We start from the raw sequence: 72,089 nt of genomic DNA on the forward strand, positions 1-72,089 counted from the left end.
AGATATGTTGCTAAATTAGTATAATTATATATTATTCATTTAGTATTAATTATAATATAATTACAATAAAATAATTTAGAATAGAAAAAAAAATTTATTCGTTTTGGAGGGAAAACAGAGGCATGAGAGATCGACACGTCACCTTTAGTAGTTGGGAGAAAACCCAGTTTTAGTATATTAAGTAGATATATATACTACTAGTTTTGATCTAATTAAATCTTATGAACCAATTTCGGACACCATATTAAACACAATTAAATGATGTTCATATTGAATAATCAGTTGGTAAAGACCAATGAAGTTGTATTTCTAGAAAATGAGGTATTCATTTGTCTAATTTTAAGGGCAGAAAGAGAATTAATTGATGTTTAAAGTAAATAAGACCTTATAATTTATTTTAGAGATTGAAGCAACAATAATAACAATCAAGCCTCATCCCACTAGATAGAGTCGGCTACATAAATCAGATATACCATTACATCCTATTATGTATATATCTATAATGAGACTGTTGGCATGTAAATCTCCTTTGACCATCTCATGATCTTTTTAGATCTTTCTCTACCATTCGTCATATTTCTACTTTCTATCTCATTCACTCTCTTAACCGGGTACTCTACTGATCTTCTTTCCATATGTTCAAGCCACCTGAGACGAAATTTTACCATCTTTTCTGCAATCGGTGCTAGTCTAACTTTCTCTCTTATCTTCTTTCCTTATTTTGTCTACACGTGTGTGCCCACTCATCAATCTCAACATTTTATCTCTGTCACACTTAACTCATGTTCATGTTCACCCTTTGTGGCCTAACACTCTGTTTCATACAACATAATTGGTCTAATAGCAATGCGATAAAATGTTCCTTTAAGTTTAGAGGTATTTTTTTGTCGTATATAAAACCAGACGCACTTTGTCACTTTGACCAGCCCGTTTATATCTGATGTTTTACATCCTCTTCAATTTATCCATTATCCTATATCATACGCCAAGATACTTAAACCTCACTTGTGGTAGGATGGTTTCTCTAATTTTCACTTATACACTATTATTTTTCCCTTGCCTTCTAAACTTACATTCTATATATACTGTCTTATTACGACTTATGCTCAAATTGTATCCCTCTAAAGTTCCTTTCTACAACTCTAGCTTCTAATTTAATCTTCTCTTGTTTCTCTTATAAGGACAATGTCATCGACAAAATGCATGCACCATAGTACTAGTTCCTGAATATGCTCAGTAAGCACCTCCAAAACTAATGTGAAAACTTCTTTGCACACCACTTTAAGTCTTCATATTCGTTATAGCCTCTTCGTACATATCCTTAATTACACGAATATATATAATCCTCACCCTCTTTTTCTACCAGACCTTTTATTGAACCTTTCTTGGTACCCTATCATATACTTTTTTTTAAATCAATACACACCATATGTAGAGCATTTTTGTTATTCCGATATCTCTCGATCATTCTCCTTAACAAGTATATAACTTCGGTGGTAGATCTACCTGACATAAAGCTAAAATAGTTCTTCAAAACCTGTGTCTCCTATCTCAACCTCCGTTCTGTTAGCTTCTCATATAACTTTATGTTATGATTCACAAGCTTGACCCTGTATAGGTTCCATAATTTGTATATCCCCCTTATTCTTGTAAATAGGGACCAAGGTATTTTTTTCTTTGTTTATTAGGCATCTTTTTGAACATTAAGATCTCATTAAAAAGTTTGGTTAACCAGCAGACGTCTTTTTCTCCTAAACATCCATACTTCAATTGGGATATTATCTAATCATGCCCTTCCACTCGTCATCCTTTTTAAAGCCTCTTTTACTTTGAACTCTCGAATTCTTTTATAGTAGTTAAAGTTTTAGTCTTTTTCTCTCATATGTAACCGACAAAATTACCAAAGAGTTTCTTGTCCTTTATCAAATAACTCATAAAAGTAACTCTTTTATCTTTTGTTAATGCTCTCATCTTGAACCAAAACCTTACTAATTACCATTTTTGTCCTTGATACACTTCACTTGATCCAAATCCTTTGTTCTTTTCTCTAGACTCTTTTCAATCTTATATCTACATTTTTTTCTTTCCTTTGTACCCTAAAACTGACAAAAATCCTAATATGCTCTTGTTTTTGTTTCGCTCACTGTTACTTCACTGTTACTTTTGTCTCCTTCTGAGCAACTTTATATTTTTTCTAATTTTCAACATTACGATTTAGAGACCACTCTTTAAAATATTTTTTCTTTACCTTAACCTTCTCTTGTACACTTGTGTCCTACCACCATGACCCCATGTCTACTTGTTCATCTAGTTTCACTAAAACTTTCTTTTGTCACTCTTATAATAACGCTTGCCATCTCATTTGCGCTTTCATGTCATTTTCACTTTGTTTCTTCTTCTATATATTTTTGGAAGTTTCTTTGTTTTTCATTGATGAGTCGATATTTAACGATAAATTTTGGCATAAATTGGATAGATTTCATCACATAAACTTATACTTAATCACTAAAATAGTATACTTTTGTGTTTGATCCCTAAATTGGACCTAAATGTGAAAACATGCATTTTTGTGCTTAAATTGAGCATTTTAATTCCACTTTTATTCCATTCGATGTCGTAATATATTTTGTGAGTGATTTCAGATCCATTAGACAAGAATGGTTTGGTAGAAGTGGAAGAAAGCATGTAAGAAGGGAGAACACATGAAGAAAACAAAGGAGAAATACACAGCCAAATGTGCGTACGCACAAGTAGAAAAATTAGCAAGTGTAGGTACGCACACATCTGTGCGTACGCACAGGTACCAGCGCGTGACTTCATTAATGAGGCATGTGGCTCGCAATTTTGGGGACCTTTTGGCCCAGTTTTAAATGTGCTGAAGCTGAAATAATGAAATTGAGTACTATATGAAGGGGACTTCATTCCTTATCAATGCATTAGGTTAGATTAGATTAGAAAGCCTTATTAGGAGTAGGAGTAGTGTAGATAGAAAATTCTCTCTTGGGTTTACTTAAATTTTCATTGTAGCATTTTATAGTTTCAAGTTTGATATTGGATTTTGCTTATGTCATTGTAAGTACTCTTTAATTTCCTCTTTAATTTCACTACTCTTGTTACATTTTCCTATGGTTCAAGTTACTTTGTTAATATATGCAATTTTGATTTCTTGAAGTTTTGATTGATGAATTTAATGTTTTATGATTTCTACTTGCTTGATTGCATGTTTATTGTTGATTTTGTGAATAGTTTGGTTATAGTTTTTATTTTCCTTTGCAATTTCCTATATTTTGGTTTTATGCCCACCAAATGTTTGTGAAAATGTCACTTGGTAATTTTGAGTAGATTTTTATACATTGGCTTGGGAAATGAGTTCCTAAGATACTAGAGTCATAATGTCCGACATTTAGTGGTAATTCTTGGGTAGTTAGTTGACTCTTGTTTCCATTGACGTTAGCTTTTTGCTAAGAAATTAGTAAGTTAGCTAGGACTTATGGATTAAGGCCAATTATGCTTGCTTGACTTACTCCTCGATGTTAGGGGTTGACGAAGCGAGATTGACTCATCATAGTTGCCATAATTGTGGTTATGACGATGATAGGATTTCTTAATTCTCACTCCTAAGTCAAGTCTCTTTTATGCATTTATAGCATTTTCACTAGTTTTAACCTTATCTTCTTTTTAATTGCATTAATTTCCTTTTTAATCATTTGTTAGTTCTTTTATTTCTTAGTTCTTTTAATCTTTTATTCTATACTTCAAAATTCCCTTTTCCTCACAACCAAGAGTGTGAAACTTCAATTGCATTGTCCGAGGGAGAGTGACCCGATGTTTAATTACTCTCGGTTATATTCTTAATTTGAAATTAAACTTTGATTGGGAGTTAGTTGTTGGTTTGGGTTATACTTGCAACGAAGAGATTCTATTTTGAGAAATTCTAGATCAACACTAATTCTCACATCACTCATATTTCATTTGCCATCATTCCGTTCTTGGGTTCTTCTCTTGATATTTTTTCCTCACCTTTTGCTCCATGCGAAAATCCATGACAAGTACTCTATGTTGTGTTGTCAAACTCTCTCTCAGAATAATTTTAGAATTAGTGCAAAATTTTCAGCCGACTCTTTGTCAAAAGAAAATCAATTTGAGAGCTTATTACACCACTCTTATAGGCTATAAGGTATTTGTCTCTTTTCTTAAAACAAGTATTTGCCGTGAGAAGATTAAAAGTTGAGAAAAAGTCTAAGATAGTTTTACCCTCTGTGTTGACCACCCCAAACCATAGTCCCCATATATTCTCTCGTATCCAATCACATCATTTCTATCATGATTGTTTAAATCTTCTCCTAAAAAAAATTTATCTTCTAAATGTATGTATTAGATTATACATTCTAGCTCCTTCCAGACCTCTTCTTATGTTGTTCTTCCAGACTAACTTGTGATGCATAGACGCTAATCACATGAAAAGCACCCTTTCTACCAAAAGTTTTAAAGCGATTATCCAATCGCATATTGATAAACCACTATTTTATGGTTTATCTTGTGCTCAATTGAGTGGATTTCATCAACTCTTTACCCACTTATTCATATTATTTGCATGGTTTTACATTCGCCTTCCTAATTATGTGCTTTGATTGAAAACATGCTTCTTTGATCTTATATTTGCTTATTATTAATCCTCTCTTATTACCATTAGATGTCTTGATATGTGTGTTAAGTGTTTTCAGATATTATAAGGCAGGAATGGCTTGGAGGATGGGAAGAAAGCATGCAAAAGTGGAAGGAATGCAAGAAGTTGGAGAAATTGCTAAGCTGTCCAGCCTGACCTCTTCGCATTCAAACGGCTATAACTTTAGCTACAGAGGTCCAAACGACGCGGTTCCAGTTGCGTTGGAAAGCTAACGTCCGGGGCTTAGATTTAATATATAATATGCTATAGTTCTCATGACGCTAGGCGACGCGACCGTGTGATCCATGCGGCCGCATCGCAGTGACAAAAATCAGCGCATTAAAATTCGAAACCAGCGAATTCTGGACTGTTTCTGACCCAGTTTGTGACCCAGAAAACACAGATTAGAGGCTATAAAGTGGGAGAATGCATCCATTCATGAAAAGGCTTTCATAATTCATAATTTTAGGAGTAGATGTAATTTTTAGAGAGAGAGGTTCTCTCCTCTCTCTTAGGATTAGGATTTAGGATTTCTCTTAGTTTTAGGAGTGACTCTCAATCCCAGGTTTAATATTCCTTTTACTTTATATTCCTCTTTTTACTTTCAGATGCTTCAATGCTTGTATTAGATATGTTGCCCAATTGGCTTATGAACTTTTCATGTTAAGATCTGCATATTTTATTTAATATTATTTGAGGTATTTCAGATTTAAGATTGCTTTGCTTTATTTATATTAATGCTTTTAATTTAATTTAGATATTTTCTTCCTTTTGGCTTTGGTTAGATAATTGGTAACACTTGAGTTGTCAAACTCAGGAGTGGTTGAAATTGGCAGATTCTACTTGATCTAGATCTCTCTAAAGCTAGTCCTCCCACAGGGATTGACTAGGATTAGTCCACTTGACTTAACTAAGTGGGATCAAAATCCAATTCTCATCACATCTGATAAGGATAACAAGGACAGGATTTCCAGTTCTAATACCTTGCCAGGAGTCTATTTTATTATTATTATTATTATTATTATTTTATTTTACTTGTCATATAACATATTCCCACCTTACTTCCTAAACCCCAAATTTACAAACTCCATAACCAATAATAAGAACATACTTCCCTGCAATTCCTTGAGAAGACGACCCGAGGTTTGAATACTCAGTTATCAATTTCAAAGGGGTTTGTTACTTGTGACAACCAAAACATTTGTACGAAGGGATTTCTGTCGGTTTAGAGACTATATCTACAATGATACTGTTTTTATGACATTCTTTACTGGCAAAAATCCTAACGTCAAAATGGCGCCGTTGCCGGGGAATTGCAAACGTGTGCCTTATTATTGGTTATTGTAAATATTTTATTTTTGCTTGTTTTTATTTTTATTTTTATTTTTAATTTTTTCTTAAGTTAAGAGGTTATTTGTTTTTATTTAGTTATTAAAAAAAATTTCAAAAATTTGTTCATCTTGATCTTCAAGTTGTTCTTCACGTTTATCTTGACCTTCAAGCTGTTCTTAGTTGTTTTCTTCGTTTTGATAAAAAAATTTGAAATTTGGTGTCATATTATTGTTTTTCTCTTTCCTCATTAAATTTAAAAATATTTTTAATTAATTTTTTCAAAAAAAAATTTCAGATTTTTATTTTTAAATTTTTATCTTATCTTATCTTATTTCAAAAATCAAATTTCAAAATTTAATTTTTAAATTCAAAATTTAAATAACCTTTTAATTTAAATTTAAATTTTTTTTTTTATTTTGCTACTATGAACTCTCACTCCTTTAGCTATGAGTCTGGTTACAATTATGTTGCAGGAAGAAGAAATTACAATGAGAACAGGCATCAAGGTTGGAACAATCAAAGATGGGAGGAGCCACAAGGGCTTGATCAACCCTCATGGCAACAACCACCTCCAATGGACTATCAACAACCACCACCATATGCCCATAAACCCTTTCCTCAACATAACTTTGGACCACCAAACTCACAAGCCCCTTTCCGCCATTCACCTCCATATGACCCTAACCCACATCCACCATACCAACCACCTTATAAACCAAATGAACCATACATAGATCCACCCCAAACTCCATGGAGAGAGCACTTACCGATCTAAACTCTACTATACGAGCTCTCGCCGCCCAAATCAGACCACCAAATACCTTTAACAATCAACCCTCAAGCTCTAGTGTACTTCCTTTTCAATCACAGAATGATCTCCCCATCCCACCACCACCTCAATATTTGCCATCTCCATATCCATCAATCCAAGAGCACTATGATCCTACCTATGATAACCGAGTGCATCAAGAGACAAAGGATCGTTTCAAGGAAACAGTGGATCGATTTCAGGCAACCACTCAACAACTGGAGCAAGCATTAATTCAATGGGCTTCTAGGTGCTCAAATATACAAGGATCAGTCACAGCTCCATGTGGACAGTCTAGTGAAGAGCGTAGCATGAAGGAGATACCAGAAACCCCAGTGGACAAGCCAGAGAATGAATTCGTACTAGAACAAGTAGAAGAAGCTGTCATTGTTCAAGAAGAAGAGTTGGTTGAAGACTTAGGAGATGCAGAACCTCCATGGGAAAGTCCAGTCATAGAACCCCCTTCCAAGACATTTGAAATTGATGCTAAGGAGGGTGTACAACCTCCAAGGCATATCATAGTTGAAGACTTGGAAGAGGTTGATCAAGAGATGGAGATTCAAGAAGAAGAAGCACAACCTCCCATGCCCCTGGAAAGCAATGAAGAAGAGATTGAATTGAAAGAGAGCTACCAAGAGGAAGAGGTTGAAATTGAAGAAGCTTGCAAAGAGGTGGTAATTATCAAAGAAGAGCACAAGGGAGTAGAGCTTGCAATTTCATTAAAAATACCTCCCCCTAAGTTGCCATCATCCTTCACAACATTCAAGTGGGTAAAATTCATATCCCATAGCTTTCTAATCCCACTTGAATATGGGCTACTGGAGACGGATGGTCAACTTAGAGCTCTTTGTGGCATTAAGAGTAAGAAGAAGATGGCCAGTGGTAAGAATTGTCCTGCAAGGTTCATTATGGTTGGAAGCTTTAAATTTAAACGCAAAGGTTGGTGTAGAGCTCAATTGAATGGGTCTAGGAAGCTGTTTGGTAGCTGCAGTGAGAATTCAAATTACTTATCACCCGACTGAAAAAATGCAGATCGAGACAAAAACGGGTGTAAAAGTAAAGTTTGGGATCCTGGAATCTGTTCTGACAATTGTCACCCCGGGAGCCTAAGAATCTGTTTGAAGCTTCTTAAGGGCTTTACATGCTTAGTTTGGGACCCCGGAGGTTACTGGAGATACAAACATTGGTGGAGATTCCTGGATGAGTTCAAGCATAAGCCACCATAACAGGAAGCTCATCAAATGTTCAACTTAAGGACTTTAACTAAAAGTGCTAGGTGGGAGACAACCAACCATGGTATGATCGTCCTTTTTTATTTTTATTTAGTTTTATTTGTTTTTTAATTTTATTTTATTTTGTTATATTGAACCTGGAGATTTGCATCACATTCATATTAACACTGCATTCTGCATTTTTCAGATTAAAAAAAAAAAGCGAGCACGCGACGCGACCGCATCAGCGACGCGTCCGCGTCACAAGGAGACGGAAGACAATATTAATATAAACAGAGAGTTTCGCAGGAGCAGCGCTGGAGGCGTGCCAATGGCACAAATCACCCCACGCGACCGCGTCGCTGAAGCGACCGCGTCACCTGGGAATAATGGCCTCCCACGCGACCGCGTCACCCACGCGGCCGCGTGACCTGAAATCGGCGTAAAAAGGGTGCGTGGCCTAAAGTTATACTGGAGTTGGGCTGGACTCGTGCTGGTAGCCCAAGCCGCACCACGCGAACGCGTGCCCCACGCGTTTGCATCATATCCCCATGATGGTCACTCACGCGATCGCATGCCCCACACGATCGCGTCACCCAGAATTTTGGCAAAAAGAGTTTCGAACAGAGAGTTGCGCGACCACGAGGCTGCACTCGCGCCAATCGCACAAAACAGGTCACGCGATCGCGTGCCTCATGCGTCCGCATCACCCAACCATATCGCGCACCACGCGACCGCATCACCCACGCGACCGCATCGCCAGCATCGCACAACCTATCCAGATTAGTGCCAATTTTCTTATCTTTTCTCTTCTAATCCTAATTTCTTCTTTCTCTCTCCTTTCTCACTTTCTTTTTCTAGTTCTCATTCTTTTTCACTTTCATTTTATTTTATTTATTTGCATACTTTCATTCATTGCATATTTTATTTTTCTAAAGTTATTATTGGTGTTCAAATATTCTTATTCAACTGTTACATCTTTTCTGGTATTTTCTTGATGCTTAGTGACTTGTTTAATTCTGATTGAGTAATATTATTTAAATCAATGCCAATCTTTTATATTTGTATTACTTTTGCATTGGCATGAATTTATATTATCTCTCCTCCCCCACTCTTTTTCCCATTGTTGCAAATTTTGCACCATTGGTATGCCATGGCTTCTATTGTTTTCTCACTTACATGTTGAAGCTTCCATGTAAATGAGACCCTTATCATTTGGCATTAACCCACCCATACTTCTTTTATTTTCTTATCTCTATTTCTGGGTTACTCTTCTTCCCTTTTTCTTTCAGGATGGCCACCCGGAAGGGAACCGGAAGACATTTTACATGGAGAGACAGACAAGTCCATCTGCACAATCCTTAGAGAAAAGCAACAGTTGAAACAACCCATCTACCTGCAAATCTCAGCATGCACCGAGGACGGTGCAATCTTTAAGTGTGGGGAGGTCGATACCGATCTCCATGGGTTAGTACTTTCTTGTCTCAACACCAATGTTTAAATTTTTCTTTGTAGTTAGTTGTTGCATTTGTATGTTTGATTGCATGATTATTTGATTTTTGTGCATATTTTACCACTTGGTTAAAGTAATATTTTCTTTTTCAAGAAACTTTTTAGAGAATTTCACTAATTTGAATAAAAATTAATGTTACACTTGTTTGAAGAGATATTATACTGGAACATGGTTTAGAACTCGAACACACAAAACCTATGAGATTTTTGAGCCTATTTGAATTGGTTGCATTTTATCAACCAAAATTTTGTTTTAGTGTGTATTTTTCTCTCTAAAATTATGATCTTTGTCTTGCTTAATTCTATATTTCCATGGTTTGATGTATGCATGCACTTATATGATTGAGGTCTTTGTTTCACTGAGCTTACATACCCATATGGCCTTAACCCTTCATTATCCCTTGCAAACCAATTTTGAGCCTATTGTACCCCCTTTGTTCTTTTTATTTAGCACATCATTAACTCTAAGCGAAAAATAATAATGTCCTTAATTTGAATCCTTGGTTAGCTTAGACTAGTGAGAGTGCTTATGATTTAAGTGTGGAAAAAGTGGGTTTGGAAATATTTGGTTTAAGAATTGGGTATTATATATCTTTATGAAAATGTGAAAGAAATGTTTAGAACATGATTCATGCATTCAATAATTTAATCATATGCATTTAAAAAAAACAAACAAACAAAAGAAAAAGAAAAAAATATATATACATATACAAAAACAAAAAAAAAGAGAGAAAAAAAAAGAAAAAGTGCAAATAAGAGAAAGGGAATAAAATGTTCCAAAGTAAGTGGTGAAAGCAATGCATATGTACGGTACTTAGAATTAGAATGCATGAATAATGTGGAAAACATGGTTGATGGATAGTTAGAATTTGTATTGTGATTACATGGATTGTTTAAGTTAGGTGAAAAGTTTAAGTTAATTAAGGATTTAGATTTTAGTCCACTTGACCAAATACAGTCCTACCTTGACCCTAACCCCATTACAACCCTTAAAAGATCTCTTGATTTGTGTATTTGTGCATTAAATTTATGTTGATTGTTAGATGAAGAGCAAGCCTTAGAAAGCAAGGATAGTAGAGAATTGAGAGAATCGAACCTTAAACACTTGAGTGATTAGAGTGTATACACTACCAGTGAGGGTTCGATGCTCAATTCCTTGTTCCCTACTTTCATGAGCTATTTTCTTCTTACAAGTCTATTTGTACTTCATTTTCATAATTTAAATTAGTGAATCCAGTTTATATTTCTTCTTGAAGGATTTGTTTACTTTTAACTAAGTAGGTAGAAACATTTTGCATGTAGTTGCATTCATAGGTTGCATTTCATACATTCTACCATTCCTCTTCATTTCTTTATAGCTTCTCTTGAACTTAGCATGAGGACATGCTAATGTTTAAGTGTGGGGAGGTTGATAAACCACTATTTTATGGTTTATCTTGTGCTCAATTGAGTGGATTTCATCAACTCTTTACCCACTTATTCATATTATTTGCATGGTTTTACATTCGCCTTCCTAATTATGTGCTTTGATTGAAAACATGCTTCTTTGATCTTATATTTGCTTATTATTAATCCTCTCTTATTACCATTAGATGCCTTGATATGTGTGTTAAGTGTTTTCAGATATTATAAGGCAGGAATGGCTTGGAGGATGGGAAGAAAGCATGCAAAAGTGGAAGGAATGCAAGAAGTTGGAGAAATTGCTAAGCTGTCCAGCCTGACCTCTTCGCACTCAAACGGCTATAACTTTAGCTACAGAGGTCCAAACGACGCGGTTCCAGTTGCGTTGAAAAGCTAACGTCCGGGGCTTCGATTTAATATATAATATGCTATAGTTCCCATGACGCTAGGCGACGCGACCGCGTGATCCATGCGGCCGCATCGCAGTGACGGAAATCAGCGCATTAAAATTCGAAACCAGCGAATTCTGGACTGTTTCTGACCCAGTTTGCGGCCCAAAAAACACAGATTAGAGGCTATAAAGTAGGGAAATACATCCATTCATGAAAAGGCTTTCATAATTCATAATTTTAGGAGTAGATGTAGTTTTTAGAGAGAGAGAGGTTCTCTCCTCTCTCTTAGGATTAGGATTTAGGATTTCTCTTAGTTTTAGGAGTGACTCTCAATCCCAGGTTTAATATTCCTTTTACTTTATATTCCTCTTTTTACTTTCAGATGCTTCAATGCTTGTATTAGATATGTTGCCCAATTAGCTTATGAACTTTTCATGTTAAGATCTGCATATTTTATTTAATATTATTTGAGGTATTTCAGATTTAAGATTGCTTTGCTCTATTTATATTAATGCTTTTAATTTAATTTAGATATTTTCTTCCTTTTGGCTTTGGTTAGATAATTGGTAACACTTGAGTTGTCAAACTCAGGAGTGGTTGAAATTGGCAGATTCTACTTGATCTAGATCTCTCTAAAGCTAGTCCTCCCACAGGGATTGACTAGGATTAGTCCACTTGACTTAACTAAGTGGGATCAAAATCCAATTCTCATCACATCTGATAAGGATAACAAGAACAGGATTTCCAGTTCTAATACCTTGCCAGGAGTCTATTTTATTATTATTATTATTTTATTTTACTTGTCATATAACATATTCCCACCTTACTTCCTAAACCCCAAATTTACAAACTCCATAACCAATAATAAGAACATACTTCCCTGCAATTCCTTGAGAAGACGACCCGAGGTTTGAATACTCGGTTATCAATTTCAAAGGGGTTTGTTACTTGTGACAACCAAAATATTTGTACGAAGAGATTTCTGTCGGTTTAGAGACTATATCTACAACGCGACTATTTTTATGACATTCTTTACTGGCAAAAATCCTAACGTCACATATCCTTTTGACCTCTACCCTATCCTTCTTCCACTACTTTATTCACAATAATACCTACTCCATTTCTATTCTTTATTTTTCTTGTATACCAAAATGTAAACCCTAATGTATCCAATTTTCTTGTCTTCATCCCCATCCATTTTGTTTCTTGCAGGTACATTATGTTAACCTTTTTCCTTGTCATTGTGTCCACTATCTCCATAGGCTTTTCTGTTAGTGTACTTATATTTCATGGTCTAAACCATAGCTTTTTCTTAGCTATGATTTTACCTTTACCTTTTTCTTGGGAACTAACTTCTTTATCCTTATTCGTTCAAAAAAACATAGAAACCCTTTCTTATCTTGCACTATACTTGGACACCGATGTGGTAACTCTTATTCATTTGATATTGTACCCGAACCATAAGTGCTTTGCTTCGGGACAACAACCTAGTTTTAGCGTAACAATGTCTTTGGTTCATGTTATGAAGATTCGAGTAAATTTTTATGCTTATTATCAAAGATCTAACGCAACCCTTCTCTTTTATTCGGATCTAGGACCAACTATGTAACATAAGCTATATAATATAGTCGGAATTATTTAGGAGATTGAAACAATTGCGAAAAATATAAAAGTTAAACTAAAAATATAAATATAATTATAATTTTGAGAGTCGAATTGAACTAACTAGTTTAATTAGGTTATTAAGAACTAACCACCAAACTGATTTATTTAGAGTAAAAATCGAATATCAACAAATCAGTTAAAAAGAAATCAATAAAAAAATCAATGTTAAATCAATTCATGTTTTAACTATTATCTAGTTTAGAATAATAAACATAAAAAATATATTTTATAAATAATTAATTATTTATTATGTAGTTCAATTCGTATTAGACTTTAATTAATTCTTTAAACCGTTAAATTTTATTTTTATCAATTTAATAATCGATTCAGTTCTAAAACCCTGATATAAATCCAACAATGCATTTTTTTTTGGTTGATTAACCCACAATGCATTTGAAATATTGTTTAATAAGTTTTGAGTAGGGATGGCAAAATTTCCCGAGACGCGGGGATTCCTGCGGGGACTGCTCCGAATGGGGATTCGATTGTGGGGAATTTTTTCCGCGGGGATGAGGATGGGTGACGAAATTCTCCCGAAGCAGGCGCGGGGATCCGAGCGGGGATCCCCGCCCCGTCCCCGCTATTCCCCGAAATTTATGAATTCCTTGAATTATCTTTAATAGTTTATTTCTCATGTATGTTTTTTAGTCATTTCTCACACACACATATATATAGAAACCCAAAACTCCTAATCTTTATTTGCATAACCCTTTTTGAATTCAGAGATCCCTAAGGCTGTCCATACTCCATCCAACTTCTTTGCAGCCACCCCCTCGTCACCCTTCTCACCGCATCGTCACACCTCACCGTGCCATCACCCTTACTGCGTCGTAATTTCTATTTGCGGCGTTCCTTTTCGTAACTCTGCCGTCGTGTTCATTCTCTTCTCTGTTGCCGCGTCTCCCACCTCGTCCACTGCTTTTTCCTTTGACTCGTTGTTGCGTCCCCCCATTGTGTTATTTCGAAAGAAGTCACCATCGTGTCATTTAGACTTTTTGTATAAAATCTTGTAGTTTTTGTATAAGATAGATACTTGCAGCTCTATTCATATGGAAATTAATAATTAGTTAGAACTATTATGTAGATGGGGAATAGGGTCCCCGCGAAGAATGGGGCCCCGTGGAGAATGGAGATGGGTAGCAATATTCCCCCACGGCGGAGAATGGAGCGGGGATGGGGAACAAATCTGAGGGCGAGGATGGAGAGTAGGGAGACATCCCCCGCCCCCGCCCTGCCCCATTGACATCCCTAGTTTCGAATTTCGACCTCTTAAACAATAATAAAAACTTTATTTTCTTTACGAAGAGACAAAGCTAGAGATACACTTAAAAATGTCACGTGAATATATTATAGAGTTCTTGCTCGTAAAATCACTATAAGCCAATAGGACCCTTTCTTCTAGCTTTTTTCATTAACTCATTTTCTTTTTTTCTTCTGGCTTTCTCATTAACTCATTAAACCATTATTTTTCCTTTAATTTGTGGCACACTCAACACTTATTCATACCATTCATTTCTCATCTTAACCAGGCTATTTGCTTTCACTTGCAAAACATATCCTCTCTTGCTTAATCCAACAACTCCAGCACCATCATCACCAGCAAAGCAGCAGCCCTTCATAGCCTTTATCCACACAACTATTAAATTTAATGAAAAATAGTTTATTATAGTGAGTGACGGTCCAAAAAATTTTAGTAGTGGGAACAAAATTTATATAACATCATAATATTTTTATAATAAAAATAATATGTGTATATAAAATAATAAATATTAAATTATCTATTAATTATTATATATCTGTGTATAAATATATGTATTGTTTAATTTATTTTTAATGTGTATTTTATATTTTAATATATATTTTATACAAATAATTATTTTTTATGTACATATAATATGATTATTGTTATGATTATATTTTATTATTATAAAATATGATTAGCCTTCAAAATATCTAATATATAAATTATAATACTAAAATAGTAATTTAAATAATAATAATATATAATTTAAAATTCTATTATTTTAGATTTTATATTTTAAAAAATTAAATAATTTTTCTCTTAACACTACCATCAAAATTTCTTTCTTTTTATATCTATATTACTAAATAATTATTTGAAAATTCACTTCCTAACACAATTAGAAGTCGACTCTTATTGATATTTATAGTTAAAAAAGTTCTTTCAATTAATACAGTTGCTATGCAAAAATTAAAGCTAATTTGAAAAGAAGATAAATAATATTCTTTTGAGTTGATTTTTAAAAAAGAACACTAATTTCGTTTAAATTTGAGAATTGATTATTTTACCGAATTTCTAATATAAAATTTTTAAATTGATGATTAAGTACCAAAAATTGAGTAAAAAATTATTGTGGAGTCAAATTTAATATCTAATGAGGACAAATAAATATTATTATCATATACTATTCAAAAAAAATTTAAATTGACACCAGTGTACGAAGAACCGTCCCTGATTATAGCTTATCATTATTATTTCTCATTTGAATATAAGATTTATGTATTAATTGCCAAAATAATTTTATATACCTTAATATTAGATATAGAAAATGTTAAAATAAAACTCCAATTATTCCTATTATATTTAATACACGTCTTAATCTAATTAAAATAAGTTCCATGTAGTCTTTCAATAAATTTTATTATTTAGTCTTACCTCATATATTGTGCCACCACATCAAATTATTCTAATAGATGACAAATGATCTATTGATATTTTTCTTTTCTTTTTTATTATTCACTTGCAATCATTTATTTTAGAATCTTTTTACTCAGGCATATATATCATTTAGATAATAAAACTGATCTATAAATACTAAAAATTCATTCTTATGTACTTATATATATTTATACATATTTTGTTTATTTTTCTAACAAAATGACGAAACTCTTTGCAACAAGAAATAAAATTATCAATTTTTTCCGTAAAAGAATAATCAAAACTTTTACCATAAGCAAATTTGTTCTTTGACACGGATTATTTTGATGCAACCACAATAATTAACGTATATTATACAAGAATCAAACTCTTTTCGGTCTTCACGTAATATAACGAAGTTATGGTAATCAAGCCGAAAACTTAAAAGCTCAAGTTAGTACGTAATCCAGAATCCGTATAAAATAATCAAATTCTTACCCCACACACACAACAAAGTAATAATAAAATTATGAAAAAATTCCACTTCTCTCTTATGAAAGATGTTAAAATGATATTTTTCTTCTCTCTATTTATAAAATATATATTTCTTTTCCTTATAACTTTTAAAAAATCTCTTCTTTAATTCATTTTAAATTTTTGTATTAACTAATATTAACTTTATCCATTTTTCGAGAAAAATAAATTATTTTTTATAAAATACCCTTTAACAAAAAATTTATTTTTTTGTTATTAAATTTTGTTTGTCAAAATACTCTTTAATAAATTATTTTTTTATTGATTAAAATATATTTTTACCAAAATATTTTAAAAAAAAGTCAATAATTAAATTATTTTTCCTAAAATACCCTTCAATAATCTTTTAATTATTAAATTATAATTTTACCAAAATTTTCATTAACAATTATTTTTATAGTTTACTATTAATTTTTTAATATCAATTTATATTATTTTAATATTAAATAAAAAAATTTTAGTATAATTATTTTTTGATATCAATAAATATTAATTATTATACATATTAACAGGGCTAAAATTTTTTTATTTAATATTAAAATAATATAAATTGATATTAAAAAATTAATAGTAAACTATAAAAATAATTAACAAAAATTTTACTAAAATCATAATTTAATAATTAAAAATTATAATTTAATTATTAAATTTTTTTAAAAATATTTTGGTAAAAATATAATTCAATCAATAAAAAAATAATTTATTAAAAAATATTTTGATAAGTAAAATTTAAAGATTAAAAAAATAAAATTTTTGTTAAAGAATATTTTTGTAAAAAACAATTTTTTTTTTTTGAAAAATGAATAAAATTAACATGAGTTAACACAACATTTAAAATAAATTAAAGAGGAGATTTTTTAAAAGCTATAAAAAAAATATACATTTTATAAATAGAAGAAAAAAAGAATGTCATTCTAACATTTCTCAAAAGAGGAGAGTGAATTTTTTTCTAAAGGCAACTCCGAGTTTGTTTGAGTAGTTGGCATAGTGATCAAACTTCAGCGTATATATAATGTCATGCAGGCTTTTGCTTATGGAGAATTTTATAATGTCATGCAGGCTATGACTTATGAATCATCGTTGGTTTCTCCGGACATGTATATTTACCTTATCCATGCTTTTGATAATAGTGTATGGGATATAATACAACCTTGTTCATATTGAACCCTGAACTTAGTCAACTATTATGTTTTAGTTAGTGATCAGCATCACCCTCAACACTATACATCAAATTATATACCAAAAAATGGGTAACAAAATCATGCCAACTATATTGCATGACACTGAGGATGAGTCTGTTTCCCTCCAAAAGTATTCAACAACCAGGTTTAACCTTTTTCCAAAAAATACCTAGGGACAAGCAACATGAGAAGGCAGCATCTTTTTGCCACTTCACCAAAAAACAAAGTGACCTGTCTAGTGTCACGGGTCAATTATCATCAGCTGGAACCCATTCCAAACCTACAAATCATTAACAGAATAACAAAATTATGAGATCAACATGCTAACAGAATAGCTTGCGGCCAACAATAAGACATTCCAATTTTCTAACATTCTCAAGTAAAATAACAGAATTCATTATGCAAGCATATATATGGGATCCATGTTCACAGCTTTGAATGTGTGCATTTAAGGATAGGGGAGATAGAATGAGAAACCTTGAAGGACGGATTTAACAGCTGCATTAGGAACAAGAACGCCAACTATATGCTGGTTATCAGCAGAAGTCTCAATGCGAACAACACGTAGCCTCCTATGGTTTCGGCGAAACTGTACAGATTTAAATCTGTAGATGAGTATTTCTTTTACATAAGCATATGTAGATTTAGAGATGTAAATTCTGATGAGTCCAAAAAGGCATCATAGCAGTTACATGTAACATCAAGAAAAAAAATTTAGCAATGCTCTCCATAGATTCAAAAACCACAGCTTCACATGATCAAACTCTTGTGGTGGAAGAAGGAACTTGTTCACAGTTGAAAAGTTTCTATGCTAAATGCCATTGGCTACTATTTCCATACTGCAAAGCTCACCATTTACTTACCAGCTTAGAAAGGGCCTATTGAATCATTGAACCAAAGAGATATATTACATACTGGTTAAATACCTGCAAAGAAAGGGCCTTCTCAATAGCTCGCCAAAGAGGAAGAATAGCACCACCCAAGATATTTACTTCCTGCCGACTTCGGCCAACAGTACAGAAGTTGCCAAGCTTACATTTGGGACCGTGCATGCACTGCCAACAAAGGATAGGAACCAACAAATCACATTAGCTTGGATTCTACAAATATTACATAGTTCCTCATGCTGTTACAACGTTTATGGGTACTAAAATAGGGTTGTGAATTCTCCATGCATGGATAGGGATATATCATTATTGTTCCCTTCTACTATGTCCTATTATTTTCCTGGTTTTAAACACTACATCATCTTTCTGCACTTGTTCTAAAGATATAGAAGGTACCAATTGATAAGAACCTTGGAGAACATGACCATATAACTAACTATTGTGATTGGAGAGCCAGTCCTTATAAAACCTAGCCAAGTCTCGTACTGTCAATGTCAGGCTCAGGTCCCATATGTGGCCATTGGACCCTATATTATAGTAGTAAAAAAATATCAAAACAAAAATAAATACAAGGATAAAGTATCATTTTAGTCCCCATCGTTTAGATCGAATCCTAATTTAGTCTCAAACATTTCAAACATCATATTTCAGTCCCACAAACTTTTAAATGTCCTATTTCAGTCCCAAAAAAGTTTTGAACGGGTTAAATATTGTCTCACCATTAAATTTGACACAAACAATTCGCATATTGAAGAGCCAACAACATTCGATTTCAGTATTAAGTAAAATCAATACACCAACAATCATTAATATAAAAGTTTTTCCTTTGATTTTGAAGTGCGTTGACGATTGATTATTAGGATTTGGAGTTTTGTACAAAAAAGAAATTGAGGAAAAGAAGTGTTATAAGAAGATTTGGTTATGTTTTTATAATACATGAAAGAAGATATGACTTAACTAATAACGTTATTAACGTTCACGTCACTCATTCCGTTAACTATTAGTGTCAAATTTAACGGTAGGACTACATTAAACCTGTTTGAAACTTTCAGACAGAAATATGACGTTTGAAACGTTAAGGACCAAAATAGTACTTTATCCTAAATACAAAAACAAAACAAAACATGACCATATAGCTAACTATCGTGACTGGACAGCCAGTCCTTATAAAACCTAGCCAAGTCTCCTACTTTCAATGTCAGACTCAGGTCCCATATGTGGCCATTGGACCCCATATTATAGTACTAACACAAATTTTCAAAACGGAAAAAAATACAAAAACAAAGGACACAATGAAAAAGGGGGAAAAAAAAAAGAGCAAAACAAGTCTTGGAGAGATCTTAGACATGAGTGCTGAAAAAAGCTTTACCCCCTGGATAGTCGTTCTTTTGTCAATTATTGTCTTCTTTAAAGTGGAACTTTTGTTATCCGTATCTTTGGATGATTTGTTTCTTATTAATAAAATTTATTTGTTGGACTAAAAAAAATCCGATTTAAGAACAACCGAAAGTCACAGAAGTAAGATGTATCATTACTGTGGCAGAAAAAAATGAGTGGATTCAAAATATTATATTGGATAAACAGCTGTTTTGACATCCCTTTTTCAAAACTAGAAAACTTGGGGATTTTAAAGCCTCTTTTGAAGAAAACCACAAACTGATAACTCAAGTGAAACTTCCTCTGAATCTAAAATTAGACAAAAAAATTGAAACAGTTCTCTGATACTGCACTAGTGCTATATGCATTCTTGTCAGTGACTCAGAAACGCATCAGTTATTGCAGAATCAATTTCTAGGAAGAACACAAATGCAAAGAAAAATTAGCAAGGCTATTGCTAATAATCATCATCACAAGCTAATATATTAGAACTTCATTAGGCCAAATCATCAAACTTTAAAGTTATGAACAAAGTTAAGTTCAAGAAATATTCAAAGGCAACAGCCCAAACAGCAACCAACATGACTCTTACTACCTAAGCATACTCCTTTTTTTGGTGGTTTGTCATTGATTTAGGGAAATGAAAAGAAATTTTTATCTGCAGTGGAGCATAAAGTTGATCCTAAAAGTGAAGCTACTAATAAATAAGATGAATATGAAACAAAAAAAGAAAGGACTAATGATATGATTGTCTAAGTTTAAATTTCCGTGCATCTATTTTATGTAAAAAATAACCAACCAAAATTTAAAGAAATAATAATTCAAACATACATATATATAATGAATTTTTAAATTTTTTTAATATACATTATAAGATTCTTTCGTCTTTAAAACTATTTTATTCAGAATTTTTAAAGTAAAAAAAAAAAAAATAGTTCCACTTCTAATATAAATTCTTAGCAGTTATCAATATATTATCAAAATATTAACAGGTATTTGATTGAAGATCGCAAAATAAACAATATTGACTAGACAAGTACTTGAGGGATCAAATATTGCAATTATAATATCCTTTATAAATAATATAGATGATCTTGGTTACAACTAAACACAGTCTACAACTCAAATTTAAAATGAGTATCAAAGCAGATCTGGATCAGTTTCAACATAGAAAGCAGAACTTGTCGTTCTCTCAACCCATGAGATTTTAATATTTTAATGAGGATGAATACCTGTTTAGATGAAACATTATATTCCACTTCCCATCCTTTTTGAGCATTCTTTAAACATGAAACTTTTTTATATTTCCTTTTTAATTCTGACAGATGCATGTCCCTGTAAATGGAGAAAATGCATAAGCATTACAGACTCAGGCTCAGCAAGTATTACAAACTATCTAATACATACCGAAAGGATTCTCCAACAGTAGGGCGAACTATCTTATACATATTCGAAACAGAACTGAAATGCAATGAGAAAAAAAAATTAATAATAATAAATAATGGCATCAGTAAATGAATAAGGAAAGCCTCTGTCAGTATGTATCGTACATCTCGAGAAACCTTTGGAAAACACCAGAAGACAGTATAACACAAAAATCCATAAACTTCTTAAGCATGACTCCACACCCAATGCTACCTCGGGGCAGAATTGGTCAATCTATTGCAAATGTTATTTAGGCCATATATATCTGATATGGAACTAAAGTAACACATCATCATTTGTATTTCTACGAGTGTGACTGTAAAACAAGCTTAAGATTTTAAATATGACATGTTGACCTAACATGATGATTGGAATTCGGAAACTATAATAAAATTCAAACTACGAGAAGCATATAACAAACACTTAAATTGTTATTATACCTTTCAAATGCTAAAATGAAATGACGCCTTCCTAACCACTCCCTCTTAGACTCGTAGAAACCATCATTGACTGATCCAAGCCCACCCTTCTGCTTCTCATTCAGCATGGAGGTTGCCAGCTGACACATAAATAACAAGTCAGCAAATGTAAGAATAAATACTAATTATTTTGGATGACATGGAAAACAATGGCACCTGCCATGTGGTCCCCCTATCCAAGATGAAAGTGAACAGAACCGTTGAAGCCCCCATCACTGGATCAATATAAACTGTCTGCACAACAATGAAAATTCTCTCCACACTATATTAATATAAAAAATAACAATAAACAAAGTAATAGCAGCAAAACTCTCGTGCAAGTGGAAAACCTTTGGAGTCCCTTGTAGTTCTACAACATTAGCCTTCATATCCACAATGCCTGTATCAAGGTTACCTTCAATGCGAGCATTCTGAATGAGATGATCAAATATGCTCGCAAATAATTCAAAAAGCCTGTTGCCAGAGTAGTAATCAGCAAACTGAATCTAATGCTTAAAGTACAAGAATCATATGTTTATATTGATAACATGGTTATAGAAAGGGATAGACAAAATGAGAGAATCTACTATGAGAGATTTTCATATATTCTAGTCTGTTGAATACATAACTGTCACTAAAAAGGTTAACCAACAGACCTATTCTGAATATCAGGAGGAAGTCCTAGAAGCCGATTGAGGAATCGCCGAACATCTTGCATATCATTATCACTAATGTAGCCAGATAAACTTCCAGAATGTTCCTCATATCCTAAAAAAAAAGAAGCCAGAAATATGGCCGAGAGAAGAGTTGAATATTGCCTCACAAAATAAACTTAAATAATCAATGACCAACCCTAAGATATAGTTAAAAAGTTGATGATTATTATTTCATTACTCCATCTGATATTGGGTGAAGTGAAAGAATGAATTAATAATTGTACCTTTAACTATTCCAACAGATAGAAGAGCAGCTTTTGCTTCCATAATAAATTCATTGATTGTAACAGGATTGTCAGATAAACATCCAGGAGGAACAACAGGAAGAGAATCCTAAAACACATTTATAAGTAAATAAAACTTCAAGTTGAATATAAGTTTATAACAGAACTACATAATTTTCACAACGTAGAAATTACAAAACCTGTTCCAATATTCCTTCGTACATAATCATTAGAGCCCTCTTTCCATAACTACTATCATAATTGTAAGCACTTAATGAAGGTCCAGCCCTGTCATGCATCAAAAATAACATTGACAAAGAAATTACAACTTGTTCATGCAATCATTATAAAAAGGTAGATAATCCAGCTTACCTGCGATCCCCCTGAGTCAAAGCACCAAGAGATTCTAATCTTTTAGCAACAACAGATGCAAAGCTTCGTTCACCACCAAGGTTACTAAAGAGCACCCTGCAGAGCATTTACTCATTGAGATTGGCTAAATAGGTGCATCATCTAGAAAGGCGTATCAACAAGAACAAAGTTCCTTCATCAAGTATGATGTCACATTCTTTTAATATTATTAGTGATATGCCAACAGGTGGTCTGTCGTGCAACATAAACTTGCCTAGGTTCCTTCTACTTTAGCTGTGGATATTTTGAGTCATATGCATTAAAAGGTATTAAGGGTGCTAGAAATCAGGATACAATCATATTATATCATAGAGTATCAAGTATGACATCTTAGGATTAGCATTAATATGATATGAAATACAACATCGTGATTTCTTGCAGATGGAACAAGTGGGTAAAGGATTTACTAAATAAAGATATTCATATTATTATGGCAGTTTTGACCTGTATTAATTAAGGCATGTGTGTTGAGTGGTTGCTGCGTCCCTAACATAGCCAGTGGTTTCTTTGGGAGCAAAGCAATCCCCAACGAGCATGATAGTTTAAAAGGACTGGGTTTTGAATGGTGTCATTTTGTCAATTTGATTCAATACTCATTTAGTATAACCGTTATTTTATTTCTTTGTACAAGATACCAAATGGATACCTGACAAGAATGAAAAATTAATGCAAAATTTCCAAGGTTTCAAGTTATGGTAGAAGGGTCAGACTACTACAAGTGTTTTTCTTTCACAGCCCCATTGGTCTTTGATTTTCACATTTTGTTTCTCATTTCTTAAAGAACCATACTAAGGGAGGCAGCCAACCATGTTTGGTCACTAAGAACCCCATATTTATAAAGACAATTCATCATTCACCTTTCCAAACTCACCGTATGACTAGACACTTGATCTAAAGACAGAAGCAATGGTGGAGTCAGGAACAAACCTAAGATTCTTTAATTTTGTCATAGGATCTATGATAACATTTATTATGTCCATATAAAGAAGAATGCCTTTCAAACTCGAGCACTACTTCCTTGTACTATAATACACTACATATATACTTGATATACAAACTTGTTCTCAGTCCATATAAAGAAGAATGCCTTTCAAACTCGAGCACTACTTCCTTGTACTATAATACACTACATATATACTTGATATACAAACTTGTTCTCATATGGAAAGCATCCTCCATCACATAAACTCATAATGCAAGCTTATTCTTCCATAATACTTTTTCAACTACAAAAATAACATCAACCAAAGTCTTGACCTTCTTGTTAACAAGTGCAAATTTTGAACTCCGACAATAATATATTCTAGTTCAGCTAACAATGAAACCAAAATAGTAAGCAGGAAAGTGATAATTTAACAAAAACTGCACACTGACCTGTATTCTGGAGCTGAAGCTTGATTTGATCGATGAGTTCTTCCAAACTGCTGAATTGCTTTGTCAGCACTCCAAGGAAGTTCTAAAGTTATATGAACCCTTCTTTTCTGTTTCATAGAGGGAAAGATCATACAACAGAAAAAGAAAAATAAATAAATATGATTTAAAGATTTCAGTCACGATTACAGTAAACATATTTCCACAAAAAGGGCAAACATATCATAGATATGGAATATTGTAGATTGATAAAGCTAAACTTACAAAAGCTATTGAAGAACTTCTATTCATTATTCAAAACAGGTTGATATACCTGATTAATAACCCTTCTATCTGCATGCAATGAAAAACCCGCAGATCCGGCTTCAGATATAATAGCAACAAACTTCTTAGCATCCAGAAAAAGCTTCTTTTCATGCATGTTTACCATCTCCATACTGATATCTTTTCTGTAGAGGAAAAAAGACAAGATAATTCAGTGGGGAAGAAAAGTAGTTTGAAATAGAATGGGAGCCAAAAACAACTCACTTGTTACGAGGCTCGTAAATTACACCCTTTCCCGAAGGGGCCCTCACAAGCCTGCCTTTTCTTCCTGTGATTTCAGCAACTTTTTCAGTGCCTCCTAACTACACAAAATTGTAATTTTAATGATCAGTAGAGAATCATAGTTAAGATACTTTTGGCACAAATATACTGATTTTATAAATAAGGTAAATTAATAAATTAATCACTCAAAATTTCTCCCCTCTAGATCAAGTAGGCCATTGACCATACAAAATCATTGTTTCTATAAATTATATTTGGACAAACAAGATAAAAACAAATTGTTAGATGACGAAATTGAAGATACAAGATTTTGTTGGACAAATTGCTATCTTGCAACTCTTTTGTAGAGTAATTGGTGGTCAATCTCAACAATTGCAAATAATATTGCATATTATAACATTATGGGAGATATCAAACAGTACCTAGCAGTTATATCACTGAGGCTAGCATGCCAAATAAGTTGTAAGGTAAACATTTAATGATCAAACTAATGTTGCAAACCTTTTCAGGATCAAATTAGTGTCCAGCATCTGTTTCAAGGATCAATGTGAATTCTCCTTGCTTTTTTCACTAACGTCAAAACATGGTATGTTCTCTTTCTCCTAACCTAGCTAATACTCATTATTTTGACATAAGAAGTACCAATTTATCATAACTTGGATATTTCTCAGTATTCTGCTGTCAACATGCTCTTATTCATCTTTGTTGAGATTATGAGTTTTAGGCAACAGAAGAAAAAAGTGAGAATTAAAAATAAATTTCTATTACTATTTTAATGTAATGTGGTAAAATAAATAATAAATCATGTCAGAGGACAAACTAAAGCCTTTACAAGATTAGATATTTTTTTTTTTATTTTTGTGATGATTGGTAAACCATCTGCTAAGCATATAACCTTTAGCATAAAAGGTTGAACATTTTTATTTGATATAAAAATACATTTGAGCCATTACAAAATAATATAAGCATTTTAGAAGCAATTGTTCAAGATGATGGGAGTGCTACGTTATGTATTTCATGCCACTTAACCAAATATGTGAAAATAATTGTAACATGATGGAAGATCATGTTAAAATGCTCCAGGATGTAAAAAGGAGTATGTACGAGATAGCAAAGTGAATATAAGCTCCAGTAAACTGCAAATCATTGTGATGCGAGATGAATAAACACAAATTCCCGTCACCTGATCAATAATATCATCCAAGGGATTGATCGGAAGATCTAATTTACGAATAGTCTCTAACAGTTTTGTCTTGTGGTCCAAAGCTGCATCATACCTGTAAATAAAGTTCATTAGAACAATAATCACTGCCAAAATAAACCATCTATTTTCCAATTATAGTCATAGTTGCTTTAATTCAATGTGCCTTGCAGTTGATCCTGTAAATAGTTCAACACAAATACCATTAAAACCACAGTTGCAGAATTCGTTAAAACATGTGCCAAACCTCTTCTTGAGTTCAGTTAGGTAGCCAGGACCTGGTTGGATGTCATTTGTTCTTCCTTTGCACACAGTGCATAACCATTTTTCTGGAGTTAAATTGTGAATTGGGGGACTTAAGCATTCTTGATGGACCAGTTTACCACAGCCAGAGCATGAAAGCAAATTATGCCTTTCCTGCAATGAAAATTGCAAGTCCAACATCTCTAGAGTTAAGATAATTCAAAAAAGCCTTTTCATTAGAAAAATGAATGAATAAATAAATAAATTAAAACGATACCTCCTCTAAGCTGCATAATTCACATGTCTGAAGCTCATCATAATCAGAGTCACTAGATTCAAGAGCAGAGGCAGCTACACCAACCCAATAGTCAAGTCAAATGAGGCCATGCAACAGATATTACAGTCATTATATTACCAGAACTTAAAGATATTCATCAGCATCTACATAAGAACTCCTCAAAACAGTGATTTTTCTATATATAAAACAATGTTCTTTAATTTACTTTATTATATTTTTTTAGACTATATATAAACAATATTTACAGAAAGTAACCCAAACAGGTGAAACTAATTCTAGTATTGCACAATACAGAAACATTACAGATCCATTATATAATAGAGTTTAATTTTGATGCACAGATAGTATAAACATTTTACACAGTCATGCATTCTTTTGGATGACGATTTACGTGGTAAATGTAAAAAAAAGTTATTTTTGCTAATGTGGTGTTATATGACTGAATGCACGTGTAAAACTACTTTATACTGATAGTGCATCAAAATTAAATTCTATATAAAAATGACAGAAAACATACCACTCTCTTCACCTTCTGGTTCATAATCAGATTCATCCATTTCAGGATCAGTGTCAGCTGCATCAATATAGTGGTAAAATCAAAGATGGAGGATCATGTGAGGTCAGCATGTGCTGAAGAAATGCATCACTACTTCCACATTATCTTAGACACTCCATTAACTTAACAGCATTCTTGGGAGCTTCTCAGTCACCTAGCATCTTTTAATTTTTTTAAATCTAATCATTACCAAAAAGAAGCCAAACTAGGAAAATTTTATTTTGTTAAAGACAATCTTGTGTGTAATTCTCTTCATACTTCGTTATAAAAGAACAGTACAACGTAGATTTGTGTAGCTTTTGGATAAGCTTCTCTAATTAAAAGCAAAGGCATCAAAAGATAATTATTTTTCTTTTAGAAGCTGCTTTTTATCACAAACATACAGTTTTTGAAGGCTTATCCAAAATCATACAGAGTTGTCAATCGATTATAAATCACAGTTGCATTGAAAACACATCAGTGTCTTCGATTGTGGTGCAGAATAAACTAAAAGGAATTACTACATATAACAGAAAATGTGGCACCTAAATGTTAGGTTTCCAAGTTAGTTCAAAGTAACTAGAGAACTTAGTTTGACAACAAATAAGATAGAAATAGATTCGTCAGAATCCCTAGACATTTGTGAGAATTTGGGTGACTTACTAGCATTTCGTAACAATCTCACAAGTCTATAAGAAAAACTAGTGCACGGTGAGTTCTAATTTGAGTTTTAAAAATAAACTGCTTCCTAGTTCTACCCAAGGAAAAAAGTTCCCTTGAACCTAAGTGGCAACAGCACTTTCTTTATGATGTAATTCTGTTTGTATTAATTTGTATACTCCACTACTGCACATTATTAATATTCATGGAATAAATTCTTAAAATGGACAAGAAAACAAAGAATAAATTATATTAATAGATAGATATTTATTTCTTTTATTGAAAAAAGAAAACTTTATTTTATGATTGCTAATTGGCACCCTTTATCACCAACCAAACGGCTATGACCAACTTACATAATGACAAAATAGTATGTGAAATGACTTAATACCAAAATCAGCACAAACAAAATAAGAAAAAGGATAGAAATGAAACACAATTCATTAAAATTTGCTTTGAGACACTCACTTTCAGATTCTTCGTAACTTTCAATATTACTAGAAGGATGCACCTTAGCTATGTTCCTGCCCTTTACTTTTCCTGATACACAAGGACTCGTTGAGTGCCCCATCCCCTCGAGATCAAGCAATGCATCCTTTTCTATAATAGAACAGAAAAAAAATTTGATCAAATAAATGGAAAATATATTATACGTACAAGATGGAACTTGCAAAACAAGGCCCAAATATACCATGAAGTTCGGGGTTCTCTGGCAATGGAAAACAGTCATCTACAAATTTTTCCAGCAACTCTTGAGGCCCAGAAATGAAATCATCAAGTTCAAAACCCTATCAGGGAGAAAAAAAAAAGAAAAAGAAAAACGAAGAATAAAAATCATGTGAAGTAGTGACATCAGAGAAAAACTGGTTTACATGGAGCGAGCGGCAACAGAATCCAAATACCCACGTATTTTGCCACAGCTCCTTCAGTCCTGGCTTCCCCAGTACTCTGCAGTCCTATAACTACACACTTATCTTCCATCAATGCTTGCTTCACTAGTCTCACAGTAGCAGGTACTTTAGCAGACAAACACACGTGTCTAAAGAAACGCTGCAGCATTGCATTGAAATGTGACAAATAAAACAAAACAAACAAAATATTAGCATCAATGAGATATCAAAACTAAGATTGTCATTAAGCACCAATCCTTACCTGGTGGCATGACCAGTATAATCTCCACAGTGTACGTGAATCAAATTTCACATTTAAGAAGGCATTGGAAGTTGTAGACAGTAAATCCACGCGCAGTTCCGACCAAAATTTTGCAGCTTTTTCATATATGTCCTAAGAAATTTGATAAGATCAATTACATAATCAGCTGACAATATTCAAATCAGAAAATAATTGTGAAACTAAACATAATAAATAGAACTACTTTTTAAATAATGTGCAGGTGATGACTGATGCCCATATATCTTTAATTCTTTATTATGTATACAAGGCAGTCCTTCTCTCCTACCACAGAGATGTAAAATTCACAACTTATGTCTAAAGGTTCAATGAAAAATACATCGTTTCTCAATTCCACATTTTTGGAAGAATAAAGGTCCTATAACTGGTGCGAGAACTCCTACTTAGAAAAGAACCATACAAAACAGAATGTAGAGCATACCAGTCAAAATGTGCAGAATTAAAAAAAAAGTCACATTTTAAGTTCAAGATACTGAAAAGTGAAAACATATGGCATTTCAAGCTGTGAATGTCCAGATAAACATATCGACAGTGCATGATATTGATATTTTCTAGTAGAAATAAACAACATATCATATTCGATTAAAGAGAGAGATTGATTTCTAAGAAACTGTAATCTGTTATGAGAGCTAGCAGCAAGCTAATCCTAGCAAGCACAGCAGTCTCTATTCTAGTTTCTATTCTCTTAAGCTATCTTACTAGCTTACTCTATCATCGCAGATAATAGTTCAGCTTATGCAGTGACTCATACCATCATCTTATCCTCTAATGGTGCTTCAATAACTTCAAAGTCAGCACCCTTGTAGCTAAGGGTCCGACATAAATACATTCCCCTGAAATCATAAAGATTAAGAATATATATTACATGCATACATGTGCATAAGGCTGCAGTGGGTGCATATGTGAAAATAATATAACCTTGCTTTCATGTCCATGGCAACTAGTTCTAGAGCTCCTACACCCCCTTTGTCAAGTGCACCTGGATGTATATACCATGAGAATGATAAAAAGATTACGGGGTCTGAGCCAACATACATGAATTAATCAAACAGGTACATAGACGAACATTGAAACTAAGCAATTCCAAAGCTGTTCCAAACAAAGCAGCAATGGGAATTTAAACAACCAAAAATAAATAAATTATCTAGCACTAAAAAGGATACAAAGAGAAGCCATTACCACTATTTTGCACAAATTTCCACATGAGAATATGAGTATATTTATAGTCTAGGAATAATAAAAATAAAAATATTATATGTTTTGCTATATGATACAACAAATACAAACTAAGCAATCTTTAATGTATGTTAGAATGGCCAAGATTACATGAACGATTAGACAACAGAATTTCCTTCTGAAAAGAGTACAACAGCTAATAAATACAAGAGACTGGGTAAAACTAAAACATATCCATGAAAGGGAGGACAGAGAGTATATAAAGAAGTAGCTATAATAGATATTTCAAAAAAAAAAAAAAGATATAAACTCAACCTAAAAATTCCTTGAAATCACAGAAAGAAGTTCCATCACCCCAAAGGCCAAGTCGAACCATATAAGCCATGTTGCGGGGTTCAGATGCACCAGTGGCAGAACAATAAACAACACGAGCTTCGGGTAGTTGAGCCTATCAAATCAAATCAGATTATGAAAGCTTAGTAGAAAATATAGCAATTCATCTCTCATCATTACAAAATGAAAATTTTACAACATTGAAGACAGATAAACACAGCAACAGACATTGAAGACAGAGAAACAGAGATGAACCAAGACTGTGGAAGAGCTTTTCTATAAATTCAAGTTAGTAGGAAATGTTTAAAAATCACTTTGATTATGAAAAGACACACAGAACACTTCATACATTACTAGCAAATTTTACATAAACCTCATATTACTACTTTGTACAAACAAGAAAGAGAAATAATTATTATACAAGACTTTGACCCTATAACCCTACTTGTTTTTACTAGCAAAAACGATAATAACATTTTGGTAAATATAATCCCCACAATATTTTGATTATAACACCTAAGTACCTAGAAGTCTAGAACATCAAATGCATACATGTCACCTTTCTAAGACAATCATGCCATAACAGTATAGCTCTTCTAGTTGGTAGTTTCAGTCATCGCTTCTAGTTTCATAACAAAATTCTTGCAACACATTTCAACTTTTATAGACAAAAATATGGGCTAATTGTTTTTGACAGACTAATATGTTAAGCCCTACTCTCCGGGACCAAAATATCTGTCTATTTTGCTACTAACAAAGGGCTTGAGGCAAAATAAACTGCCTTTTGGTCACTTTTTAATCCTCAAACTACCGTTCTGCACACTACCATGTCAACCAGCATATCTAACGCTTCACCCAACATCCTCCATGTTCTCCTTTTGGCAGTTTTACAAAAAATCTCCTCCCTTCTCATCCTAGTACAAACACAAACACACATCCCTTCTTATAAGTCTTACCTCATTCATGAAATCACTATCATCCAACTTATAACCAATTGAATTGAAATTATTTTGTAATGTGCATATTTTTATTGATGAATAGTAATTGAATAATTACTAATATAAATTTCTCAAAATTATGTTTACTTAACTTTAATTATAAATTCAACAATAGAAAAAAAACGGTTAAGCCACTAGTTATCATAATTTTTGCGCAAGACAATAACCAAGGCCATGTTTAAGTATGGGAAAACCCCAACAAGCCTAGCCCTTATACACAACATACCAACATTACGTATAATGTGACACAACATGAAATACTCTAGCATCTAACACTCCCCACAAGCTGCATAATAAAAATTAAATAAACAAAATAAAGTAAACTAGATGAAGACCCGCGAATTTGAGCTAAATTAATTATATTATATAATATAAATTTAAAATGCTATATATACTGCTTAGGGATGTATTAGATCATATGTAAATTAATATTAAACATAGAAGTTAATTTGTAAAAAATATTGTACAATACATTTATTAATTTGGCAATTTATATATGATTTAATAATATTATTATTCAACAAAAAAGAAATACAAAAAAAAATATACAGTTAAATATAGATAATAATTGTGCTTAACCGTTACTTTGTAATTCAATTGAATAATAATATGAATTAAATTTAATTGATTAGAAATTTAAAATTTTGTTTAGTAGCATATCAAAATTAATTTAAATTTTATAAAAGTTGATGATAAATGACAATTAAAATAAAAAAAATTAATTCAAAATTTAAGATTATAAAAAATAAAATTATATATAAATCAAACTATATAAGTAATAATAACATTCAATTGAAATTTATTCACCTAATATAAGCAACAAAAACAATATATAACTTATGAATGCAATTAGAAATAGAAAAACTAGTGAATACAATCACACAATCACCTAGCAAATTTAAAAAAAAAAAAAAAAAAAACTATGACCATTAACCAAATTCTAGTTGTGCAAAAAATTCGCAAGCATGGAAAGGGAGAAAGAGAAAGATGTCCGAAATTATGTTAGAGGAGATAAAGAAAATGTGTAAAGTGAATGTTGATTTATCTAGTAAATATTATTAATGTTTTGATAATTAAAAACGATATTCAATTAAGGAAAAAGAAGTTATATATAGGCGACAAAGACACTACATAACTCATGAATACAATTACACAATGAAATAAAAAAATTAATGAATATAATCACACAATTATCTAATACATACATTTAGCAAATTAAAAAATAAAAAAATAAAAACTATGGTCATCAACCAAATTCTAATTGTGCAAAAAATTAGTAAGAATGGAGAGGGAGAAGGAGAAAGAGAAAGGTATGAGATTATGTGAGAGGAGATAAAGAAAATGTATGAAGTGAATATTGATTTATATAGTAAACATAAAAATGAGTAATGAGTATAAGAAGAAAAGAGAAGGAATTAAATTTTAAATAAAATTATACCTATTAAAAAGAATTAACATTAACATTGAAAACAATAGTATAACCTACATAAAAATAAAGGGTAAGAGAATATGTAAAGTTAAGGTTAAAAAAAATCCTATAATATTATATAAAGATAGGTTATTATGAGGAGATAAAAATACAATGAAAATCCTATGACATAATGCAAGGATAGAAGAATTGTGCTCAAGTTGTATGAATTAGCCACATAAGCTGGAGTGGTATAATTGTAGAAACCTAGAAGGCTAACAAGAAATCTAGAAACTATCTTTAGCTCTCTTTTAATATATTACTAATAGATTACCAAAAGAGAAAGGGCTACCCGGTGCACAAGAATCATAAAAACATAAAGATCTCTAGGTTCCATAAATTATAGAACGAGATTGCTTACCATGTATTGAAAAGGTAAAGAGATGGAGAAAGGCAAGCAGAAAATGAAACAAGGATGAAGTTTACAAATCAAAACAAGAAAAAGAAGTATACAAAAATAAATTTAGGTTTTCTAACTACTACAATAATTTGTATAGGTCTTATCTTCATCACTATGGGCTTATGAAAAAAAATATGTCAGTGTATACATGAAATACTATGATTTATATTATCTTTCTTTATCAATTATCAGGCAGCTCCTAGTTTATGAATTGTGGAATTTTCAGTTAGGTTAACCTTCTTTCCCCTGAAATATATATATATATATATATATATACTTTTGTGGCTCACTGTAGAATTACTAGTCACAATCATATAAAACATGATATCAGAAATTGCCGTACTAATCCAAGCATTATTAGAGCATTAAGCAGAAACCTGTATATCAAGCACTGCTTTGCCAGTTTGTGTTGGCTGCATACCACCTTTAGCTTCCGGCATCAAGTTTTTCGCTTTGTGACACTATAATTAAACAGATCACTCTTAGCAACAGAAAGTTACACCAAACAAAAAAAATACTACAAGAAATACTCATCACTACCAAAATATCATATGAAATCGAACAACAAAATTGACAGTTTTCACTTGGAAGAAAATAATTCAATTATCTTCCAACCTCATCGAATATTATAAGACCATCAAACTTTGGCCCACACCACTGCACAAGTTGTTTGAGACGAGATTGACCCTTATCAGAGGATGCTATGAGGCTACTGTAAGTTGAGAAAACAACCCCATCCTTGACTCCAACAGACTTCGAAGAAAGCTTAGAATAAGGCAGTTTGTTCAAAGCATGCACTAGGTCCAGCGAAAAAAGGAAGACAGTTAAATGTATATTGCATAATAACTTTTTAAATAGTGATTAAACAATAACACCCTGTTTGTAACGAAACCTTAATAAATAAATAAATATAATGCTATAAACGTCTAAAAGGAATTTCAAGAAAATAAATGTAGCTTGAGAGTCAGCAAGCCAAATACAAGGTGAAGCTCTATAATTCATATCAAAAGTGTACCCAAGACCTACATTATTTTATGATTACCCAAGGCATTCTAATCAGAACCAGATAATCCTTTTAACATATGATTTTTGTTCGGTAAAAGCAGTCAGGAGATAAATAAATCTTTGTGGAGTTCCTAATTTGAAATATATCACTAGTTGGGATTTTCTCTTCTCCTTTAGTTATCTGCATTTTGGGTTTTGGAGGATTCCTATCCCCATCTGTCAGTCTCTTATAAGAACCATCTATGCTGACATTAGTTATATCTACACCATAAAAGCTAGCATGTAATAGAACTTTAGCTAAATAATATACCTTTAACACAAGTTGCACCCATATCATCCAAGTCTCTTCTGGCATCAAACTTCAAGTCTGAACCAACAGAAATCCATCTACATGATCATGGAAACATAAAGGGGCCATTTAAAAAAATCCCAGTATGCAAGTTCATACTACGGAAAAAAAGGGTTACAAGCACATATAAGCAAGCATCAAAATCGTGAATTATACTCCCTTAACTACAAATATAAGTCACTTTTGACAAAAACATGCATATTAAGAAATCACTAACTTCAAAAAAACATTTGAAGTGCTTGGAGTAACAAAATTAAGCATATAATTAATGAAAAAGGTATAACTAGGGGGAAAAAGATATTAAAACATCCTTAAACTAATCAAATGACAAGCATTGTTGGACAAACTTTTTGATAAAAAGTTGCTTATATTTCAGGATCGAGAGACTAGTTAATTTCAATATAGATGCATGACTGTATGTTCAGACAGCAATCTGAACTTACAACGCCTTTTCCCGTCCTTGCTGCCAGTTCTCCCAAATAAGCCCAGCAACTGAGCGGCCCTTACCAACACCAGCTCCATCCCCAATAAAAAATCCTGCCCTTGTGCCGTCTGGAAGGTGTAGAAGATGCCTCTGTTGAGGAAAAGAGCATCATAGACAAGAAGCCAAACCATCATTATTTGTTATCAATAAATGTCAAAGAAAAACGACAAACCTGACAAGCATAGACCAATGTCTCTATCTGCAGGCATGACAAAGCCTTTGAACTTTCCAAATAATCTTTAAGTATTGGATCATAAGTAGGTTCAGGTGGCTGCACTGCAGACAAGGAAGAAGTCTCAACAACAGGATCTGGGTGCGGAGGTCCCATAGATACTTTTGCTGGCCGCTGAATAATGAGAAACGTGAAAAGTTTGAGCAGCTAATTGTGTTTCCAAGGCTTGAAATGGATAGTTAATATCTATTTGCTAATTTGGTTAACATTAAAAAAAAATATATATAAAAGATAAAGGAACACCGGTGTTCAATCGAGAGGATCTTTAACTCACATAATCTGTAAATGTTTCTCCTGCTGTTCCGCCTTCATCTTCATCACGTTCAACCTCAACCGCTAGCTGTTATTAGTTTAATGTTGATTTAAAATATTGAGATAAAAAAATTCCCTGTTTCCAATAGATAACATTGAGCAGAGTTTTTTTTTGTCTCCTCTATATCCCTTTCTCTGCTAGACTGCTAGACTCATCAACTCAACAAATATTAACGTCACTCAAATAAATTCAACATAAAGTCACAACCATTCTAAAAACCACATCCACAAAAGCATGCTTATTTTTTATTTAAAGAAAAGGAAAATTTTCTAATAAGACGCTTGGACAAAAAGTAGGGTTGATTTTTCAACTAGAATTTTAGGAGGAAGAATAATAATATAAAATACAAAAAATTATTATACACGATAGTTCCATAAATGATGATAATATTTAGTTTTCTGGTGAAATATTTAATTTAAAACAATACATGAAAAATCCTCTCTTTCTCTTTCTTTTCCGATAAAATAGATCTTTTTAATTTTTTTAACAAATAAAAAAATAAAATAAAACTTTTATTTTTAATTTTATAAGTGAAACTAATAAAAAATTAAAAAATTAAAAATCACACTTCCTTCTATTGTTAAAAAAATTAAGAAGATTCATCGCCTGTTAAATCAACGTCAAATCAATCAAACTAGCTTCTTTTCTTTTTTTTTTTTATTTAAAATGAGATTTTATAATAATAAACAGAAGCGTTCGGAATTTAAAAAAATAGAAAAATAAAATACACCTCGTTGATTTCTTCGGTCTCGACGGGGTTCTCAACACCACACTTAGGGCAAGCGAACTTCGTGAGACTAGCTGGAACGGAAAAAACCCCTTTGCAGCCTCTGCATGGAACCTCAACCTTACTTGAACCAGAGCCGCCATTCTGCTTCTTGCGTAGCTTGCTAGTCTCCGTGGCGTGTTTCCGCTTCTTCGCAGCCGCTCCAGCCGGCGGCACTGGTGGTTGCGATTGTGGCGGTGATACTGATGGTGGTGGAAGTGGTGGTAATGGCATCGGCGGCAACCGCTGCGGCATTTGGCAAGCAGGGCAAACAAACTCCACGACGTTCATCGACGTGGTCAGTGGCGTGCTGCAGCCGGCGCAGAGCACAGTTAGGGCAAAGGGCGGCGGTGCCGATGGTATAGTCATTTTGGGAGATTAGGTTAGTCGTAGAGAGAGAGGGGGAGGGGGGGGAGAATGAGTAAGTGGTGGGAGGAAATAGAGGGAACGAAGAGGGTGGTTAATAGATGAACAAAGGAAGAAAGAAAGCGCGCCAAAATGTATGGGTTTGTGATTTGGCGGAAACTTACTCGACACGCTTGCGTCCTTTCCTCTATACAGTGGCGTTTCACTTTTTTCAATTTTTATTTTTCTTTTTTTAATTGGCTAAACAATCAAAATCGCTCTAGATTTTTCACCAAGCTATAATGATATCCAAACTTTTTTAATTGATAAGGATATATCAGTTAAGATTATAAAATAAAAAAATTATATAAAGAATTAAAATTTTTAATATATTTATTTTATATTTATTAAATAAAAACATTAAAAAAAATTTATTAATAATAAATTTATTATGTGCTTAAAAATATATATTAGCTAAATCTTTGATAGAAATATTTTTAAAAAATTTCAAATAGAATAAAAATATTAAATCAAATATATATTTTTAAAAAAATTTAAAATAAATTAAATTTTGATAATTTTTTACAAGTATAATAAAAAAAATTAAAATATTTTTATCGAGTTAAATTTTAGTTTTGTTTCCGAAATTGGAAAATTTATATTAAAATCATCCATGATTTTCCAATTGTATCATTAAAATGCATATTTTCCAATCTTAAAAATTATTAAGGTGCAATTAAATTAGAGACTATTTAAAATTTGGTGATTTTATTTAAATAATCTTTTTGTAATTAATTTTGTTAATGACCAAAAAAATAAAAAAAATTAGGAATCGAGTTTTTATTTAATTTTATTATGTACCTATTAAATAGTTATCTAACTATTTTTATAAAATTTTGAATCAAATATATAAGCAATTTTTAAATACAAAAATAATTTACTACATATAAAAAAATAATATTTTTTATTTATTTTTGTCGAATTTTATAATATGTTAGAAATCTCTTTGTTGTTATTAAAAATGAAGGATATTTCTATTAACGTCTTAAAAAAGCAGGAGCGATTTTGGTGAGGGTAGCTTTTGTACCGAAAATTTTTCAAAAATTTTTAAAATACTTTTAAAGTTTAATTTGTTTTATTTTCGTCCACGTTTCAAATATGTTTTAATTATAACCTTGACCATTAATAATTTTAGCAGAAATACTGACGTGGTAATTAATTGACGTGGTAATTTCAAATACTTAATATACTAAAGTTAGGTTTTCCCCGACTAATGAAAGTGAGGTGTCACTTTTTCATGAATCTATTTTCTCTCTAAAATGAATGCATTTAATGAATAATACATAATTATACTAATTTAGAAAAATATCTTTATTATAATTATATAAAATCAATATTTAATGCATTATTAAACTACTTATCAATTATTAATCAAAAATCTTTTTAATTATTTTAATGAATAATACATAATTATACTAATTTAGAAAAATATCTTTATTATAATTATATAAAATTAATATTTAATACATTATTAAACTAATTATCAATCGAAAATATTTTTAAACATTTTAATTATATTCATCTTAATTATATTTATATCCTTCTAATTCTTATTCATTATCCAATGATTTTATTAGTGGCAAGTTGTTAACCCATTTATATTTATAATAATAATAATTTTATTAGGATAAATATCAAATTCTATTCCTAATATAAAAATATAAAATTTAATTCCTTCCATTTTTATTTTACCACTATAAAAGACCATGTATGCTAGAAGAAAATATCATTCGTTTATCAATTACTCTTTCATTTGATAGCTTTTACAACAATTCTTTTTCTTCCTATTACACGTCGTTGCAAGAAGGCAACTATCGTGGACACAAACTACCACACTCTCCAACTTTGGTGCTCATCATTTGGAGCTATATAAGATATGTTATCTATGAAGTATTTAAGGGTAATGCTAGGTAGACAAAAAAAACAGCCAGAACTTGACTTATTTAGCATTAATTAATTATCGCAACAATTAATGAATGCTAAATAAGGCAAGTTATGACTGTTTTTGGCTGATTTTTTTTTGTTACCAAACATTTCCGTTATAGACCATGGTGTTATCATGTATGCATAAATAAAAAATGTTTCGTATTTAAATTTAAGTCATTTACCTGTTTGTGGTATATTGTAGTGTGAAATTACTTTCAATATGTGTTGTGTAATGATATTATATTCTATTTTAAGCTTTTACTTTAGAACTGTATTATAATTTTATCTCATCATTTTTTCTTAGATATCAAGTTAACGTATTTTTATTTATTATTATTATTGAAACGGATGTAATATGAAATGTACAAAAAAAAAACTCTCACATTCAATTTATTTTATTGTAGTCTTCTATCTATTCTATTTATTTTTATTTTCTTCTTATTCATTTTATTTTCTTTTTAAATGTTATATAATTTATTATAATTTATACCAATCTCCTTAATATACTAAAACTGAGTTTTTACCCAACTTATGATGGTGAGGTGTCATTTTTTCGTGAATCTATTTTCCCTCCAAAATAATTGCACTATTTCTCTCTTTTAAATTTATTTTTAAAAATGATCTTTAATTGATATAATTATATTATAATTAAAATTTTTTGAATGCATGATACATAATTATATTAATTTAAGATAATTTCTTTATTATAATTATACTAATCTCTTTTAAATTTATTTCAGAAAATTATCTTAATTATAATTATATAACAATATTATACTTAGCATTTAATGAATAATTCATAATTATACTAATTTAAAAAATATCTCTATTATAATTATATAAAATCAATAATTAATACATTATTAACCTAATTATCAATCAGAAATATTTTTAACTATTTTAATTATATTAATTTTAATTATATTGATATAATTCTATTTTTCATTCATTATCCTAAAATTTTATTAGTGACAAGTTATTATCTTAATGGTGACCTATATAATACTAATACTAATAATAATAATAATAATAAAAAGATAAAAAATTATATTTTAGAGAAATATAAATTAGTTATTAATAATTGGTTATTAATAATGATAATTATATGATTAATTTTTAGTAATCATTAAATATTTTTAATATAAATAACCATGTTTAATTAATTAACAAATGAAAGAAAATATTATTACATGATTGTGGAAGCAACAAAATATATATATAACCAATTTAATATTAATAACGATAATTATCGTTATTATTCAATAATAATAATAATAATAATAATTTTTTATTTTATTAAAACATTCATCTAATTGAATTAATATAAATATTTAATAAAAATAAAGGATGGATTTTTTGGCTTGAAGGATAATACAATCAAATATTCTTGAAGATTTTAAAGTTGTGAGTATATATTCTTTCTATATTAATACACGCATGCATGTTACCTCAATTTTTTCATAAATGTAAAATAACATTTACCCATTAAATTTATTAGTTGCTCAACCGATTCATCTTATTTATTATAATTGAGATTGATTTATAATCATAAATATTTTTTTTTCTTCCATTAATTTTAGTAAAAAAATTCATGACGTAAAATAAAATAAAATAAAGTCAGTATCTACTTTTTTTTTCTCAATATTTTTTATATTTACGGTAAATATTAAATGTAAAAAAAGAAAAAAATAATATTAATTATTATCACTTTTATTTATTTACATTCATAATTAAATTTAATATAATTATAGTAAGTCTCTATAATTATAACAATTTATATCTGTTACATATATAACAATTATATTATATATAATTATATATCTCCTCTTTTATATATACTTAGCAAGTATTTCTATTTATATAATCTACTTAATATATTAAAATTGAGTTTTTTCTCAACTAATGAGAGTGAGATGTGAATTCCTCCTGAATTCATTTTCCCTCTGGAATGAATGCATTTAATGAATAAGGCATAATTATACTAATTTAGTAAAATATTTTTATTATAATTATATAAAATCTATATTTAATACATTAGTAAACTACTTATCAATTATCAATCAAAAATATTTTTAATAATAATAATAATAATAATAATAATAATAATAATAATAATAATAATAATAATAATAATAATAATAATATACTTCTACTTAATATACTAAAATTGTATTTTTTCCTAACTAATGAAGTGAGGTATCAATTTTTTATAAATTCATTTTTCTTCTAAAATGAAAGCACTATTCTCTCTTTTAAATTTATTTTAGAAAAATATCTTTATTATATTTATATTACAATTAACATTTAATGAATAATGTTTGATTATACTAATTTAGGAAAATATATTTATTATAATTATATAAAATTAGTATTTAATGTATTATCAACTAATAAAAACGAGGTGTCAATTCTTCATGAATTTATTTTCTCTCCAGAATGAGAGTACTATTATCTCTTCTACATTTATTTTAGAAAAATTAAAATTCCATGCTGAATATAGGTGGCAAGTTAAAAAAAATAAGCAAGTTAATGGAATCAAATCATATTTCTATAACATATATAAGAATGTATATTTTTATTATATAAAAATTAAATTTCTGCACTTCATGATGGGCGTGACATACTTCTTAGCGTGTTTCTTAATTTATTTTTTATAATTCATTGAATATAATTTATTACAATAAATTAATTATATTAACTAATTGATTTGATTAGATATTTAAATATCACACGATTTATTATAATTTATATCAATCAAATAATTGTAATTTATTATATCAATTATTTTAATTCATTAATTTATAAGGTACATAATAACATAGATAATTTGTTACTTATACTAATTAAATACATGTTAATTTAGTTAAAAAAAATTATTGTCTCCTATGTTTTCCTATTTATTTTTTTTAATTCATTAAATCTAATTAATTATAATAAATTAATTATATCAACTAATTAATTCAATCAATTATTTTTTAATTTATTTTTTGAATTCAATAAATTAAATAAAATTAATTATACTAATTATTTGTATTGACTAATTGATTTGATTAATTCTTAAAAATATTTTTATTTAATTTATTTTATTTATTTAAATATAACTAATTAGTTATTTAATTTTATTAGGATAAATATGAAATTCTATTTCTAATATAAAAATACAAAATTTTATTCCTTCTATTTTTAATTTACCACTATAAAAGATCATATATGCTAGAAGAAAATATCATTCATTTACCAATTACTCTTTCATTGGGTAGTTTTTACAACAATTCTTTTTCTTCCTATGAGGCGTCGTCACAAGAAGGCAACTATCATGGACACAAATCAGTATACACTGTTCAACTCCCGTGCTCATCATTCAGAGCAATATATGATATGTTATCCATTAAGCATTTATAGACCATGGTGTTATCATGTATGCATAAATAAATAAAAAATCCATAATTAAGCTTAAGTCATTTACCTATTTGTGTGGTATATTGGAGTGTGAAATTACTTTTAATTTTTATATTTATTAATATTAATTATTGATTATTTTTTCATAAATAAATTATATTATAATTTTATGTTAGTTCATAATTGATTAATAATTAATGTTCATGAAGCTATGTTACTCTAAATTTTATATTTTATTTAAATATAATTTTTTAACATAAAAATGTATTATTTTTAATAATATCAAAATTTTATATTTTTTAATTATTCTAAATAAATATTTTATCAAATACTAATTAAAGTCATTCTTCCCTTTGCTTTTACTAATCTATTATCTAAATATTATATAAAATTAAAATCATATTAATGAATTTAATATTAAAGTTAATTTGGCTTTTTATTATTTAGAGTGTTTTTCGATCAATAATTTTATACTCTTTACCTTTTTTTTTTCAGTTTCATTTTGAATTTTAATTTAGTACTCAAAGGTAGTGAAATTCCATTGATACTGAAATAAAATTACAAAAGGGTCCATATGGTAGAATAAGTAAAATAATGTGATACCACATTGCAACATCCAAATGAAACAACTTAGGATCTAAAATGTTTATCTTTCTCTTTCTCGCCGTCTATTATATTATCTATTTTATATCTATTCTATTATATAAAAATCAAATTTTTACCTTTAATGATAGAATCAATGTAGGATGCTTCTTCTTTATTTTGTTTAACTCATTAAAGACAATTTATTATGATAAATTAATTATATCAACTAATTGATTTAAATAGATATTTAAGTATCACACAATTTAAAATTATGTATATTAATTATTTGATTTAATTTTTATGATATATAAATTTAAGGGATAAATTAAAATAAGATAATTGGGTATCACAGTATTTTTATTACAATTAGCATTTAATGAGTAATGCATAATTATAATAATTTAGAAATTAAAATAAAGTCCAATAATTTATCTTCCGACTGCACACGTGTGTAGAATAACTTTTAAGAAGGAGTCATGTATAGTAAATACGGTCGATGATTATAAAACTGTATACTAACATTGATATAATATTATTTCAGGTATATGTTTTGCAGGCATCAAAGAAAAGTGTTGAGTTATTTTTTAGTAGATTTAAATTATTTATTGTTTATTAGAGAATTTTGTGCATTAGAATTTTCTAATAATTTATTATTTATTTTGAGCTAATTTTGATATGTTCTTACTTAACAGTAAAACAACATATAAAAATTTGTTGGTGGGTCTAAGTATTATTAAGTTATTTATGGTCATATTGAGTATATATGTTTGATTTATTGAAGAAAGTAGATTACTAAAACCAATTAATAACTATTTTAGAGTTAATATATTTAACACTAGATTAAGAAAAAATAAATAATACATAACATATTATGTTTTTATTAATCAAATTATTATAATTTAAATTAATCTTAACAAAATAATTTAAAATTATAATTTCAATTTATCACGTGCATGGCACGGGTTAATACACTTGTATGTTGTCCTATCTAAGAGTATAATTAAAACATATTAAAACGTTAAGGATAAAATTAAAATCAAACATTAAAAATAAAATTTAAACACTAGGGACAAAAATAAAATATATTGTTTAATAAATTATTTTTAAATAAAAATCATATTGATAATCCTTAAAATATACACTTTTATTGAGACTTACTTTAATACAATAACATCATTTATTAAAATAAAAGTTATTGTAAATATTATATATTCTTAAAAAATTATATAAAAATATTTTAGAATTGTTTATAAATGGATTTACTTACATTGTTATGGAGGCAATTGGATAAATATCTCACTATAATTTAAAGTTTTTTTGAATAGTACATTATAATAATATTTATTTGCTAATATTAAATTATTAAATTTGACTATAGAATAATTTTCACTCAACTTTTGGCACTTAACATTCAATTTTTGAATTTATTTAAGCCCCTAATATTTTAAAATTGTTCCAAATTTTGTCCTGTAGTTAGTGATCTGTTAACAGAATTAACGGTGCGATAAAATTGAAATGATTTTGAAACATTAGGGATTTAAATAGGATAAAAACGTTGGGGAACAAAATGTTACATTATTCTTAGAAAAATTATCAAAATGATAGTAAATTTTAACGAAATGAATTGCAATACGAATTTAATATTTTGACTCATACTTGTAGAATGACTAATATATAAATTTTCGAAAAAAGAAAAAAAGAACATGGTACATATACTATTAAGTATAAATTATATCTTTTATCTCTAATATACTGAACTTCTTTAATATGTAATTTAATTAGATTTTTATTTTTTAACTTTTAAATAAATTTTAATTTTTTCAATAATTTTAATTTTTTATGACAAATAATTATTCAATTTTTTCTTAATTTTTCTCTTAATAAAAAATTAATTTACTTAGAATTTAAGTAATGCGATTAAAAATAAAATTAAAACATAAATTAATTTAGAATAAAAATAATGTAATTAAGAATAATTTACTTGGATGTAATTAAAAAAATACTTGAATAATTATATATCATAAAAAATTGATATTATTGAAGGATGAAATTAAAATTTATTTTAAAATTAAAAATAAATTTTAATTAAATTAAAGAGGTATAATTTAAACTTTATTATATATGTACCATGCTCTTTTTTTCTTTTTCATAAGTTTATGTACTAGTCATTTTACAAATGTTTCATAATGAGTAAAAAATTTTAAGAATAAATTTAAAAAAAAATACTTATAATAAAAGTAATTTACTTAGATGTGATTAACAAATAATTAAATAACTATATACCATAAAAAAATTTAATATTATTAAATAATAAAACTAAAATTTATTTCAAAGTTCAAAATAAAATTCATTTAAAATAAATATTAAAAAAGTCCGATACATTAAAAAAAAGTATAATTTATACTTTATTATATAGATATCATGTTTTTATTTTACATAACTTGGCCATTTTTTTTTAGAATAATGCATCGTCTTTATCTCGAAGTGAAACAAAATTAAGATGATGTTAAAATATTAATGTAATAACAAAAAAATAATAATAATAAAAGCGACAAGCACACGGGGCATATGCCCCACTTAAATCCTTCTTTTCTCAAGTCACCAAAAAAAATCCTTCTTTTCTCTCTTATGTTCTTTTCGGATCCTCTCTGTCTCTTATTTTCTATTTTTTTTTTTTTCATTTCTTTACAAAAATTAAAATTCTCTTTCTCTTTTTCATCTCTTTCATTTCATTTTATCATATTTGTTCAAAAATTCTTACCCAATCACAGCACACTAGATTTAATTTTCATTCTTCTATTTTATCTTCATTTTAATATTTCACTTATACTCAAATTTTTTTTTCATAAATTCATTAATGAAATTCAAGTTTGGCAAGTAATGGAAGAGCTTCAAATCTTGAATTTCAATTATTATTAAAGGTTTAAGGAAATTATTTGACTTAATAATTAGTTATATCTCTAATTTTGTCATCTTTATATTTATGGGTATGCATAAATTTGAATTGGGGTTAAAAAATTTGTCATTCCTATATTACTTAATATGAATTTCTTATCTCTAAATAGAAATATGACTTTTAAGGTAAAGTTTATATCGTCTTGTGTGGTTATAGATATAATATTTACTCATTGAATTACAAAACTCACTCTATTGTATTCTCATATTTTTCTGATACAAGTGTCAATCCAGGTTCTATTCCACCCGTCCCACAGTAGATCTTAGTCTCTTCAGTGAGCTCTTCTTCTATCCAAGGACTATGTTTGTATATAGGGGAACCTTTGTGCTAAAAATATAGATTATGTTAATGCTTCATTTGTCACTGACACGATCCTCTTGCGGGTTATGTAATTTTGGAAGTCAAAATCTTTGGATAGAAATTCGTTTGATGAGAAATAAAAAGGAATATCGAAAATTCGAGTGGCTGAAGCTGAAGCAGCTACTTTCGAAGTAACAGAAAGAAAAGTAACGACTGGAGTGGGAGAATCCGAAATGCGTTGAAGCGCAGCAGTTGACTAGACATCTAGGAGTAAAGCACTGTTTTGGTTTGGTTATGTAAAACTATGGAATCAACTATATACTTTAGTTGTGAACTTAACATATATAATGTAACTTTTGATATATTTGATTTGTGAATATATTTGGGATATATTGTTGTTGTTAGAGATGGATGCTTATTATTGATACAGGAAGATAATACTCATTTTGGCAAGATTCTAGAATAGAAGATACTTTGTCTATTTTTCTGTAAATTTTGTTGATTGGCTTGCTGAGAGATTTGTCCCTTGAGCACTAATCATAGTTTGGTTTGGGCCATGATAAAGTGGTATAAGAGCCTTAGGTATTCTTGTGTAATATAGAACAAGTGTCCTTTTGTAAAATCACAATTGTGCAACCGACCTATTTTCACAAAGTGTGATGTTACCAGGGGCCCTGTCCTCAATTCTTTGTTCTGGTAAATCCTTTTGTTTATCATATTGTCTTTTAAACTCCATATATATATGTCATTTGTGATCCAATCACTTTACTTATTCAATAGGTGAAATATGGCATTTAAGAAGAAACATAGTGGAGCTGTTCGTGCTTCTGACACTGCTGAATCTAATAGGACAATTTTTCCTCTACATGGAGTGGCTCAACAAAGAGAAAGAAGCCAAAAATAGCTAATACGCGTGGATGAGGAATACTACTTGAGAGAGTTCAAGAGAATTTCATAGTAGAAGAAGCTCAAGCGGACTTAGCAGCTAAAATAAGAGGAATGAAACCCTTAATGTGGTGCTATAAGCCCTAACAAATCAAAACAAGGTTGAAGCAGGACTTACTAATGTGCCAAATCTTCAACCTCAAAAAATTCATCAATTGTTTGGGGATTAAGAACTGCCAATTGAGAAGTATCTGAAGTTAAATTCATTCATTTTCATTGGAAATTTCTTAGATAATGATCTATAGTAATATCTAGAAGATACAAAAAAAAATATTCGCACTCTCAAGTGCACCAAGAAATGGGTTGTTGAGTTAGTATCCTACAACTTGCGTGGTTCAACAAGGTATTAGTATGAGTCTCTTCTTGAGAGAAAAAAAAAACCAACTGAACTTCCTCCTCCTTCTTGGAAAGAGTTCACAGAAGAGTTTCTTCCTCGGTTTTATCCAGCTAACAAGCAAGTAGAGGATACAATTGCCTTCGAAAGATTAAGGCAAGAGAATATGTCAGTGATCGAATATGCTAAGGAGTTTACTAACTTTCTAAAAGTTCTCCTTACTTGGTGAATTTAGAAGAGATGAAAGTTCGCCGGTTCGTTCATGGGTTGGCAGAACTATGTTCACTGCTCTTATGCCTGAAGTTGGACGTATATCTTTCAAGAACATCCTAAACTCTGCTTATGGAATTGAAGTTGAAAAAGCGGAAAAAATGCTTATAAGGATGTTGATAAGAAGTCCAAGATGAAGGAACAATTTTTCAGTGGATCTAGTTCAGGGAGATTTTAGTCTTATCATGGTCAGAACAATTGATAAATCACAATTTTATGGTTTATTTTGGATTGAATTGAGTGGATTTTGTCAACTTTTTTCATGTAACACTCTAATTACCCTAAGCCTTACCTCATGCCGTAAAGCAAAGGTTAATTAAAGGTCACGACAATTCTTTTGTGTGTGTGTGTGTGTAGAAAGAGATAATAGTTCTAGAAGCCTGATGAAGAAATAAACTAAAAAATCGAGTTACAAAGCGTGAAATGTTCACACGAAGCTAAAAGCAAAAAGGCACAAGATATTGATACAAAATAACAAGGTATAAATAGATATATGAGTATAATAATCATAAGTTACTAGCCTCAGCCCGCGGAGTTTAGGCCGACCAGTTATACACTGACATACAGAGTTTTGAAAGTTAAAACAAAACATATCATATCTATCTCAAAGTTGGCCTCTAAGGCAAATAAAATGCAAAAGTGAGAGTACTAAACAAAAGTAATCAAAATGCAAAAGATGATAGGAGATCCTCCACTCTGTCACCATCATGTAACTCACCGGGGTGAGTTACAACCTGCATCTGAAAAACAATAACAGAATATGGTATGAGAATCGGAGGTTCTCAGTATAGTAACAGTGCCCAGTAATGTAAGATGTAAGATTCCAGGATGCTAGAGGCAATCCTAAAACTTCACATCGAGTATAAGATTCAAACTTAAAGCATAACTAAATTTTAAAACTATAAATTAATCAAGGTATTCTATCTTAAAGAATTTCTAAACTAACATTTACACCGCTGTCCCACAGCCTTCGCCAGCCTAACTGCCATGTGATCTCATCGCCACCGCCTATCGAACCTACTGAATCCCAGCAAAAAACACAAGTAATTCATATAAGTAAAGCACAAGTAATTATCATGTATAGCAAGTAAAGCAAGAAGCAATTAAGCATGTTATACAATTATGCAAACAATGCAAGTCAGCAAAGCAAACAAACATATAGAATATGCACATGATGAATATCTGTCCTATTTAGCTCGTGATATCACTTGTCGGTCTATAAATGCCAACCCGACACATCTTCTCGGATGTAGCCTTTCTGCCACACCAGGGATATAGGCCCTGCACACTCATGCAGCAGAGAAGGTTATGCGAGCGGGATACCACCCCAGCCCTCACATCTCAACGTAAGCGGAATTAACCACCATCCTTACGCTGACACTGTGACCTCAGCAAGCGGGAGACTGTCACAGCCCTTGCCCGAGGTGCATAGCGACTCAACAATCTCAGCACAAAATAATATATCAGTGGTTTTCAAAAATCATTTTCAATACTCAGTAAAGTCATCTTTCAACTCCAAATCCCAAACTCGTCTCAACCACCATCAATCCATAATTCCACAACTCATCACATTAATCATTATCACAGTACCCCGCCATTTCTCTCAACTAGTCCATCCTCAGTACTCCAGAAACCTAAATCTCCATCTTCTAAATTCATACAGAAGTTCATCTAATTAAGTCTCTAACTCATCTTTAGTAGTAATAGGACCTAAACACTAGATCATTTAAAGAATGTTTGGAAAGCTAGAGAACCTTTGAAAATGAAGAAAAACGATTTTTCATCAAAACAAGGGTCTCGCGTATGCAAGCGCCTGTCTCGCATACGCATGCAGTAAAAAATGGGTGGTCGCGTACGCAACCACCTGCTCACGTCGCGTGTGAAATGTTCGCATACGCAAGGGTCAAAACTCTGATAGCTCGCGTAAGCATGCAGTGCCTGCATATGCGAAATGCCCAACCCGAATGGAATGGCTGCGTCGCGTGCACTGTGTCACGTACGCAACCCTCACCAGACTTAGAAAATTGTCAAATCAGATTTGAGTTTTAAACACCAAACTTTAAACATTCACAACTTCTTCTGCAAAAATCCATTTCCCTCAAACTTTATATCAATTTAAAGCTCTTTGAATCATCTTTAATTTAAAGCAATTTTCAAAAAATTTCAAAAACCGAGGCTCAAGTTATGATCTACCAAAGTCCACCAAAAACTGATTTTTACCAAAAGTTAACTAGGTTCTCAACTTCAAAAATTTACAATCAAAACCAATTATCCTACAACCAAAACAGTTCCAATGGACATAAATGATGTTCTTATATCTTTTAATTCATTCCACAACCTATCCATACACATTTTTATCATTTTCACTCAAAACCCTACTTGCGCACCTTCACATTTTCAATAAACCACAACTCAATCTTAATTCAAAATCCTCAAAATTCATCAACATCAACAAGCATCCAAACCCAATATCACTACTCAATATTGTCATTATTCAACTTCACTCTCAATAATCAACAACAATATCACAATTTACTAAAATCATTACAAGCATCAATAATCATAATCCACAATCAACAATTCAAACATATCCTATGATCCACTAGCCTAAGTGTCCAGAAATAGTACATATTACATAGAGAAAACCGAAACCATACCTTGGCCAATTTCCAAAATACACCAAACACCAAAACGAAGCCACCAAGCTCATTCCAAAAGCTTCAAACCAACTCCAACAAACACCAAAACTCAATCTAACATCATACAACATACCAACATCAAACCTAGGATTCACAAAATCAACTAAACACAAGGGTTTAGTGAGACCTTACCTTACTCAACGAGATTAGAAAAAAACCCAATAATATTCTAATACTAGATCACCCCAGGAAAAAACTTTATTAGAAATGAAGAGCTTGACAATAGCTTCATGTGACCACAAATGACTCGTCAATCGGAGCACCGTAGCTCAAGTTATGGCTTGAGAAAGATGGAGGTGAATAGTATTTTTGTTTCTTTGCTCTCCTCTCTCACTCTCACTGTGCTCCCTCTCTTGGCTGCAAGGAATGAGCTGAAATGCTCATTAATAAGGGTTATATATGTTGGGTTTGGGCCCTAACTTGGGCCCAATCCAACCTATTAGTATTTTTGGCCCGTTTATCCCAATTTTAGGCCAAACCTTTAGAATTAGTGCCGGATTTTCAATTTTAAATTATTTTGTGTTTTCAAAACAATAAATTCAATTTTCAAAATCTTATTTTTGTCAATATGCGGTACTGGACAGACTAGAGTCGGTACTGCCAGCTTAAGCACCAGTACGCATTTTTACAAAAAATTTTCGCAAAAGATACATTTTCCCACTCAGAAAAATCTATTGAATTCAGATTTCACCTTTATATTTTAAAAAAATACTTCTATATTTTTGAACATATTCTGGATAATTAAATTATTATTTTATTAAAGCGGTTATTCCAATTCTTACATTTCACATTTATTCATATAAATTGTATGGTTTTATGATTTCTTTCTAATTGTGCTTTATAGTTCAAAGCATGCTTCCTAGGCCTTAAAATTGCTAATTTTTAATTATCTCATGTTACCATTTGATGCCGTGGTGCTTTTGTTAAGTGATTTCAGGGTCGATAGGGCATGAATGTCTTAAAGGATGGAATAGAAGCATGCAAAAGTGGAAAGAACATGAAGAATTGAAGTTTTGAGAAGCTGATGGTCGCGCGTACGCTTGGCTTACGCGTGCGCGTGACTTGCGAAAAGTTCGACTGGTGCGTACGTGTGGCTTACGCGTACGTGTGGCTTACGCGTACATGTGACATGTAGCGCGTGATTTCATTAGAATTGCACGTGCCAGCAATTTTTGGACCTTTCTTGGGCCGAAATCAAGCTAATTTTGAGAAAAGAAAGACCAAAAGTTGAAGGGGGATAGGAGGCAACTAAGCATACACATATTTTCTAAGTTTTTAGCTAATTTTTGTTGATAGGTTTCTAGAGAGAGAAACTCTCCCTTCTCTCTAGGGTTTAGTGCAATTTGATTATAATTTGTCTCAATCACTCATTTGGATCTTGTTAGCCTTTTGTTTTTGTTGCTTGGATTGTAGTTCCTCATCTTTATTTTTCCTTAGTAGTCTTGTAATTCAAGTCACCTTAGTTTATGATTTTGGATCTTGTTAAATTTAATTTCTAGTTAATGCATTGAAGTTTTTATGTGCTATATGTGTTATTTGATATACTATTGTTGATAATTGATAGTGGGTATCATTAATTTGGATTTATTTTTCAATTTTATAATGTTTTCTATTAGTGCTTACAAGGTGTTTGTGAAAATACAACTTCGGATTATGGAGTAGATTTCTATTCTTAGCTTTGGAGTTGAGTAATTGGAAACTCTTGAATTGTCAAATTCTATTGTTGATTGGTAATGTGAAGTTGCTAGTTGGCTTGAATCCCACTAAAGCTAATCTTTCACTAAGATTTGATTAGGACTTGTGGACTAGAGTCAATTGTACTCACTTGACTTTTCTTCAATTGTTAGAGGACAACTAAGTGAGAGCAATAGACAATTTTTATCACAATTGATGATGATAATAAGGATAGGAATTCCAATTCTCACCCCTAGCCAAGGTCTTTATATTGATTGATTGTCATTCATCTTTGCTAGTTTTGATTTCTTAGTCCTTTCACTTCAATTTCATCTCTCTTAATCATATATGCTTTTAGTTGTGTTATCTTAATGCATGCTTGTTAGTTAGATAATTACTTAATTGGTAGTAGTTGTCTCAATTTAATTGTTAGTTGTTTATTGCTTATATATTCTTGCCACTTTAATTCTTTCGCAAGCAACCAACCCCCCCACCTCCTAACCATGATGTGCATTCTAGTGCAAGTACTAGGAAAAATGACTCGGGATGCTACTCCCGGTTATTGAATTGATTGTTGTGACATTCTTCTAAACTTTGATTGGGGACCACTTATCGGTTTAGACCATACTTGCGACACTTGAGTTGAAAATATTTTAGAATTTTCTAGACCGACATTTATCCTCCGTCAACAATCAACAAGGTTATTTGGGTTATTGAGCTCATCCTCAAATATCTTTCGGTGGGGTTGCTTCTTCCGAATTTGTTCTCATGAGTGTTTCGAGTCCAAAATCTTTTGTTAGAGGCAGCTCTCAATCTAGTGCATAAGGTTCTAATAAGACGAGACCAATTAAACCTTATTGCCAATAGTGTGGAAATAACCATTCTGGTAGTTTTTAAGGCCACTAGAGCATGTTTTGGTTGTGGCCAATCCGGTCATCTTAGGAGAGATTGTCCCAATTCTAAAGAAAATTTTATCCAGGTTATTGCATGCCCTGCAGCACCACTGCCTTTATCTTCAGCTATGTCTATTAAAAATTCTTCTAGTCTTAGTGACAGAGGAGTAGGTGACAACAGTCAAACTTATAACAAAGGAGGAAGTCAGAGAGAGAAGTCAGGTTCGTGTGTACGCTTTGACACGTCAGGATGCTCAAGTTTCTAATGCAGTTGTGGCAGATATCTTACAAGTTTGTTCCTTAGATGTTCGAGTATTATTTGATATGGGATCTCATTATTCATATGTATCTCCACACCTTACATCTCGTTTCGATAAACATCCTGAACTGTTATCTCACTCATTTTATGTTGGCACTCCACTTGGAGTTTTTATGGTCGTTCGAGTTGTGTTTTGGTCCTGTATTTTTAGAGTTAATACGGTTGATACCTTAGCTAACTTGATTCTTCTAGAACCAATGGAGGATGTTGATGTCATCTTAGGCATAGATTGGTTAGCAGTTTCTCATGCTAATGTTAGTTGTTACTCTAAAACTGTGAAGTTTGACATTTCAGGTACCACACATTTTGTTTTCAAGAGTGACGATTGTCCCACTTTAGCTAGCATTGTCTCATCTGTGAGAGCTATGCAATTGATGGACAAAGAAAGCCAAGGATTTTTGGCAGTTGTTAAAGATGTCGATACTGAAGTGCCTAGTCTTGACCAGGTTCCTATAGTTAGAGAATTTCTTGATGTGTTCCCTGATAAATTACCGGGGATGCCACCTGACCGCGATGAAGTTGAATTTTTCATAGAATTAGCCCCAAGAGTTCAACCTGTGTCCATTCCTCCCTATCGTATGGCTCCAACTAAGTTGCAAGAATTAAAAGCTCAATTGGAAGACATGCTAGAACGAATTCATTCGTCCTAACACTTCTCCATGGGGAGCTCTTATTTTATTTGTAAAGAAAAAGGATGGAACGATGCGGCTATGTGTAGACTATCGTCAACTCAATAAGATAATTATCACAACAAGTATCCATTGTCGATGCTTGATTATTTGTTTGATCAACTTCAAGAAGCTACATGTTTCTCTAAGATTGACCTGCATTCAGGGTACCATCAATTGAAGTTAAAAGAGGAAGGCATACCAAAATCTGCCTTTGTTACTCGCTATGGACACTACAAATTCTTAGTAATATTCTTTGGCTTGGCGAATGCACCAGCAACTTTTATTGATTTGATGAATAAGAATTTCAAACCTTTTTAGATCACTTTGTGATTGTCTTCATCGATGACATCTTTGTATACTCTAAGAGTGCTAAAGAGCATGAATATCATTGGAGAATTGTGCTGCAAACTTTAAAGGACCATAAGCTTTATGCTAAGTTTTTTAAATGTGAAATTTGGCTTGACCAAGTAACATTTCTAAGGCATGTCGTATCGAAAGATGGAAACATAGTGGATCCAAAGAAGGTTAAAGCCGTTCAAAAGTGACTAAGGCCTAAATCGATGACAGAAATCCGTAGCTTTCTAGGATTGTCGACTATTATCGGTGATTCATTAAGGACTTCTCAAAGATTTCTACACCATTGACCAAGTTAACCCAAAAAAATGTAAAATTTCAATATGGTCAGAAGCTTGTGAGAAAAGTTTCCAAACATTCAAGGCTTGTTTAAGCTCAGCATTTGCTCTTGTTTTACCTTTTGGATCTGGGGGATTTTTAGTCTTTTGTAATGCATCTCGGATAGAACTTGGATGTATATTGATGCAACATGGTCAAGTTATTGCTTATGCCTCATGACAACTCAAGAAGCATGAAAAGAATTATCGAACTCATGACTTGAAAATAGCAGCAGTCGTTTTTGCTTTAAAGATTTGGAGACATTACCTTTATGGTGAGACCTATGAAATCTATACGGACAATAAGAGTTTGAAGTATATATTCCAACAAAAAGATTTAAATTTGAGGCAATGGAGATGGATGGAGTTGCTAAAGGATTATGATTATACCATTTTGTATAATCATGATAAGGTAAATATTGTAGCAGATTCCCTTAGTAGAAAGTCTATGGGTAGCCTCGCCCATATTGATGAGCGAAAACTAATACTCATGTATTGTAAGTGCACCGGATCGTTCAAGTAATACCATGGTGAGTAGATATCGTTTCCACGAGGATTAACAGGCTGACCTTGCAAATATCGAATTAAACTATTAATTGGATCAATAAAACTTGGAATTAAAGGTTGCTAAAATCTTAAAGACTTGCTAAAACTTGGAAGACTTGAATGCTAAATTGCTTGAGGTAGTGAACGTGTGATTACTTGAAGGAAGGTATGTATGATGGGGAAGTCAAGGGTTTTGTGGATGCTTAAGTTTTTACAAGAATCAAACTTTGTTTTCTCTATTCAAAGCCAACAAGGACCATTCACGACAAATCTTAATTAATCGATTTCCAATGTCTTAACTCCTCGGTTTCTCCTCAATTAATCAATAGCCAATATCTTGGTCAATCAATTAACCGAAGAGGTTAAGTGCAAAATTGATTCAATTCCAAATTAGATTCAAGAGTAGTCCTCAGGTCGGATTTTATACCACGTATTAAAGCTAGTCCTGTCCAATTGAATCTTATACAGAAACACAATTTTTGAAAATCGTCCTAATCCGAATTATATGTCACGTATTCAAAATTAGGGTAATTAAAAAACATGTTTTGTGTCACACGCTTTAAAACACTATGTCTAATCAATTTGAAAAGCCATGTGAAAGAGTTTTCAAGCACAATTCGGATATAAGCTCTGTCGAATCAGTAAATGAATTCAAAACGGGATTAGCACACCTGTCAGTACTACTAATCCTTTAAGGATGAAAAACGAAATACTCAATCAAGAACAAATCAATGCAAGCTTTAAAATAGAAGGACACTTAGATTACTAATTCATAGAAAATAGAAGCAGAGCCCCTAACCCTTTGACAAAGAATTAGTGACTCACGGAGAATGAAAAACAAAAGAAAAGAAAAGAAGGAGAAGAGCTACGTGAGGGATCCAAAGATCCTCCTCCCAATGCCCCCTGTGAATGTAATTCACTTATTTATACCTGGGGTTTCTAATTCAAATTCAAATCCTAATCTTATCTTAATCAGAACAATTAAGATAGTCTCTAACTAATTCAAATCTTAAATTTCAAAATATAATCAAAAGGAATTCAAACTAATTAATTACAGAATCTTCTTCAATCTTCAAATTGAAATCAAATATTCAAGGTTGGGCTTGATATGAATCAATGCAAGACAAGGCAAGTTTTGGGCTAGTGTGACATGCCCACACTTCTCGTGGGTACGCATGAGTTTGGAGAACACTCCTAGGGCATGAATTGGGCTAAGGCATGGCATGCCCATTTCCTAGTGTGGCACGCCCTCTCTTGATTGGTCAGGCATGGCACACCCAACCCTTAGCATGGCACGCCCTTCACCTGAAAGTGATTCCATGGACTTCTCTTGGTTAGGGCGTGGCACACTCCTTTCTTCACGAGGCACACTCTTGAATTTGAATGGCTCTAGGGGTTTGTGCTTGCTTGGTGTGAAATTTAGGCTTTTGGGTGTGTAGAATTGAAGCTGGGCATGTAGAAGGATGTTTGGGCGTGCCACTTGCTTGTCTGGGTATGGCATGCCATGTCTTGGGTGTTTTGGGCGTACTACTTGCTGTCTTGGGCATGGCACGCCATACATTTTTTCCTCCCAGCGATGATTTTCGAACTAGAAATATGAGGGTCATTTGTAGTACAAACTGAACATCCACCATAGATATATGTATATCGTTGCGAAACTCTAGATGTTAACTTTCTAAAGCCACCAAAAATGCCTCATTTGGATCCGTCTAGCTCAAGTTATGGTCATTGGAGTATGAAGAGGTCAGGATGGACAACATTTATGAATTTTCTCCCAAGGTTGATTTCTTGCTTGGGCATGGCACACTTTATCCTTGGCATGGCACGCCCTTCCTTTTGTTGTTGGAGCGTGGAATGCCCTCCTCCTTGATTTACTTCCATAGGGAATGGCACACCCTTCTTAGGCATGGCATGCCAAGTGCTTCTTCTTCGGGGTGTGGCATGCCTTGGCATGCATGTGACATGCCCTAGCTCCTTCTTGTTTGGGTGTGGCACCCCCTATCCTAGACGTGGCATGCCTAGTTTGATAGCTTGTGGGGCGTGGTACGCCCTCTCTTCCTTCGTTTAGGGCGTGGCACACCCTATCTTCTGCTTAGGTGCATGGCTTGCATGGCTTGACTCCTATGTCCTTGGCTCTCCATTCTTCATGCTAAACCTTGCTCCTTGATCAACCTCTCTTTGCTACTTGATTTACCTTTTTTTTTCATCATAATTTCTTGAAAACACTTAGTAAACACCTCAGCAGCACAAGATACTTAAAAGTGGCAAGATTAGAAGATAAAAATGTAATTAAACCTAAGAAAATGATGAATTAAAGCAAGAAAACAACTAATGATGCGAACACATTACAACACCAAACTTAAAACTTTGCTTGTCCTCAAGTTAAAAAGAAAAGAAAAGAAAAGAATTGAATGAAGGAGAATTGAATCTTCTTGAAGCTCTTGTTCCTCTTGAGAGTGGGGTTTAGCAAGCCATGTGATTATAAATAGATCCACTTCTTTCTTAATGAATATTGAAGTCTTGAGAGCGAAGAATCCTTTAGACTTGAGGCTCGGATGATATTATGAGATCTTTTTCTTTTAAGCTTTGATTGATCCTTGAATCCTTTATTTATAATAGAGAAAAATTTTCCGATTGACAACTCTAAATGTTCCATCTCAAGGCAATTCTTGATAGTAGGCTTTTGATCGATAATTCTGGGTCAGTTGGCCCAAGTTACCGGATGATGAAGCACCTTACGGATCTAGTTACCCAAGCCTCTTCTTGGCACAATCGCACCACAAGCATATAGCTAAAGTTTTGAATTCTCATACATCAATGCCCAAAACCTCTTTGGACTTCTAAATGTCTTGTTTCAAGGTGGCTCTTGATGGTGGACTTTTGATCGATAATCTCCGGCCAGTTGGGCCAAGTTACCAGGCGATGACGCACCTCTCGAATCTAATCACCCAAGTCTTTCCTTGGACAATCGACACCACATGCACGTAACTGGATTTCAACCATTGATGCTCAAAGCTTTGCAACTTTTCTTTTCTTTTTTATCTTTTTCCATTGTTCTTCCTTTTTTCTTTTTTCTTTGTTGTTTCTTTTCTCTTTTTCTATTTCTTTTCAATTCAAGCCAATGATCTTCTTTTTTTTTTGTTTAGAGATCTCATAATACTTTTCTAAGCCTTTACTCATGAAGAATCATTCTTTTCTTTTCTCCAAGATTATTAACATTTTACCATAGTCCATGGAGTATAATCACATAGTTATGGACCACCACTTTTCATAAGAGGACTTTAGTTAATAGATTCAACTTTTCTCCATCAAAATAACTTTTATTATGTGATTAGAAGGTTTAGAGGACAAATTTAGTAATAAGCACGATGGCAAAATAAAATAAAGAAACAAACATGATGCAAAGAAAGAAAAAGAAAAATGAAAGAAAACTTAAAAATGAAAAGAATTACTAACCACCATACAAAATTGTTACTAGATTCATTCTTTGTTCTACTTCTATGTTGATCTCTTCATCCTCATTCTTAGTCTTAGTTGCAACACCAAACTTAGAGTTTAGCCATGTACAGATTGGTGAATACCAAACTTAGGGTTTTGTCATATGATAAAGTAGTGAAGAGTATGGAGGAACATAGAATGCTAAGTATAAGTTGTGTTACGTAATGCATGCATAAGAAGAAAACAATGATGGTAGAAAAAATTTTTGAAAACTAGTTTTAAAAATTAAAATCAATAAAGAAAAATTATGAGTAGAAAGCAAAAATTAACTAAGATCCAACTCATTCATTAATACATTTTTTTCTCCTTTTCCAATTGGTTAAAAGAAAGGACTTTAATGGAGAAGAAAAAAAAGTACTCACTAATTGGGTTGCCTCCCACAATATTATCACCTCTTTGTGAACAACCTCATTTATTGTGGGATTAGGCCTTCTCTGTGTTTGCATCACATGTTTTGAATCTTCTTCCAGTGATATTTTGTCCATCCATATCGTGGGGCTCATTCTCTTTTCTTGAAAAATTGAGTGCTTTGGAGACTTTGCAATGGCTTCTTCCTTGATATGAAAACAACAACAATATATGGTATGAAAACCAGAGGTTCTCAGTATGGTAACAGTGCCCAGTAATGTAAGATATAAGGTTCTAGGACGCCAAAGGCAATCCTAGAACATCACATCAAACAACAGAGTCAAACTTAAACAAAATATATAACTTATAAACCATAAGTAGGGTATTCTAACTTAGAGGATTTCTAACTATCAGTATCACCGCTGTCCCACAGCCTTCGCCAGCCTAACCTCCATGCGATCCCATCGTCACCTCCTACCGAGTGTAATACCCGGTCTAACCGAAATTAATTAAATAATAAGTTAAATAAGAGCGAATATGGTTGGAAGATTTGGCAATTGGAATTTGATAATTCAAATATGATATTTGGATTCAGTGAATTTTTTTCGAGTCGGAAAACATAGTTTTCTGCGTAAAAGCGCGTAGTGGAATTTTGACCGGCAGTACCGGCTGAGATCTGTCTGGTACTACAGCTGAGGAAATTGATTATGGGTAAATAAGATTAATAAATGAGGAACTATAATTAGGGAAGGTAGAAATATTTAAAGTGCAATTTAGAGCGCTAATCTTAAAGGTTTTGGCCCAAAATTGGGTCAATGGGCAAAAATAAGTGAACCGGGCCTAAGTGGGCCCAAGACCCAACATATATAAACATTAGTTATGAGCATTTCAGCTCATTTTGCCCTAAAGAAGGGGTGTTGGGCGCTGAAATTGGGAAGAGAGAAGAGAAGAGAGAAAACCTAACTCTCTTTGATCTTCAAACCACCATAACTTGAGCTACGGAGCTTCGATTGACGAGCCGTTTGCGGCCACGCGTCGCTCTTCTCATCCTCTACAATTCTATCTAAGTTTTGTGGTGAGTATTCCATTCATATCTGCCCAGTTTTCGAAATTCCCCACTGTTACACGTTTTTGGGTAATTAGTGTTGAAATCTTGTGATTTTGGGTGTTTAGGGATACTCCAACATAGATTCTAAGTGGGTTCTATCCCTACTTCATATGGGCTGAGGTAAGAAGTGCTCAAACCCTTGTGACTTGTCATTTTTATGAGCCCTAGGTTGATGTATGTATGTGATATTGGTTATGTTAGTGTATTTGGTGATGTTGGTGCACAATTGGGAGATTGGTATTGCTTGAGGAGCTTTGGTGAGGCTTGGAGCTAAGGTTGGTGAAGACTTCCAAAGAAGAGGATCAATTGGTTTGGCTACAAGAGGTACGGTTTAAGTTTCATTTAAGTACCGTGTGTTGTGATGAGAATTTCTAGGCTAGATGCCCCTAGGATTAAGTTTGGATTGTGTAAATGGTTGGTGCTAATATGCATAGTTGGTATGTAATGTGAATTAATGATTTGGGTTGAGAATTGTGTGGCCTTGTATGCTTGGTGTATTGAGAATTTGATGTACTGGGTAATGAGTATTGATTTGTGGTTTATGCATTTAAATTATGATATTGGGCCGGAGGCCGTGGATTTTGGGCCGGAGGCCGAAAAAAGGTAAGAAAGATAAGTTGATGTGTGCATTGTATGATGACACAAGTGATTGGATGAATTTCAGATAATGAATATATGAATGATTGGGTTGGTTATTGAATAATAAGGTTTGAGGAGTTGAGGTATGGGATTTGGTAAATTTGGGTGCAATTATATAGATGAGGTATGTTGGTTTTGGTTGAGATATATTATATGGTCATATATGTGATTATGATTATTGATGCCTTGATGGTATGATGATGCATTAGAGATATGTTTGTCGTGATATATGCTTGAGGAATGATTAAGGTTGATTTGTGGGTAAAGCCACGTGATAGTGAGTACGATATTGATTATGTATAATGATGGTTGATTGGAAATAGTGTTGTTGAAATTTGGCATGAGAAAGAGTATATGATATGTAAATGTGTTTGAGTTTGAGAAAGTGTCAACGTGCGAGTTGAGGAGGCTTGATGTTGATTTTGGTATATTTTGATTGATTTCAAAGAAAAGGCTGAAATTGGCATGTTTTGATTGATTTTGAAAAGAGTTGAAAATGACTTGTTTTGAAAATGGCACTTTGTGGTTTTGTATGGAAACATGGTTTTGGGGCATACTTTGACGGGATATAACCTGGACTACGGATCTCTGTTTTCTGCCAAATCTGTTTAGAAATGAAATTGGATCCGGGATGTCCATGCCGTTCGAAGGACGGGTGAAAAACAATTTAAAATGAGAGAGTTATGTCCGTCGGAAGATTGGGGGTTGAATCTGTAAATTCTGCAGCTTTTAACTTAGAAAATTTTTAGCAGAACGACCCTACGGGCGTAGGCGCACCTGGCGTGTGCGCGCCGTTCTTCCAGAAAGCACCATCCACGCGTGCGCGTGGTGTGCGCGGGCGCGTCGATGCGCTGTACCAAATGCCCAGCTATTTTCCAGAGAGTTGTGCCAGGGTCGTGCCAGTTTTGTGCCTGGGCGCAAGAGCACCCACGCGTACGCGTGGCTGATGCTTGCGCGCCGTTTGGATATTTTTCAACCCGCGCGTTCGCGCGTATGACGCTTGCGCGTCGATGAGTTTTTGGCCATCCACGCGTGCGCGTGGAGTGCGCGTACGCGTGGCCCTATTTTCATGCCAAAGTTGATTTTTGAGTTTTTAAAGCCAAACCTCATACTTTTAAGCCTCCGATCTCACCCCTTATGTATCAAATCATTATGGTATGCCTAGCAATGAGGAAGGAGCTAGGGGATGTGGTAACTTGCGAGTGAAGCAAGGGAAAAGGTTATGATCAATGATGATCAGATATGATTATATGAGATATGGAGGATGGCGGTGGAAGTACCGTGTATGCCATGAGCCGAAGGGCTATATTTATTGATAAATGGTTGGTTCTTGATTGGACCATGAGCCGGATGGCTGAGTTCTTGCCAGATACGGCAGAGCCATGTTGATAAATTGGCTAGTTCTGGATTGAACTGTGAGCCGGGTGGCTGAGTTATTGCCGAGTTACGGCAAAGCCATTATGGATTATGGCTGAGTATAAAGGCATATATGATAAATTAACGAATATGATAAATGAATAATGATGAAAAATGTTGAATGTAAGCATGCTTGTGTTTTCTCTCTGGTTGTAAGGGTGACAGGGCACCGATACCCTCTAATGGCGACAGGGCGCAGATACCCTCTAATGGTGACAGGGCACATATTCCCTCTAATGATATTAATATGCAACAGAGAGACTGTGCCCGGGTTAGCTACCGGACATGTCGGGTTGGCTTGATAACTGACAGATGATATCATCAGCCATAGGGCAGGCATTCATCATTTGCATATGTTTGAATTGTTTGGGTTTGCCTATTTGTTTTGGATTTCTACATTATATATGCTAAGTTACCTGATTATGTGCTACTTGTTCTACCTGTACCCTAATTGTGTATTACTTGCCTGTATTGCTTGTGTTTGTACAACTGAAAGGCCCCTCATGTTGGTGTCGGTGGAGGTTGAGGGCTGTTCTTGATGAGATGAATTGATGATGCGATTGCATGATGATGGTGATCATTAGTTGAGATGATTTGAGCTCCCTGGGTAGACGCAGTGATGTGGTTTCACTAGTTCCAGGGAGGGCATGATATATTGATATAGAATTGCTGAGACAGCACGACTGATGATGGCTTTGTTTATGATTCTGAAATCTGATTCGTGGGAGAGGCAGCGAGTTGGGAGTCATATGAGATGTGATCTAGATTTAGTATTCCCTTACGACAGATGCCTATTTATAGATTAGTGAGAATCTAGGCTGGATACTTGGTGAAAAGGAGTTTAGGATGCTTGGTGAGTTTTTATTGCAGTGCATTGTATTTATTTGGCACTTTTACCGTACTGGGAACCCATGGGCCCGGGGTTCTCATTCCGTATATATCTCTTGTTTTTCAGATACAGGTCCAGGTGCTCAGAAGTAAGTTTGTGGGTCGTCTGAGAGACGGCGAAGATCTTTATTTCCTCTACTTTGTGTTTGATTAGAATCTCTCCACCTATGTTTTGAAAAGATTATATTATGTATTGAACTCTTTTGGAACTTGCCTATAGAGGCTCTTATGTTTCCTTTGGGAGAGATTAGGATATACTGTTGTCATCTACTTTCATACTGTACCCTAGCCGGCCTAAACTTCGCGGGTCGCGACTAGTGGCTATTTACTTATGTTATATATATCTATCTGTTATCTATCTCTTAATCTCCTCTACGCCTTGTCCGTATATCGTTTTCGGCTTCACGATTTATCTTTTGTTGTCGAAACGTGAGTGATACGTCTTCACGATTTTATTTCTACTCTTTTCAGGCTTCTCGATTAATACTCTTTTCGAAATTACCTATATTTATATATTAAAAATCCACCTGAGAGTCGTACCACCGTAATATCATTGACTTATGACTCGAGCATAAGGATTTGAATATTAGGGTGTTACATTATGGTATCAGAGCAGTTCGTCCTCGTGAGCCTGAGGGATGGAACTGCTTATGCTTCAATGCATACTCTGAGTCTGTGCCTGTGCTAGTTAGGGTATCTAACCGATACATCTAGCATGAAGTCCATGAGTGTACTTTTGGTACTTTGAAGCACTATACTTCCGATATTGAGACTGATCAACTTGATATCGATTGTTTGGTGTGTATAGGAACCAGATGGCGCCTCGTGGACCTGGTCGGGGACGTGAGAGAGATCGTACTAGTACTCAGGAACCAGAAATCAACCCGAATAACCCGGTAAACTTTATGGCGGTGTTGGAGAATATGGCTGCTACTATGCAGGCCACTGCGGAGGCTCTTGGGCAACGGATAAACAATAATGGCAATGGCGGAAGTGGAGCTCAGGGCCCGATGACACTGGCAACTTTCTTAAAGGTTCATCCACCTAAGTTCAAGGAAACCACTAATCCGACTGAAGCTGACACCTGGTTTCAGGCCATGGAGCGAGCACTGCAAGCGCAGTTGGTGCCTGAAGAACAGTGTGTTGAATTTGCTACCTATCTGCTCATGGGGGAAGCATCGCATTGGTGGCAAGGGGCCCGACGTCTCCTGCAGCAGGGGAATGATCCTATCACCTGGGGTACCTTCCAAGTGGAATTTTATAAGAAGTACTTCCCGAATTCTGCTAGAACGGTCAAGGAACTTGAATTACTGCAGCTGAAGCAGGGTACAATGTCCGTATCTGAGTATACGGATAAATTTGAGGAGTTATTCAGGTTTTCTCGTATGTGTCAAGGAACCCCGGGAGACTTCGAGGAATGGAAGTGTATTAAGTATGAGGGAGGACTTCGAAGTGAAATCCTGAGCTCCGTTGGACCGATGGAGATTAGGGTCTTCTCCGAACTTGTGAACAAGAGCCATATTGCTGAAGAATGTGTGAGGAAGGCTGTTGAGACGAAGAATGACCGTCAGGAGTCCCACCGTAGAGAGCACAACCAGGAATACCCAACAAGGGGTCAAGAGTTTAAGAGAAGAGGATACCCACAACGTCTTCCCCAAAGGCGAAATGACCTTGCGACAAATAAGAATTCCCAAGGAAAAGGTAGGAAAAAGCAAATAGTGGTTGTTTCAGATGTTTTGAGCTGTCAGAGATGTGGAGGTCATCACCCAAATAGACCGTGTCGTTATGGTTCGGGTTTGTGTTACAATTGCGGAAAGCTAGGACATTTGGTCAGAGATTGCCCACATCGGAAGGACCGGGAGACTGCCAGGTCTGATTTTCGTACCTGAGGTAATAAGAAAACTGATAACTCAATTCTTTACCACTTTAGATAATGCTGAAGGCTGGTATTCACTCATAATACATGGTCGAATGAAAAATTATGATCTGTTCTAGATAACCCTAAGTTATCTTAATAGAAGGTTTGGTGAGCATAAGTGATTAGGTAGGCCTTTAACGGAAAGCAACCTCAGAGTAGAATGACTGGTGGGCGATGTCAAAGCCATCATCCGGGAACTCCGTGTCGAGGTAGATTGGGACTTTGCTATGGTTGTAGAGGAGTTGGACACGTGTCCTGGAAATGTCCTAAGAAGGTCAATCGGAATACTACCAATGGCCAACAACAAGGTCGTGTGTTCACTACAACAACGGGTGATACCGTTAGATCCGACGGTTTGGGAATTGGTAAGCGAAAGATCGGTAACAACGTGTTAAAAGTACGATTAAGTTGGTATGTGGTTTTGGCTATCATAGATAGAAATCTAGTGAATGCCAGTCATGCTAAGTTGTGGTTGTGAGGAAGTAAGTGATAGAACTCGTACTAGACGAGAGATCAGAATAAAGCAGCGGAAACTTGTGGAAGCAGTAACACAGGATAGCTACGAATAAGAGCTGTAAAAGTTTACTATAGTATCTTATGTTTGAATACTAGAAGGGTTAAGCGGGTTACTGCAAGTAATGATCCCCAATAGTTGGAATTGATTGCGGCTGCGAGCTTTGATGGTTCTAAAGCGGATGAGGAAATTATCATTGATGCATAATTGGATTTAGATGATGAGAGAGTGCAAGTTGTCGTGTTTGAGAGATGAGTACCATGATGTTTGGTCATAGTGACCTTGGAATTAGATTGAGATTTATAATGATTGGTTTTGAAAGACGAATGTGAAAACCACTAAATTGGAATGCTGATGCGGTACTGAGATTGGTTTAAGGAAACCCGTGACGGGTGGTAAACTCCAATTTTTGGGGAGGTACTGTTGAAAATTTTTCCCAAGAAATTGAAAGAGCGTTGGTTATGGTTTTGAGGATGATTTTTGATATGAGTAACGTTAACAAAAGAGATGTGTCTCGAATGCTTTTATAGATTATTAAAGGAAAGCGGATTCTTATAATTTTGTTAAATTGTTATTTCAAAATCATTTGCTTTCCAGAAATGAAAGGGTTTTTGATTGATGAGTCAGAGGCTTTATAACAGCAAGTCATGTGGAAATTCGAGGGTTTGAGAATAAGAAAGTAAGTTTGGAGTTTATGCTTGGAGTTGAGCTGTGATTAGTGGTAATTGGATTGGCAGAGAGAGAGGATAGTGATGGAGTATCATTAAGGTGTGGTGATGATCTTTGATTGATTATAGTGATGGGGGACGATGGCTATGATTAACGACGATGGTAATATTATTGATGACATGATTTGAGATTTAATAGGGTGAGTTGATGAGACGATAAAAGTAAGGAACGAGACTATTGGTCGGCGTTGGACAAATGACCGAGAACCTCGAATATAGAGAAATCAGAGCGCGGCAACAGAAGCGCGCAGAATAAAAGGACCTTGGGACTGTTATGCGTTGGATATAGAGGCAGACTATGCTCGCGTACTCGCAGTGATGGATGGAATTTTCGAGGGCGAAAATTTCTGTTAGGGGGGGTAGAATGTAATATCCGGTCTAACCGAAATTAATTAAATAATAAGTTAAATAAGAGCGAATATGGTTGGAAGATTTGGCAATTGAAATTTGATAATTCAAATATGATATTTGGATTCAGTGAATTTTTTCGAGTCGGAAAACATAGTTTTCTGCGTAAAAGCGCGCAGTGGAATTTTGACCGGCAGTACCGGCTGAGATCTGTCTGGTACTACAGCTGAGGAAATTGATTATGGGTAAATAAGATTAATAAATGAGGAACTATAATTAGGGAAGGTAGAAATATTTAAAGTGCAATTTAGAGCGCTAATCTTAAAGGTTTTGGCCCAAAATTGGGTCAATGGGCAAAAATAAGTGAACCGGGCCTAAGTGGGCCCAAGACCCAACATATATAAACATTAGTTATGAGCATTTCAGCTCATTTTGCCCTAAAGAAGGGGTGTTGGGCGCTGAAATTGGGAAGAGAGAAGAGAAGAGAGAAAACCTAACTCTCTTTGATCTTCAAACCACCATAACTTGAGCTACGGAGCTCCGATTGACAAGCCGTTTGCGGCCACGCGTCACTCTTCTCATCCTCTACAATTCTATCTATGTTTTGTGGTGAGTATTCCATTCATATCTGCCCAGTTTTCGAAATTCCCCACTGTTACACGTTTTTGGGTAATTAGTGTTGAAATCTTGTGATTTTGGGTGTTTAGGGATACTCCAACATGGATTCTAAGTGGGTTCTATCCCTACTTCATATGGGCTGAGGTAAGAAGTGCTCAAACCCTTGTGACTTGTCATTTTTATGAGCCCTAGGTTGATGTATGTATGTGATATTGGTTATGTTAGTGTATTTGGTGATGTTGGTGCACAATTGGGAGATTGGTATTGCTTGAGGAGCTTTGGTGAGGCTTGGAGCTAAGGTTGGTGAAGACTTCCAAAGAAGAGGATCAATTGGTTTGGCTACAAGAGGTACGGTTTAAGTTTCATTTAAGTACCGTGTGTTGTGATGAGAATTCCTAGGCTAGATGCCCCTAGGATTAAGTTTGGATTGTGTAAATGGTTGGTGCTAATATGCATAGTTGGTATGTAATGTGAATTAATGATTTGGGTTGAGAATTGTGTGGCCTTGTATGCTTGGTGTATTGAGAATTTGATGTACTGGGTAATGAGTATTGATTTGTGGTTTATGCATTTAAATTATGATATTGGGCCGGAGGCCGTGGAGTTTGGGCCGGAGGCCGAAAAAAGGTAAGAAAGGTAAGTTGATGTGTGCATTGTATGATGACACAAGTGATTGGATGAATTTCAGATAATGAATATATGAATGATTGGGTTGGTTATTGAATAATAAGGTTTGAGGAGTTGAGGTATGGGATTTGGTAAATTTGGGTGCAATTATATAGATGAGGTATGTTGGTTTTGGTTGAGATATATTATATGGTTATATATGTGATTATGATTATTGATGCCTTGATGGTATGATGATGCATTAGAGATATGTTTGTCGTGATATATGCTTGAGGAATGATTAAGGTTGATTTGTGGGTAAAGCCACGTGATAGTGAGTACGATATTGATTATGTATAATGATGGTTGATTGGAAATAGTGTTGTTGAAATTTGGCATGAGAAAGAGTATATGATATGTAAATGTGTTTGAGTTTGAGAAAGTGTCAACGTGCGAGTTGAGGAGGCTTGATGTTGATTTTGGTATATTTTGATTGATTTCAAAGAAAAGGCTGAAATTGGCATGTTTTGATTGATTTTGAAAAGAGTTGAAAATGACTTGTTTTGAAAATGGCACTTTGTGGTTTTGTATGGAAACATGGTTTTGGGGCATACTTTGACGGGACATAACCTGGACTACGGATCTCTATTTTCTGCCAAATCTGTTTAGAAATAAAATTGGATCCGGGATGTCCATGCCGTTCGAAGGACGGGTGAAAAACAATTTAAAATGAGAGAGTTATGTCCGTCGGAAGATTGGGGGTTGAATCTGTAAATTCTGCAGCTTTTAACTTAGAAAATTTTTAGCAGAACGACCCTACGCGCGTAGGCGCACCTGGCGCGTGCGCGCCGTTCTTCCGGAAAGCACCATCCACGCGTGCACGTGGTGTGCGCGGGCGCGTCGATGCGCTGTACCAAATGCCCAGCTATTTTCCAGAGAGTTGTACCAGGGTCGTGCCAGTTTTGTGCCTGGGCGCAAGAGCACCCACGCGTATGCGTGGCTGATGCTTGCGCGCCGTTTGGATATTTTTCAACCCGCGCGTTCGCGCGTATGACGCTTGCGCGTCGATGAGTTTTTGGCCATCCATGCGTGCGCGTGGAGTGCGCGTACGCGTGGCCCTATTTTCATGCCAAAGTTGATTTTTGAGTTTTTAAAGCCAAACCTCATACTTTTAAGCCTCCGATCTCACCCCTTATGTATCAAATCATTATGGTATGCCTAGCAATGAGGAAGGAGCTAGGGGATGTGGTAACTTGCGAGTGAAGCAAGGGAAAAGGTTATGATCAATGATGATCAGATATGATTATATGAGATATGGAGGATGGCGGTGGAAGTACCGTGTATGCCATGAGCCGAAGGGCTATATTTATTGTTAAATGGTTGGTTCTTGATTGGACCATGAGCCGGATGGCTGAGTTCTTGCCAGATACGGCAGAGCCATGTTGATAAATTGGCTAGTTCTGGATTGAACTGTGAGCCGGGTGGCTGAGTTATTGCCGAGTTACGGCAAAGCCATTATGGATTATGGCTGAGTATAAAGGCATATATGATAAATTAACGAATATGATAAATGAATAATGATGAAAAATGTTGAATGTAAGCATGCTTGTGTTTTCTCTCTGGTTGTAAGGGTGACAGGGCACCGATACCCTCTAATGGCGACAGGGCGCAGATACCCTCTAATGGCGACAGGGCGCAGATACCCTCTAATGGCGACAGGGCGCAGATACCCTCTAATGGTGACAGGGCACATATTCCCTCTAATGATATTAATACGCAACAGAGAGACTGTGCCCGGGTTAGCTACCGGACATGTCGGGTTGGCTTGATAACCGACAGATGATATCATCAGCCATAGGGCAGGCATTCATCATTTGCATATGTTTGAATTGTTTGGGTTTGCCTATTTGTTTTGGATTTCTACATTATATATGCTAAGTTACCTGATTATGTGCTACTTGTTCTACCTGTACCCTAATTGTGTATTACTTGCCTGTATTGCTTGTGTTTGTACAACTGAGAGGCCCCTCATGTTGGTGTCGGTGGAGGTTGAGGGCTGTTCTTGATGAGATGAATTGATGATGCGATTGCATGATGATGGTGATCATTAGTTGAGATGATTTGAGCTCCTTGGGTAGACGCAGTGATGTGGTTTCACTAGTTCCAGGGAGGGCATGATATATTGATATAGAATTGCTGAGACAGCACGACTGATGATGGCTTTGTTTATGATTCTGAAATCTGATTCGTGGGAGAGTCAGCGAGTTGGGAGTCATATGAGATGTGATCTAGATTTAGTATTCCCTTACGACAGATGCCTATTTATAGATTAGTGAGAATCTAGGCTGGATACTTGGTGAAAAGGAGTTTAGGATGCTTGGTGAGTTTTTATTGCAGTGCATTGTATTTATTTGGCACTTTTACCGTACTGGGAACCCATGGGCCCGGGGTTCTCATTCCGTATATATCTCTTGTTTTTCAGATACAGGTCCAGGTGCTCAGAAGTAAGTTTGTGGGTCGTCTGAGAGACGGCGAAGATCTTTATTTCCTCTACTTTGTGTTTGATTAGAATCTCTCCACCTATGTTTTGAAAAGATTATATTATGTATTGAACTCTTTTGGAACTTGCCTATAGAGGCTCTTATGTTTCCTTTGGGAGAGATTAGGATATACTGTTGTCATCTACTTTCATACTGTACCCTAGCCGGCCTAAACTTCGCGGGTCGCGACTAGTGGCTATTTACTTATGTTATATATATCTATCTGTTATCTATCTCTTAATCTCCTCTATGCCTTGTCCGTATATCATTTTCGGCTTCACGATTTATCTTTTGTTGTCGAAACGTGAGTGATACGTCTTCGCGATTTTATTTCTACTCTTTTCAGGCTTCTCGATTAATACTCTTTTTGAAATTACCTATATTTATATATTAAAAATCCACCTGAGAGTCGTACCACCGTAATATCATTGACTTATGACTCGAGCATAAGGATTTGAATATTAGGGTGTTACACCGAGCCTCCTCAATCCCAATAGAAAACACAAGTAATTTCATACAATTAAAGCACAAGTAGTTCTCATGTATAGTAAGTAAATCAAGAAGCATTTAAGCATATTATACAATTAGGCATAGTGTGCAAGTAGACAAAGCAAGCAAACACATAGAAAATCCACATGATGAATGTCTATCCTATTGGCTGTGGTATCACATTGTCGGTTCAACTACCAATCCAACACATTCCCATGGGAATTTCACCTTTTGGTCACGAATATATAAATGGGAACCCCCACAGATATAGTGCTGGGCACACTACCCACGGATATAGTGTCGGGCCCACTCTTGTGATCTGAAAGGATGTGAGCGGGATACTCTGCCACAAACCTCATATCTCAACGTAAGCAGGATTAACCAACTGTCCTTGTCAGGTGCATAGCGTTTCAACAACATCAGTATAAAACAGAATATCTCAATCGTTTCCAGTGATCACTTTCAGTGTTCAATAATTTTCCTTATTAGTCTTTGACTTCACGAGTTTGTCATCAATTATTATCAACTCTTAAGTTCTCATATTCACCACCAATCTAGTACTCCGCCGGTTCACTCACAACTTCAGAAACCTAATCAAAGTTTAAAAAGGTTTGTCACAATATAAATCAAAATAATCGAGATTATTAATCCCAGGTCGTTCTCCCTAGGAATTACAATGAAGTGCTCAATTATTGGATTTGAAATATTTTGGGTTTTTGTAATAAGAGACAAAAAATGTAAATAACAAGAAAGTAAATGACAATTAACTAACAAAGGAAAGGAAACTCAAATGGTAAAAAGGTCTTGGCAAGGGTTGATGGTTAAGGATCACTATCCTTGTTACCAATCACAACATGATAATTACAAGGATCATTCCTACTTTGTCATCCCCAAAATTAGAGGAAAGTCAAGTGAGCTTAATTGATCATAGTCTATAAGTCCTAGCCACTCACTAATTAATTTAGTGAAAACTAGAGTCAATGGAAACAAATTATCAATCACTTGGACATTGGTAACTCAAGGTTACCCAAGTTACCAACCTAAGCCAAGAACACAAAAGTCTAGACTAAAATCCAACCAAGCATTTTATCAAACACTTGGAAGGCATAAAAGAAAAGCATTATAAAAGTGCAAGAAATATAAAATCTAAACTACCAAATGCAAGAATCAATAACTAACAATTAAAGAAAGCAACAATAAACATAGAAAACATAAATTACATTAATAGAAATCAAAAGTAACAAGAGTTCATAAACATAAAAATGACATAAAAGGAAAATTAACAATGTAAACAAAGAGACCTAAGACAATAAAGCATGAAAACATAAATGAAATTACAATAAAACAAGAATTAAAGAGATAATTAAAGAGAAATTAAACTAATCTACCCTAATTTCAAAGCATGGTAAA

General features: G+C 33.1%; 1 protein-coding gene across 1 annotated transcript; it reads right to left on the reverse strand.

Annotated features, from left to right (window-relative positions):
• Positions 1 to 17,282: 17,282 nt before the first annotated feature.
• Positions 17,283 to 36,854, reverse strand: LOC107611191 (protein FORGETTER 1-like). Its single transcript, XM_088497674.1, has 33 exons — positions 36,393 to 36,854; positions 35,624 to 35,689; positions 35,290 to 35,463; positions 35,077 to 35,207; positions 34,595 to 34,671; positions 33,895 to 34,076; positions 33,657 to 33,740; positions 30,396 to 30,528; positions 29,823 to 29,883; positions 29,656 to 29,737; positions 28,866 to 28,997; positions 28,620 to 28,763; positions 28,405 to 28,501; positions 28,182 to 28,313; positions 27,036 to 27,092; positions 26,498 to 26,571; positions 26,225 to 26,394; positions 25,960 to 26,053; positions 24,759 to 24,856; positions 24,544 to 24,679; positions 24,234 to 24,340; positions 22,821 to 22,916; positions 22,649 to 22,736; positions 22,449 to 22,557; positions 22,165 to 22,276; positions 21,859 to 21,982; positions 21,686 to 21,763; positions 21,491 to 21,609; positions 21,033 to 21,086; positions 20,858 to 20,960; positions 18,288 to 18,416; positions 17,839 to 17,950; positions 17,283 to 17,641 (listed from the first exon to the last, which is right to left on the reverse strand). The coding sequence occupies exons 1-33, from the start codon at positions 36,795 to 36,797 to the stop codon at positions 17,610 to 17,612; spliced, it is 3,792 nt and encodes a 1,263-aa protein (XP_088353800.1). The 5' UTR covers positions 36,798 to 36,854; the 3' UTR covers positions 17,283 to 17,609.
• Between the last annotated feature and the right edge of the window lie 35,235 nt (positions 36,855 to 72,089).

This window comes from Arachis ipaensis, chromosome B8, assembly GCF_059453495.1.
Source record: "Arachis ipaensis isolate K30076 ecotype BB chromosome B8, ASM5945349v1, whole genome shotgun sequence".
In the NCBI taxonomy this organism is placed as follows: domain Eukaryota; kingdom Viridiplantae; phylum Streptophyta; class Magnoliopsida; order Fabales; family Fabaceae; genus Arachis; species Arachis ipaensis.

Bases quoted from the DNA above. Each gene is read 5' to 3' on its own strand.
- LOC107611191 (XM_088497674.1), bottom strand. From the start codon at position 36,797: ATGACTATACCATCGGCACCGCCGCCCTTTGCCCTAACTGTGCTCTGC. The intron at 29,884-30,395 runs GTTGAGTTTATA...ATATACATCCAG, and splicing joins TGATTTCAAGGAATTTTTAG to GTGCACTTGACAAAGGGGGT. The intron at 28,764-28,865 runs GTAAGGATTGGT...GCAATGCTGCAG, and splicing joins TATACTGGTCATGCCACCAG to CGTTTCTTTAGACACGTGTG.